We start from the raw sequence: 72,089 nt of genomic DNA, 5'->3' as shown, positions 1-72,089 counted from the left end.
ACTCTGAATGCCACAAAGTGTCAGTTTCACACGAACATACTTAAATTCTTTGTGCATATATTGTCTGTTGGTGGAATGATTCCTGAGCCGGATAAAGTTCAAGTGCTGTCAGCTTCTTGCCCCTACCCACAAGATGTCACAATGCTGCAATCCTTCTTGGGCATGGCCAGTTACTGCTCAAGGTACATTTGTGACTTTGCTACAGTGAGTGCCCCATTGAGAGAGTTGTCGAAATTAGATCTTCCTTTTCAGTGGTCTGTTGAATATGATCAGAGCTTCAAAAGAAATAAAACATGCTATTGAGATGGCTTGTTTTGACCCCAAGCTCCATATTGAGATCACCGTAGATGCAAGCCCCGTGGGGCTGGGAGTGAGAGCCTACAACAGCAAGTCATTGAACTGGCCCATGAAGGACCCTGTGGCATTGTAGCCACTAAAAGTGCACTGAGAGGCCAAGTGTGGTTGCCGTGCCTAGACTAGCGAATTGAGAGGGAACCAAAAGAGTGCCACCTTTGCAACTGCCTTTCCCCTAAAGTGACTCCACACCTACTGACAATGTCTGACCTTCCAACACAGGATTGGGAAAGAGTTGCCATTGATTTCTTTGGGACCTTAGGGAATGGACATCATCTCATGGTAGTCATTGATGAATACTCACACTTACTGCTAGTGGAGGAGATGTCATCGACCATCCATGACAAGTTAATTGAGTAGCTGGACATCTTTGCAGCGCTAGGTATACTCACCATTATCAAATCTTACAGTGGCCAACCATTCAACAGTCAAGTGTTCCAGGAGCCCTCAATCAGTTTTGCCACCTTACTGTTTGGGAGAGCTATTCAAACTAAGTTGCAGGAGTGGACAGTGGATAATCCTTGGATACTGATTAAGTTCAGGCCGTGGACACTTCTCAAAAGTGTGAGCTGAAGACGTGTGCCGATTGGCACCGACGAGCTCAGGAAACAGACTTTGATGCAGGTGACTGGGTCCTGGACCAGCAGAAACAAAAGTGGAAGAATCCGTTTGATGTATAGCCTTTGAAGGTGGTGACATGTAAAAGACTCATGATGACGGCCCAGCATCACACAAACTCTATCAGACAGGACTCATCACAATTTAAGCACCTGCCTCGACGTTCGTCAGCTTCTGGAATCTTCAATGAGGTGATTCCACCTGACTGTCCCGATCATGCATCAGAACCTACAACATAAGTGCCCAGCCAGAGTGTATCTCAACCACCTCATACCACCTGATTTGGCTGGCTGGTGCGAGCACCTCAACAACTTATCGAAGAGATCTGATATAACTATTTTTTGCACTTTTTATTTAACAAGGGGTGTGATGTAGTGGCGTGAAACTAGGTACGCTAGGACCCTCGAGGTTCTGGGCTGACCTAGGAGAGAGATTGCTAAATTTGCTGGGGGGAGTTAAAGTATGACGTAATCAGTGTTTTACAGTGTAATTGCATGCGCGATATTAAGACATCTAATCAAGAGCTCAGTGTGTGGCATGTTCTTTGCATGCTCTAGGCTGGGGAGGAATGTACACATATGAGCACTGCAAAGTGCAGCTCTGGCCTGCAGCTGGAAAGCAAAACCAGACAGAAGGAACAGTATTACTAAACCAAATAACAGGCATTACAAGTTATTTCACTCAGAATTTACAATGACATGCAAACTCAGGAATGCCAGGAACATTTCTGCATTTGATTCTCCCTTCCAGGCCAAATAATGGTCCCTTCTTTTTTGCCATTTATCTCAAGGTGAGTGCCACTGGGTGCTGATCTTCACCCAGTTAAATTGGACCTGATGTTTCCACACCAAGGATTAGAGGGCTCAGGACGCGCAGGGCTGGCAGTCCATGGTCTGGAAATAACAGCACACAGAACCACTGGATGTAGTATCCTCCCATGGGCGACAGTGTTTTCCTAAAGCTTAGGAAGTTTTCCTCCAATCTGAAATTTGTGTAACTGGTCTCGCAAGCAGAAAACATTTCCTGTCTAAATCTGCTTCCCTACATCACCCAGCTAAGGTTTCTTTGAAAAGCTGAGTGCTTAACTACTGGTGACAATGATTTGTTGTATGTATAATATAGTCTACCATTCCCACTAAGGCAAATTAGCTCAAGTTTATTGGCTTTTCATGTGATTGTAGAGCATGTGTTGCAGTCTTATCCGGGGAGATTAAGGGGCATATTTATACTCTTCACTGAATTAGCATCATTTGTTTTTACTCTAATTCGGTGCAAAACTAACTCCATATTTATACTTTGGAGCTAGACCTGTCTAGTGCCACATTTATAGAGTTAAAGTCATTTTTCGGACGTGGAAGCCTACCTCGCCTTAATGAGATGCAAGGTAGGCGTTCCAGTGCAAAAAATTACTCTATGACCTCAACACCATATTTATACTCCCGTGCAAAATTGGTGCACGGGAGGGAGGAGGGGTCAAAAATGGTTCAAAGTTTGCATTGCCCCATATTTTTAACGCTTAGGTCATGGCAGGTGTTAGGGGACATGTGGTCCTATCTCCATGGTGGAACACCATGGAATAAGCCCACAGGTGCCCCCCAGATCCCAGGGACAACCCCACCCACACCAGAGGGACAGCGGAGGATGGGGGACCCCATCCCAGGTAAGTACAGGTAAGCACAGGTAACTATTTTATTTTATTTTTGAAAGTGCCATAGGGGGCCCTGAAATGGGCCTCCATACCTGGCACAGGGTGCAATGGCCATGCCCAGGGGACCCGGGTCCCCTGTGCTGGCCATTGGGGTGGTGGGCATGTGGTATGGATGGTTTTGTGTCAGAAAATGACCCTAGGGGGGGCGTGGCCGGGCCACGAAACAAGATGGCCGCTTAGAGCGAGTGCTCCGAGCCGCGACGATCCTGGAGGGGCGACGGGGGCGAGAAGACAGCCGGACAACACACCGGGTCCGGAGCCCCTCCACCTCCATAATAGCGGCGACGCAGAACCATGTCCAGGGATCCCGCAAAAGTGCGCGCCCGCAGCGGCAAGGACCAACTGAGCAGGCCACGAGGACTGCAGGAGCCGTGACGATCCGCTCCCACCTCCCGACACCACCAAATAACACCCACGGACCTTCGGACCCCCAAAGAGAGACAGCGAAGGAGTGCAGCCTCTTCGACAACCCGGCCAGAGAGGTAGGATCGAACCTCTTCAAAACGAAACGGAGGTACGCCCCCCCTCCCCCCTCTTTTCTACCATAGAGGGATTATAAAACCCTCCAACTGAGACATCTTAATAAACCCTCACCCCTCAACTAATACTGAGGGGAGTGGAGGGGGCGGGAGGAGAGGGGCACGACGGGAGGAATGGAGGGAGAGGAGAGAGACGCGAGGAGAACGGACACGAGGAGACGGAGAGGCACGGAGGGGGAGCGACCAGAGGAATCACGGAGATAAGGGAAATCAGAGGGAACTAAGGGAATAGAGACACAGGAGAGGGGATAGGATCCTCCTGGCACCAGCGTAAGACACCAAAGCCCTCACCACCCCCCACATCTACTGGGGGACTCTGGTGAGGATAGGAGAACCATGCGAACCCCTGCCCAGATCAGTCAGATCAGACGGACGGCACAAGACCCGGAGGAAAGTAAATCAGCCCCTCCCCTCACTCCCCCCTCTACTACTACTCAACGCAAACAACATCAACCACCGAAGAACTAACCTCGGCAGATACCGGAACTTGCGGAGGGAAATCAGGGCCTCACGAGGCCATACTCTGCAAACAGCTGAGGCGATGCCCGACAACAAACCGAACCATAAACCCGCCAGCAAGCCTGCACGGCAACTGCTGTTCTCAGAAGCATTACAACATAAACGCCTAACCCCCACAAAGACGAATCCCCAAATATCGTCACCTTTAAACGAGCCTACCACAATGTCTGATAAAGACCAATCCACGACTATGGACAAGATACTACAGGAGATCACTGCTGTTAGTCGTCGCATAGAGGGGATGGACGCCTCTATAACCTCATTGACACTAGAAACTAAATCCATGCGATCTGACATTGCAGGCTTTCAATCTAGAGTGACAGGGCTAGAGCACCGCATGGGATCACTAGAGACACAGATCAACATGTCTCAGGAACGAGAACAAGACCTCCTCCACCTCAGGAGCAAATTAACGGACATGGAGGATAGGAGCCGGAGAGACAATATCCGCGTACTCAGGATCCCGGAAAATGAAGAAGGCTCAGATTTGCAGGCCTTTCTGACCTCCACCCTCCCAAAAATGACTTTGTTGGACTTTGACCCTCCACTAGAATTCCAACGAGCACACAGGATAGGCCCAAGACGCTCTGACGACTCTTCAAGGCCCCGTCCAATTATCGCATGCTTGCTGCGGCATAATCAAACCCGTCAAATACTCCAAGCAGCACGCAATCATGGCCCTTTCCGAATAGATCAGCATGAGATCCGAATAACAGCCGATTATTCCAAGGAGACTAATGAACGTAGAAAGGCCTTCCTAGCTCTACGACCTTGGCTCCGTAAACTAGAGATGAAATATGGCCTCTTTGAACCTGCAAGAATGTGGCTTACCAAAAATGGAGTACCCAAGGACTTCTATAACCCAGACGAACTGAGACTCTTCCTTGACTCTTTTCAATCCCAGCCTATGGACTCCCTCAGTACGGTCTGCGAGCAGGACATTGCAGGAGGCAGTGATAGGACCGAAACCCCCCACTTAGGAATGGAAAAGATGAAGACGGTTCCATACGATGACGGAGCCAGCTACAGAGGCAGAGACATGGAGAGACTAACCAGATCATACAACGATAGGGGTCAGATCCTACATGCAGTAGTAACCCACACTCAGTTGTCGGAGAGAGACAAATCCTGCTCCCCTTTAAAGCCAACAACTGGATCTCCTTGAGAAGACAACGCGACAAGACGACATGTGGGACTATCATTAGAAAGCCGGAAACAACAGCTGTAAACCCAGAGGACGGATGATTATCTTTCCAGATCATATGTGTATTATTATTGTAACCGTCCAAGACTGATAGTATCAATGTTAATACTAGATGCTTGAAAAACCCATGTTCTTCACGACTAGAGCCGAGGCCCTTTAAGAGGAAACTAACAGTAAATGGTTACTTGTCCTCAGTATACGACAGGTGATAATCACTAGCATAGAGCCCAGAACCTATTGCCCCCCTATACGTTGAATAAGGACCTAGTCCCGACCCTACAACCCTATAGCAAGGCAACAGGGGCATCAAATAGATAACAAATAACAAATAATAATCAAATATTACGGAACCTGCCCGGTATCTCACACACCACAAAATATCTTACAGTGATAAAAAACATGGTATGCGAAACCACCCTAATATACACCACACTCGACCAGCGTCGACATCAGAACCATCTAGCCCCCATTATCATCCCCAGGGACTAAACCACGTAAAGATAAATTAATCTCAACACAGGGATACACAACACGATATAATCTGAGACATATCAACACCCCCATTACTTTACTTTACCTTACTTGACTTTACTTCATTTTACTATAAGAAAACGGAAAACAAAACACAGAACACAAGGACATAATACAACGCAGCGCCACATAACAAAGCGAAACAATATGATACCTTACACTGTCACACTACATCACATTATAACAGCATGATATAAACTATTGGCTATTCCTCCTCCCCGAATGATCGTATTACTCCCCAGCCTAATCATTGTTATTAGCCCAAATTACCATCTAAAACAGAACGACTGTGATGGTAGCATATGTCAAGTAAGACCCTAGCAGATCAGTCAGTATTATGATGTAATAATACATGACTAGAAGCTTGTAACAGGACGAAACATGCACTATCCTCGCGTAATCCGGGGCTTGGCAACATTCATTACCTATCCTATGATATATAGCGAGACGCCTTACAAAATGGCTCTTAACATGATAACATAATAATGCGAAAAGATACTAGGATGTATTATGTTGACCAACCCACAATATCAGTGAAACGTTATGAAGCGCGATGAAGCAGTGTTATAGTTGAAAAGAAATGTTCAGGATGTATTATTATCATACTGTATATTGGTATCTTCATGTACCCCCCCTTACATGAGAACTGTAATACTCTATTTGAACTCTTCCCCCCTTCCTTCGTTCTGCTCCCTCCCCCTCACCAACTGAATTATGCCCTCCTACCAACCATGTCTTTACTCCAATTTATGTCCCTATCTCAAGAGTCCACAAACACCCTACGACACCATACAATACTAAGCATTTGGGACGACATCCTAAACATCGTTCCCCATCAACACTCCACATCTTCTCCCACCTTCCCATTTCCAATGCCGCCCAGGTATCATAGCTATCACCCGACCATTATCTCTACTGATATACACGTTAGTCATATAAACACTATACTAGCCATTAAACATCGACGAATAGATCCATTTCTCGATACATATACATAAACACAGCTGTGTACTCCCCACCCCTCCTTATCATCGACATATTGATAACTGGCTGTCTGTTACCTCCCCTCTTGCCCCCCCCAGATCGAGATCGCCTGACGGCACGTGAGCTCCGAGAGAAATCAGGCCCGCCGTTTACAGACCTAACGAACGAAGGAGGTTGGGCTCCTAACCTCCCTCATCCCAGGCCCTACCCACTCTCCCCTCCCCCCAATCGAACGTCTTTTGTCATATTCTCCACCTCAATTTCAGCACACACATCCATTCCCTCCCCCCTCCTTTTTTCTTCTCTCTTTATTCTCTCCCTTCCCCTTGTCTTCTTCCCCCCGTATCCTCCCTCCCCCTAGCTCTCACACTACTTATATTGTCCCTCTTCCTTCACCCCATCTTCTCTTCCCTCTTTCTCTTCCAGAGGACATCCTTGGACCCCCACCAGCTGCTACCCTTTGTATAAAATACTGTACTATATTAAAACACAACTCTCACTCTAACAACTAAGTCAATATCCCCCAGCCTTTCTCCCTTCCCACCAACATCAACCCCGGAACGAGGGTGACTACTCACAAAGATGTCGAAAAAACACCCCCAAGTGACGCAACCACTACGGATACTCTCTTGGAATGTACACGGTATGACGAGCTATGTTAAACGGAAAAAGATACTGTCCTATCTCCAATCAAAAAAAACAGATATAGCTCTGATTCAAGAGACCCACCTTGACACTCTGGAATCCAGTAAACTCAAACAGGATTGGGTAGGGAGGGTTGCTTTCAGCTGCCGTCCAGCGGGCCAGGAACCCGGAAGTAGCGGCCCCCGCAAATGTGGAGTGGTGATACTAGTGCAAAAATCACTTCCGGTTACTATCATAAAAACTTGGAATGATACGGAAGGAAGGTACATATTTGCTAAACTAAAACTCTGAGACACCTTTTTAAGCGTGGGATCCATCTGCGCACCAGCCGGCCCAAAACGCCCATTCCTCCTACAGCTAAATCGCCTCCTGACAGAAATCGGAACTACTCGATACATAATTGGGGGAGACTGGAATCTTGTCCAAGATGCCATAATGGATAGGACAGGCCCCGTTGATATATGTAACAATCACGACAGAGCACTCCTGACCGATGTTGGTCTAGTGGATTGCTGGAGAATACAACACCCGAAAGAGAAGGAATATACTTTCCTATCCACTGTCCATGGCACTCAATCGCGCCTGGATTATTTCTTAGTATCACATACTGTAATCCCTCATATGCAAGACACCTGCATCCTAGATAGCGGGCTCTCAGATCATTCCTCAATACTAATCCAGATGGGATTATCCTTCTCTGGTCGAAAACCATGGCGACTGGCTCTCCCCAAGGGAAGGAACAACTCAAAGCTCATATATATACATACATGGCCGAGAATACAGGCACAGTGTCCTCAAAAAGGATCCTATGGGCGGCAGCAAAAGCGACCCTAAGGGGGAATATGATGCGAGACGCAGCGCTTGCCAACAAAGATAAAATAGCCCGCCAAACCACCTTAGAGACCACGATCCAGGACCTCACTAAACAATATACCGCCCAACCATCCCCAAGGCTGCGACATACTTTAGAACAGGCCCGCATGGCACATAACGAACTCTACACATCTCAGGTGGAATACGCATTACAAAAATTGCGAGACCGCCATTACGAACAAGGAGAAAAAGCAGGACGTCTCCTAGCCGCACAGCTCCGACAAAGAGAGACAGCCTCCGCCATTGCGGCCATAACATCTCCATCAGGAGCAGTGCTAACTGGTCCACAAGACATTGTAAACGAGTTCGCCAAGTACTATCGACATCTGTACACTCCTGAAACAACGACTGATCAAACACAAATGGAGAAATTCCTCACCGCGTCCAATCTACCTCGCCTGTCTGAGGCAGGCAGGACCCTCTTAGACGGCGATATAAGCAAAGAAGAGATAACCCAAGTTATAACAAACCTCCCCTACCACAAATCTCCAGGAGAAGACGGATTCCCTGCGGAATTCTATAAGTGGGCAGGGGAGGAGGCAACCACCGCAGTACATGAAGCACTGACGGAAGCATGTAAGGAAGGCTCCCTGGGCGCTCTATCCAATAAAGCCACGATTGTCGTCTTGCCTAAGCCAGGGAGGGACCCCCTACTTTGTGTCAGTTACGGTCCTATTTCCCTCTTGAATGGGGATGTCAAACTCCTAGCCAGCGTCCTAGCAGCGCGGCTCCGTAAGGTTAAACCATCATTGATTCACAATACTCAAGTAGGGTTCGTGCCGGGCTGTACCTCCAGAAATCATATGCGAACTCTCTGCCATACACTATTAGAATCCCTACAATTACCTGACAAAGCCCTAGCCCTGTCCCTAGATGCGGAGAAAGCATTTGACCGCATCAAGTGGCCCTACCTATTCACAACCATGAAGCATTTTGGCCTGGAGGAACAATTTATCTCTAAAGTACGATTATTATATGATCACCCCACAGCACAGGTTAATTGTGGGGTCATCTTGTCAGACCCATTCCCTATTGGAAGGGGCACACGCCAGGGATGCCCCCTGTCACCACTTCTCTTCCTATTGGCCATGGAACCCCTAGCTGTCATCATACGAAATTCTCATCAGATAAAAGGGATCCACATATCCGGGGGCATATCCAAAATCTATCTCTACGCAGACGACATTCTGCTAACAATGTCCGATCTAGAAACCTCCCTCCCAGCACTACTTTCCACTATAGAAGACTTTGCATCTCTATCTGGATATCGGGTAAACTGGGAAAAAAGCGAAGCACCACCAATATCCCATATAACGACGAGGGCAGCGATACATGGCCTTCAATTCAAATGGACCCCGACCCGCCTTAAATATTTAGGAACGTTCATTACCCGAGGTCCGGAACATATGGTCAGGGACAACATAGACCCTCTTATATCTAAAATGAAACAAGACTTTGCCAAATGGTCTCTACTAGGCCTATCCATGTGGGGTAGGACACAGGCAGTCAAAATGGTCACCCTACCACGTTTCACATACGTGCTAGGCATGCTCCCTGTACAGATACCTCTTTCTTCACTCCGTCTAATTGACGCATCCATAAGGGCCTTTGTCTGGGGCTCCGCACGCCCAAGACTGAATCCTGCAACAATACTGGCACGATGGCCCTACGGAGGATTAGGACTGCCCTCGGTAGAACAATACTCATTGGCCCTGCAACTCTCACAGCTAATATACACACTCCCAGATATACCCGATCCACCGCAATGGGTGACCACAGAGAAATTCCTATATGGACAGAACACAGAGATGGGAGGAATATACGCTGACCATGTCCCCCCAGCTAACCCCATCCTCAAGGCTACAATCGCAGCGTGGTGCAGAGCCCATCGACTACTAGGAGTACATCCCTCCTTGCACACTCAGGCTCCTATAGTAGGGAATAAAAGCATTAAAATAGGAGGGAAAATTCTCAGATGGCCCCAATGGTCTGAGGCAGGTATCCACAATATATCTCATATAATAGATGGAGACAGCTTCCGCACCTTCGCCTCCCTCCAGGAAGAGTTTGGTATCCACAGTATTCAGGAGTGGCGATACCTACAGCTTAAACACTGTATGCGTAGAATACTAGGAACCCCCCGTGGACGCTCAAAATCTCACCCATCGTCACATATCTCCAGAAATGGGGCCGGCAAAAAGGCGTCATGGCTGGCCTCTATGCCGAATTAACAAACCACCTCTACTCACAGCCTCTCCTTGAACGACTACGTTTAAAATGGCAGGACAAACTAGAGATAACCTGTACGGACGAAGAATGGCCAGACATACTAGAAGCCCTCGACAGGGGCGTACGTGAAGCACGCCTGAAATTTTGCTTGTTCAAAATCCTTCAGGAGTGGTACTGGACCCCCGTTAAACTCCTCAGGGCAGGGTTGATACCGCACGCTAACTGTTGGAGATGTACAGAGTCCTACTGCGACCAACTCCATATCCTATGCCATTGTCCAACGGTACAGACTTTATGAGACGCGGTACGCCTTGCCCTATCGGACTTCATACAGACACCAAAACCGACCCCGCCAGCTCTTATCATTCTACAAGATACTCACCCGTATCCCTCCTTATCACGAGCGCACAAACGACTACTACATACGGCGCTCGCCACGGCCAAAATATGCATACTCCGGCACTGGAGATCAAGTACTGCCTCCACACCGGTAGAATGGGTGACGGCCATGTATCAAACGGCCACCCATGAACGGGTAATTTATAACCTACAGGACCAAGCAGAACTATTTGCGGAGGTCTGGCGCCCATTCCTGACGAGACCATGAGAGGCTGGTGGATGTCCAACGATGTCCAACGATGCCCAACGGAGGAACAAAGGCCAACAATCAATGATTAGGGAACATCAATTACCAATTACCCCCTGAGAATCCTAGACCCTGGAAATATATCTAATCTCCTGCTATCCCATCTCTTTCTCACTAACCACTCTCCCCTCCCCTCCCCTCCTCCCTTTCTTCTTTCTTTACACCAATATCTAGGCCTCTTAGCCTGAAATAAGCTCGGGAACCTGAATTAATCAACATGATAAATACACGTCACTTCCTAACATAAACAGTGACGGAGAAATTAACCCAAATAGGACGTAGCCACCCTTCAACCAACCCTGCCTTATCTAACATATATACTACCAACTCCCCAGATACTAATTACAAGAGATGGAGTACTACAGAACGATTTACTCTCGGGTCTGATAAAGCTAGCTTCAGGATACAAAGATACCTACCCCTAGTACCTCCACCTTACATCCCCCTTTGATTACCCTCCCTCTCTTTACTTCTCCCCCCCGTATCCCTCACTTCATACGACATTTTCATTTCCCCCTACCCCAAGATCAATTCCCTCTCCACACTATCCTATCCTTACACATCTCCCCTTTACCCTCCCCCCACTTGTCTTCCCCTCTTCTTCACAATAAGGGTACAAAACTCTACTATGCAACTAGGAATTTTTTGATCGCTTGACAATACATGTATATATGTACACAATGGAAATAATTGTGGTAAAAGAACGAAAACAATGTTCTGAAAGCTAAACAGTTCATTTATATACTGTATGTACCGCCTTATATACTTTTAATAAAACTTTTGAAATAAAAAATAAAAATAAAAAAAGACCCTAGGCAGGTTATAGTCATTTGTTTACTTTAACCTGCCTAACGTCATTTTTGGTGCAAAACACCCTTCTTCCATACCACCAGCCCCACCCGACTTACGTAATTTTTTTTTACATTAGCATACCCTTTGCACCGGCTTGCACCATTCCATAAATATGGTGCTCTGCTGGTGCACAGAAATGGTGCAAGACAGTGCTAAACATTTTGGTGCAAAACTGAGTTAGTGCAGTTTTGCACCAAAAGTATAAATCAAGGTATAAGGGTCCAGAAAAAAAGGTGAAGGATGTAGGCTTCTAGGTTGTTTTATGAGTTTTCACAGTACCCAAATTAGAAACAAAAGACCACTACTGTAAATGATTTGTGCACATCATTTCAGCCACATGTAAGTAAATAGTTCTGAGCTTCCTGTTAATAAAATGTTATTTAGTTAACCTGTACACGGCTGAGTCTCTGCATTAATCAGGTCAGTAAACACCCATAAAAGAGGTTGTGGGCAAAAATCCAAGCACATAGTATATGATTCTATAAATATAAAATTATTTTATCGGCATGAGGTTAAGTTTGCTTAATCATTTAAAATAATGTCAATTATACTTAGTCGGTATATCGCACAGAAAAGAAACGATTTCATTTGTGGTTGTGTTAAACAGTTGAAACTAAATATAACTATTAAAATATGTTTTACACTTACTTGTGGAAACCTGCTGAGCCCTAAAATTCGAGCGATTTGAACTGATGAAGAGGAACGTAAATCTCCTATAATGGCCGCCATTTTTAGTGGACGTTGGCAGCTGTAGTTTGGAAGGGTATCTCGCTCGCCCGACAGAAGCCACAGCGAACCCTCTGCTGCTAAAGACTCCGAATAACACGAGTCAAAGATTCTGAAACCTAGGGTCACGTTAGGCAACAAGTTGGGATTTTGGTTGATCTCCTCAGTAGCAAACACCATGGCAAGGGCGCACTGGTACATTTCATCATAAAATCTATAGGAAAAAAACAGCTGTTGCAATATTGTAGCTACAGTATACTCAAGTGTTGCATGTTTAATCAAACTAGTTCTGCGAAACAATGTATGTATAGTCAATGCTTTCAAAAGTATAAAAAGCACTAAACCATACATTGGCAATATATACCACAACCCATATGTGATTTGCCCCGAAGAAGAAAACTTAATTTATGAAATGTTCAGAGCACAATATAAAATTATTGCCATAAAAGGTGATAGTAGTCAGTTATGGAATTAGTCTCACTCAGAGTTATCCAATTTAGAAAAACCTACAAACATTCAGAAAATGGATGTGGATACAACTAGGGGTGGGGATAACTTGCACAATTCAGTGTAGCATCATCATGTGGAATGAGAATTGCATGAGATTTTGCATAATTACGCAAGAAGAGTAATTCTGTGTTTAGTGCTATATCTTAGTGCGAAAATGCCCTCCTTGCATCCACAATGGTTGCAAGAATGCATTTTACTCTAAAACATAGCGCTAAATGCAACAAAACAAGAATAGTGAGCAGCTGCTTGCACTCACTAAACAAAGTCTTGGGAGGGTTTCCCCCAATTTATTCCTTCCGTTTATTGTTATTTTCTTAGTGCAGATTCCAACTCTCATCCAAAATGAGCGTGAGAATATATTTTGTGCTAAGAAACAACACTAAATCTGCTCTTGAGGTAGGATTTCCCCCAACTTACTCCTGGCACTTAGTGCCATTTGCTTAGCATAAAATGTACCTTTGCGTCCAAAAGCACCAAATGCAGTTGAACATGAATTGCTAGCATGAGCTCAAACTCACTAAATGTGCTCTCACAGTAGGATTCCCCCCACCCAAATTACTCCTAATTATGTATGCAGATGTAATTACATAATTATCCATAATTCTATATCAAGAAGTAATGCAGAATTACAGAAATTACTCAGATTACTCCGGTGTAATTGACATTCCACCAGGGCATAAATTCAACCAATAAGGCAACATGAGCACTAGAATTGGTGCTGCCTGTTTTAGAAGTTTGAACAATGCTAGAAGCAGTTGATCATCTTTTTGAAGCTCCATGTTTGTGAGTTCTTCATCAGGATAATTTGTATTTAATGCATTAAATGCTAGACACTCAGACACAATGAAATAAAAATAACATTTGCAACTAATATTTTTCAATTCATCATCATGCATATTACAGCTTTATTCAAAGTATGGTTGAAATAGGTGTTAGTCTAAGGGAATACTTCTCAGAAATCTATGGGGCATATTTATTAAGGTTTTGCGTCGCTTTTGTGCCACACATGATGCATGGGTGATGCAAAACCTAAATGGGATTGATAAATCTAGTGTGACGCAAAGCGATCTGCACCTGGTTGTCATCAACCTGCCTGAAGCAGAAATCATGGACAGACAAACGGATACCACCATATAAGAAACTTTCCCACTTTGAACAAAAAAACAGCGATCCCACCCCAAAACTACCATCTAGCATAGGGCAGTGTTTAAGAAGAACTAATCAGCAGCCCTTTGTTAACATGGATCTCATTGAATTTCTAATGGTAGACCTGTCTCCATGTTTCTTCACTTCAGCATGTGGGTTTCCACCCTCCAGCAACAAGAAAACAGGCAGTACATTTCTACTGTCTGTGGAAGCTGTAGCTGCCCTAGTTCTTGTGCTATGCTAAACCAGGGGCATGTAAAATGGATCCTACTGGGCCCGTGCTCAGGGTATCACTACTCACAGAGGCATAATAACCTTTATGTGCTACACATCCACCGAATTTGAACACACTCAACACACACAAACAAAAAATCAGCACATGGTCTGCATTCACGTTAAAGCAGAACTTTACATGAGAGATGTCAATAGATCGTGACCTCCCTCTACTCTGCGGAAAATATTCTGGTAATGCTAAATTTGAAGAAAAACTTGGTACTCCCCCCACAACGATTTTATGTGACTTACCCAGGGCATGAACAGTAATATTATGCCCTCTTATACAGCATGTTTTGGGAACCTGAAAACAGAAAAGGCTGTGGACCGCCGTAATCAGGGATAGACTTAGGGCAACATGTAGCAAAGTTCAGAATTGCGACTCGCAAATTGCGAGTCAAAGCGACTCGCAATTTGTGAGTTACAAATCTGAATGTAGGGCAGTGTCCTTTACACTAATTGCGACTCACAAGGGGCTCGCAAATGCCCACCTCATGAATATTCATGAGGTAGGTCGCAATTTGCGACCCCCTTGTGAATGGCGACCCTCACAGGGATGATGGCCTGCTGGAGACATCAGACCACCATGTCTGTGACTGCGTTTCAAAAAACGAGATGCATTACAAAAACAAAAAATTAAACGTTTTTGTTTCATTTTTTCAGATCAGGCAGTGGTCCCGTTTGCGAATGTGTTACCATCAGTGTGACACTGGTGGTGACTGCAATTGATTTGCGACCGCGTTCCTGGTCACAATGCAATCCTACATCGCACTGCGAGTCGCAATTAGTAAGGGAGGTGACAAGAAGCTTGCACTTCTTTACACAGAAATGCAAATGAATGTGCACAACAATTTCTATCAGAGCTTTCACAACCTGAACTCAATAGCTTTGGCGTAAGTGTCATATATGTTCATCTGTGCATGTTAGAATTAGTCAGGCTATTTCCTGTCTCATCTAGCATGAGATATCTGCAGACCATGCACTTACTTGTCACAGCGTCTGTTAGCCGGAGGCTGCGTGAAGCTGAGGGTGGGGAGGACCATCTGTGCGTGCACCGGTGCCAGTGCCCCAAACACCACGTCCCCTTCTTTAGAGTAAGCCTGCAGGGGGTTGCTAGAGAGCTTACAGCGTGTCTTCACAGCCATCGAGAGAGCAGCATGCATCAGCAAGAAGAACGCTGGCAGAGTGGGAGTCATTATTATTTACGCTGAGTCTCACGAAGCTTCCTCTTAAACAGTCACATTTCTGAGAGACAGCACTGCAAATGGAAAACATAAATATGCTGGAAACGTTGTACCAAAATGTCATCCTGCTATAGGGAGCTGTCAGGGAGGTCCGTGGAACTCCTCTTTTCCAATCAGAGGGCTGTCCCAGAGAGGGTGCACTGACTGCGAGTCACCTTTTTTGACCTGCACAGTCAGTGCGCCTCCTGACAGTCTCTATGCTCTTGTGCACTCTTAAAATAGCGCTGGTACTATCCGTACTACAGCAGGGGTCTCACAAGCGTTTATAGCTCCTTCTTTAATACCACAGCGCCCTAGGGGTGCACAGAAAATAGTGCATGCTCCAGATGTTTTCTCTTTAATACATTCCGGGAGCTCTTTTGCCACACAAAGACTCCAGTCTACGCTCAAGTAGAGGGTCAAAAGCAAGGCCAATGCACGGTCCTTTGCAATTAAATGAGTATGAAGTGTGGTTATATACTTCATGGGCGTAGAGTTGCTATCCTCCACTTAACGAGCATTGCAGAGCTGCATAGCATGAAGGATCGAAAACTGCAGCCGTAGATTTACAGCGAATTTGCTATAGGTGGCGCTGGCAACCAAAAGGCTGCTTTGCGCCGTGCAGTCTCTTGCACGAAGGTGCTGAATTGCCAAAATGCCCCAGTGTTGCTTAGGGTGTGTAGATTGTACTTCAGGTGCAACGTCTACTGCAATAGTCTATGTGAAAACAACCGCAGAAATGCACGCTGTGCAAGATGTGTCCCCTGCCGCGCACTCTGTGTAATGCCAACTTGTACCTTCTGTTCAGAATGAAAACAATCAAAACAATCGACTTTGTAGTAATCACTAAGCATGCTGTTTCTTTTTTAATGAATGACCATATTTACTACTGATAGTTCCCTGGATATATATACTTTAATACAGTCCATATGTGAGTTTAGAAAAAGTAATAGCTTTGCAACTTCACGAAATATCAAGCGTGCAACCTTTGCACAATTTCGTCTGAGAGCTACTTAAACAAATCTGATTTGCGAAAGATGTTTCTTCAAATACCTTCTTTTCACGAGAACATTCTTCAGCGAGAAGTGAATTTGAAAGGGATTATTTCCTACACAATTGGTTTCTAAAGTATATTTCCCCAAGACGGTAGGGATGTGCTGTACAGAGAAATCCTAGCAACTGCGGACAGCCCTAGCCCTGATACCCATCGCAGCTGTTGGTGCAGGTGGGGTCACAGATGGATTTTGGCCACATAAATACAGCTTGTAAATGAACCATTAATATATGGAGTTTACTTCAGACTTTTCAAGCATGAACAAAACGACAGAGAGTACCTGCGGTTTTCAGAGCAGCCTTTCCATATTGGATTTTTGTTGCCTGTGCCATTATTTGATAGTATTTATTTTCCTGATAGCACAGATTAAATGAGCTCGCGTTTAGACACAAAGACTGAGTGAGCTCAACCTGTTTTTTTTTTTTTTTATAAAAGAAAATGCCTATTCTCTAAAGGATAAGAAACACTAGGAAAACCCATAAGGGAAAACTGATAATTTTCAGGTTTAAGTATACACTGATAGAATGATATGTATCACCTTCTTGCTATTTAAGTAATTGATATTCTAACTAATAATATATGAGCTTAATCATGACAAGGATGCTAAACAGAGTATTGTAATTTGCAAGTATCTCTAGAATGCAAACCTTTAGAGAAAGTTATGCAGAAAATAATCTCTGCTCAGCGTTTCCAGTCAGACCACTTCAAGCATTGATGGGATCTGAAATTATTAACTGTGACACTGAACAAAAAATTGAGATGTCGGCTTTCATGATGCTCATGTTCAGTAAGGGTAATTAGAGTGGTATTAAAGCTGATGTGCAACAGGCATATGAGGTTTTTGCAGAATAAACACACTTTTTTAAAAGTTATGCATGTTAAGATAAATATGTTACCAATATCTTTAACCGCTTTTTCAATGATGGTATACCTGCACAAAAACCTGAAGAGATACTGGTAGGACAATGGTTCTAGGAATAAGTGACTTGAAAGAGTAGAAAATTCCTATTGGTGATACATTTTATATACAAACCAGCCTCTCGTGGCCATAATCTTGTGAGCTTTCAGGTTCTGCAGTATGCCCCAAATTTTGTTTGTTACACATCACATGAAATGCAAGAATTACTTTAGACTACGCTAGCATAACAAAAAAAGTTTGAAGATAGGTTTATTTGTCTACTATACCTTGTGTCATAAATATTACGTACAAATAATGCATAGAGAGGAGCTTTTCATCAGCCTTTTTCAGCCGTTTCTTTGCTGGAAGTGCCCGACAATCCAATCACTGATTGGCTGGCCAGTGGGCTGATCTAAAATATGTCAGTCATCTTCAGGGAAGATGTATTCCCGTTTACGTCCAAGTCATGAAGTGGCAAGCATGACAGGTGACAATCTCATTGGCTTTCACTTTCAATTCACATTTATTTTTTAACGAATAATTACTCTTTGCACAGTGGCAACACTGAGTTTGTGCTGCAGTGTCACCTATTGTGAGAACATGGCAGGTGTAAATATCTGCTCATGCACCATCTCTGAGAAGAGACTGGTGCTGGTCGAAGACTAATGACCTACGAAAGAGGCCTGCCGTTGTACACCCTATTGTTGTCTAGTCCGCCCACCCCTACTCCCCCACCCCCGGCAGCAAGCGCAGGGAACCCGCAACAGAGAAGAGGAACTTCACTAAAACCCAGCTCTTTATTGACTACTGTTGGAGCGTAGCTCTTATAACCAAAATTAACATGAAGTGTTTATGAACTAATGCATAATATTGCTGCATAGAAAATGTATTAATGTGTTTTACTAAACGTGAGTCTGAAATGTGCCCACAGAGAGTGGCCGACAATATATACGGGGACTAATAAAATTGACTAATAATGAGTTATTAATGCATTAATGTATGATTTTGTATTAGTATTAAGAACCATATATTAAGGTTTTGCTAATTAATTAACTAGGCTTTAGTTAGCATGAGTCAGGGCCTAGCTGCCCGGTTTCATATTAAATGTGTTTTTCTAACGTGCAGTGTGCTGACTTGCTGAAGGACATGTAATCGTATTTTTCCAGAAGCTACAAGATGAGTGTAACTGTAGTAGATCCGTTCTCATGAAACTCGACTTGCTCAAGGAAACATTCGTGCGTCGTTATTTTCCACGCGGGAAGTCGTACGTCGTTTTCCGGCACGCGGACAGTCTCTTTCTGTGGATCGCGGGGAGTACCAGATGTCCCAGGTCTGTGCGTGGATTTTCCTGCTTGTTTTCCGGCTGCGCGTCGTTCTGCGGGGCTGCTCGTCAAAGTTTCGATCTCACGGCAGGCGTCGCGTCGATTTCTCCTGGGGAGTCGGGCGGCGTTGTCCTTGCGAGGCCGTGCGTCAAAGTTTTGATCTCACGGCAGGCGTCGCGTCGATTTCTCCTTGGAAGTCGGGCGGCGTTGTCCTTGTGAGGCCGTGCATCAAAGTTTTGATCTCACGGCAAGCGTCCCGTCGATTTCTCTGGGGAAGTCGGGCGGCGTGGTCCTTGCGAGGCCGTGCGTCAAAGTTTCGTCGTCCCGAAGGCGTCGCGTCGATCAGCGTCGGTGTGCAGCGTTTTTCTTGCCGCGGAACAAGCTGTGCGTCGAAAATTTCGGCGCGCGCAGCGTCCAAGTGGAAGAGAGAAGTCTTTTTGGTCCTGAGACTTCAGGGAACAGGAGGCAAGCTCTATCCAAGCCCTTGGAGAGCACTTTTACAGTCAGACAAGAGTTCAGCAAGGCAGCAGGCCAACAGCAAGGCAGCAGTCCTTTGTAGAAAAGCAGACAGGTGAGTCCTTTGAGCAGCCAGGCAGTTCAGCAAGGCAGCAGGCCAACAGCAAGGCAGCAGTCCTTTGTAGAAAAGCAGACAGGTGAGTCCTTTGAGCAGCCAGGCAGTTCTTCTTGGCAGGATGTAGTTTCTGGTTCAGGTTTCTCCTCCAGCAAGTGTCTGATGAGGTAGGGTAGAGGCCCTGTTTTATACTAAGTTGGGCCTTTAAAGTGGGGGTGACTTCAAAGAGTGTCTAAGAAATGCACCAAGCCCCCTTTCAGTTCAATCCTGTCTGCCAGAGTCCCAGTAGGGGGTGTGGCAGTCCTTTGTGTGAGGGCAGGCCCCCCACCCTCCCAACCCAGGAAGACCCATTCAAAATGCAGATGTATGCAAGTGAGGCTGAGTACCCTGTGTTTGGGGTGTGTCTGAGTGAATGCACAAGGAGCTGTCAACTAAACCTAGCCAGACGTGGATTGAAGGGCACAACAAGATTTTAGTGCAAAGAAATGCTCACTTTCTAAAAGTGGCATTTCTAGAATAGTAATATTAAATCCGACTTCACCAGTCAGCAGGACTTCATATTACCATTCTGGCCATACTAAATATGACCTTCCTGCTCCTTTCAGATCAGCAGCTGCCACTTCAACAGTGTATGAGGGCAGCCCCAATGTTAGCGTATGAAGGGAGCAGGCCTCACAGTAGTGTAAAAACGAATTTAGGAGTTTTACACTACCAGGACATATAACTACCCAGGTACATGTCCTGCCTTTTACCTACACAGCACCCTGCTCTAGGGGTTACCTAGGGCACACATTAGGGATGACTTATAGGTAGAAAAAGGGGAGTTCTAGGCTTGGCAAGTACTTTTAAATGCCAAGTCGATGTGGCAGTGAAACTGTACACACAGGCCTTGCAATGGCAGGCCTGAGACAGGGTTAAGGGGCTACTGAAGTGGGTGGCACAACCAGTGCTGCAGGCCCACTAGCAGCATTTAATCTACAGGCCCTAGGCACATATAGTGCACTCTACTAGGGACTTATAAGTAAATTAAATAGCCAATCATGGATAAACCAATCAATAGTACCATTTACACAGAGAGCATATGCACTTTAGCACTGGTTAGCAGTGGTAAAGTGCCCAGAGGTCAAAAGCCAACAACAACAGATCAGAAAAAATAGGAGGAAGGAGGCAATAAGTTTGGGGATGACCCTGTCAAAAAGCCAGGTCCAACAAAGAGCAAGTGGCAAACAGAGAGGGATGGCAATCTTCAGATAAGAAGAGGAAAAAGAAAGATCAAAGCATAAGGAGGGCATGAACTGAATATTTACATAACCACAATCACAGATAATCCAATTTCATTTTCTTAGCAACAAAAACATTTTTTATTTCATCAAGTTGTAAATGATGTGCACCAGGTTCACACACTGTTTTGGCATATTTTGCAGTTACAATTTATTAACAGATTATTATTATTAGATAAAAATGAATGTGCACTTTTATCACTGTTAACTACCAATGATTTCTGTTGGAAAAACAACGCCATCAGCTCCATTTCAGCGTGGCCTAAATTGAAAAGATCTTGCTCCTTACCTTGGAGCAACCCTTGGCACGCTCATTAGACAATGAAGCTTTACAAGTTTTCTAAACCAAAAAATCCTTATAGTTCCAATAATTACCAGAGAAGGTGGGTGTCCATTTTCTACACTCGAGGTTATGGGCATGAGATAGTCCAATAATAGCAGAGCTGGAAACAAATTGAAGACTGCATCAGCAAGTAATGCAACATGGATGTTCTACATGAAGCCAATGTGATAACCACTGAGTCAAGCGTGAAACAATGAGGATGAGAGAGCTTAGCTTATATAATTAATATTGACATGAAATGTTTATGAACTAATGTACAATAATGTCGCATAGAAACTGTATTAATATGTTTTGCTAAAACGCGCACTTGAAATGTGCCCACGGGGAGTGTCCACCAATGTACACGGGGACTAATGAAAATGACTAATGTTGATGAAATATTATATTAGAAGATAGTTTTACGCTAATTATTAAACGTTATGTTACTAATGTTTGTTAATAAATCTTTTAGGCCTTAATTATCATGAGTCGAGGCCTAGCTGCCTGACTCTCATATTAAATGTGTTTTTCTAAACGTGCAGTGTGCTGACTTGCTAAAGGACATGAACTCTTGTTTTCTTCAAACTAGAGGCTGAATGTAACTATAGTAGATCTGTTCTCATGAAGTTCGACTTGCTTGTAGGAATATTTTAGCTAAATGCAACAGTGTAGATTAACGCTATGTACAAGGTGGCCTAAACCGGTACAGACAATGGAGCCACTGACTGAAGATGCAGAAAGAATTACAAAAAGATGAAATCATACCGGACATTCTACCTCTAAAGACGTCAATCATAAGGACCAATAAAATGTGTGAGAACTGTTACGGGGTGACACATTCTATGACCTAATGTAAAGTTAATTGGTTAAAGATAGTGGGGTGCAACCCTTGTCCAATCAAATTTTAGGGGAATGTACAACGAAAAGGGGATAAAAACCCTTGACACCAGGAAGTAAATCAGAACAGAAGGGAGAACTAGAGAGACCAGAGACTAGGAGAGACTAGGGGAGATGCTGATGCTATGATCCAGACACTCTGTCACTTTGATTAGTGACTTCATAATTTTAGATTAGAACCACCCTTGTCCTTAGATTGCCCATTTACACTTTACCTCCTTATGAGGGAAGTGCCCCTGTTCCTGAAAGCTGAGTTCCTGACTGATGGCGGATCAACTGATGTCCTGAAGACGAAGACCGACCCTGAGTGCTGACCCAAACTTGGAGGGTAACTATATGACAATGAAATTGTGATTGTCTGTTTGCTTTTCCTTTCTAGATACCAACTGCTTTTCTTTTGACAGAGACCATAGCTAGATGTTTTTTCAAATTGGTGTTACTAAATTGTTTTGCATGAAGCCCAGCATGCCAATGCTAATTCGAGGTTAGTTAAGGGGTTCATTAAACTGACGCAAAAAGACTAATGACTGAATTTATGCTTTGTTGAATATTGTGCTAATGATACTCTGCTAAGGATAACCTATGTTCACGCCTTGTTATGTTCTGATGTTTGTGATTCTTGCTTTTGATGAAATCTTATCAGAGTTGCCATATTATGACTATGCTAATGTGTTTCCTGGTTTTGAGACTACTAAATTTGCTATTAGAATTGTAACCAATAGGGAATAAATATCATAAAATCTTACTAATCTGGTGTGGTTATTCATGACTGAAAGGTCATGGTGGTGTTTTGAGTTTTATTAAATGTCATTGACCAAGGTGAAATGCTTTGTGTTAATAAATATTGATGGTATTATTGACGTATTGATTGATATGTTGATTAGCTATCTCATCCTAAGGTGTCTTCAATCTGGGTCAAAAGATTCATCGGCCTAAAACGAGTCCCAATGTGTGTAAATTAGTCATAAAGGGACGCGTTAACAGTTCTGGTAGCAGAGCAACGGTTTGGCCCTTTTGGGCCCTAGGACGGAGAATCATTGTTTAGGTTTATTTTTCGAGATAATGCAAATTGGAGGTATGATGTGTTTCTAAATTCCCCATGACTTTCCTGGAATCTCGGAGCCTGCCTAAGTGAGTTGGGAATGTTCTCGGCGTTTTAGCATGTGTGGTATAGAATTTGCGCTTGCTCATCTTATGCATATTGCAGGTGTTTTGTGAAGTTTGTGTGTTTAGGCCAGGTAATGTTGTTTTAGTAGGAGTGGGCATACTCTGCAGTATGAGAGTAGGGAAGTCAGCGTACGTCATGTGAGTGTGGCGCTTTGTGCTAAAAAATTATCCACGTGGTTGGTTGGTGATGTATGGACCCGTTGTGGTCTAAGACTCCGGAGTATATTGACAAGTGTAGGAGACACTTGGATTTATGTTGTAATTCATGCGGTTTAATAGGTCAATCGGGCATGGTTGGCAAGTCGAGTTTGAGTCAAATTGTGTGAGTGAAACCTTCGATGGAGATTTGGCAAGTTCTAAAGTGCACTAGGACAAACCATTGACAAGTCAAGAATAGGATTTGCGGGTTGAGTTCTGCTTGCGAGTGCGGGAGCTGAGAAGGAGAGAGTAGCGGCCGAGGCTTCAAGTGAAATCTCTGTAAAGTTCTGAAGCGATTGTATACCCTTCCTGTAGTAAACTTGCAAATTTGAGTTATTGTTGTTGTTAAAGGTGCTCGCAATATATTGCATTAGTTTTGTGTGAGGAAGACAAGCCGCAAGGCTTTGTCAGCTGCAGTGTGTGTGAGTGTGATGTCAGTGGTGCAGCGCTGGGATAGGTCAGTTGCCGAGAGGGGTCGCGCACGGGTGGGCAGCCGTCCGTGAGAGGCAATAGATTGAGAAAGGTGGGTGAAGAGTGTTCTGGGAATTAAAGTCACTTCCTGATTAGATTCTAAACAAAATAAAAGACACAAAATTACGTTTTTCAAGGCACTAAAGAGTACTCTGAAGGGCGATACATACATTAGGGCAAGTGAAGGGGAGCCTACACCGCCTGAGGGTACTCCAGCTTATATCGTGATGGAGGAAAAGGGAGTTGCACCATGTCTTTGGATGAAACAGTGGCGCAAATTAACAGAGAAGGAGGGATGTTTAGCGTTTCCAGAGCATGGAACGTTCAATACAAGAATCTTAGAGAATTTGAGGTGGATGTTAAGTGTGCAAAAGCCGCCTCCGAGACCAGCTCAGTATGAGGCATTAGCAGTCTGGGATTTAATGGCCATACGACAAAGACAGCAAAAATTTGAAAGGAGAATGAAAAGGGCAGGAAAGACTTTAGCTGAGGCCAGATGGGACAATGAGAGCAGACTGTGGAGAAGGGGAATAGTTGACGGGCTTAAACTGTTTCCGGCAATAACGCAGGAAGATGAGACACAGGGAAAGAAAGCCACCTGTAAGACAGACAAGGGTTCTAGCAAGCAAAAAGAGACTCAGAGATCTTGGGTAGATGAAGATGATTCTGACGATAAGGAGTTTCTTAATCAGTTGTTACATGACCGCCCGCCACCATATGCTATAAATGACACTGCTCCGAGCACTAGTGCGGGTCCTGAGAATCTGGCACAGGGTAAGGGAACTGCAAATACAGTGCAGGCAAGTGATACGGTTTTGATACAAAATGGTGTCAGTGTACCCACTGCACCAGACACGCAGATACAGTTGCAACCTCTGCCGATACAGAGGCTCTATTCAGACGTCCCAGTACTAGAGACAAGTACAAGTCTGATGGTGCCGCCTGATCCGATATACACAAGATCAAAGCTAGTGCAGATTGAGCCAACTCTGCAATTGCTGCCTCAGTCGCAGCAACAGCTGATTCCAGGTTACAATCCAATAGCAGGACCTCAGTCAGTACCTGCACCAGCCACGGTGAGTCAAGCTTTAGGAGTTACTGCTCCATGGGGTTTGGGACCAGGTCAGACGCCAGCTGCCATATCATTACCAATTACTGTTGGTCCACCAGTACCGCTGTATGCACAAGGTAAGCCTGGCACATGCGATCAAGGAGTGAGTACCCAATAAATAATAAGAGGAGGGTTCACAGGATCTCCCCAACCAATGACACCAAGAGAACAAGCAGCAGAAGGACTCAGATCTCTGTTAGACCTTAGTCCGATTGGGGCTCCTTTAGAGGCAATGAGACAAGCAGGGTTAAGTGTGCTAGCTCCACAGACAATGAGTGGAGATACATCACAGTCACCATTGATGCAGCCAGGAAACATTTCGTTGCAAGGCTTTTCCGTGCAACAATTAAATGAGTGGTTAGAAAAGACCAATGCTTCACAAACTACTGCAGCGAACGCAGAGAGGTCAGAAAGGGATGAATACTTAAATTTTGTGAGACTGGGCGTGGAAGCTGCCGAACTAGTGGAAGGGACAATGGGGGTGAACAGATTAGAGTCATACACAGAAGCAGAGTTGAGGTATCTGTGCCCTAAAATCACTAAAGAAGTGGGCAAAGTGCACCAGAGGTTGGCAAACGTGGCAGACAAATATGACATAGACATTGAGAATACTAAACATTTGAAAAGAAGCTACAGATTAGATTTCAACTCTAAAGATTTTGATCACATGAGGTCTACCGGAATGAAAGCACATCTTAAAGAAATATTGCAAAGTGCGCAAATATGGGGAGCCTTAGAGAAATGGGAAGGCAGATGGGCAAAGAAAAGAGATAAAGAAAAGAGTGATAGTCCGGAACCAAAGCAGGCTAAAGCCGCACCGGACACGGGGACAGTAAAAATGTTACCAATGAGAGAAACAGCCGGAGGGGTGTTAGACCATGTACCATGGTCTAGAGGTGACATCCTATCCTTTACAAATGATTATCCCAGGTTGAGGGATAAGCCGATAGAGTGGTACCAGCAGACAGACAGATTTGTAAAGCTTGGGAAATGTCTTTGGGAGGACTTGAATACCCTGTTTGAGATTATTGTTCCACCTGACTTATGGCTTGAGTGCAAGAGAGGTGTGGATTGGCCAACACAGGAACCGGCAAGGGATAAGGTGACTGGAGCACCATCTGAGGAGGTGATGAAATACTTTCATAAAGTGATTGAGTTTTTGAAGCAGAAAGTATCGCCGAAAGTGACTGATTGGCAGAAAATCGATCGAACCTCACAGGAGGCCAAAGAGTCGATCCATGCTTACTATGAGAGATTGTTGAAAGCGTTCAAGCACTAGAGTGGCACTGAGATGATAGAACTGAAAGACATGAATCATCTCGTGTTCAGATTTGTTGAAGGGTTGAGACCAGAGATTAGCCAGATGATGAAGAATCATTTGATCTGTTGGCAAGCAAAGCTGATTGATGAGGTGTTGCAGTATGCGAAATACTGTAGTGACAAGATTGAGCTGAAGCAGAGAAAGTTGAAGGAGAAAGTGATGGTGATACAGATTAAGGCAGCGCAGGTAGGTATGCAGGGAAACCGAATCCAGCTGATGGTACAGCAGCAACCGCAAGGGAATGGCATGTTTCAGGCGCAACCAAGAGGTCGAGTTTTTGTGAACCGTGGTCCAGACTTGAATACCGTTGTGGTTCAAAATGATGGACAGGGGATGAAAAAGGTATCACCATGTCACGCGTGCGGGGGCGTGGGGCACTGGAAGTGGGAATGCCCATGGTGGTGCAGGATAGAGTTGTTCAACAAAGCAATGATGTCAGTACTTTTCAAAATGTGAGGGGTCCAAAGATGAGGGGCCAAAATAAAAACTTCCAGAATAATATGGTTCAGATGCAGGGGTTACAGCCCATGCAGCAGATGCAAATGCCGCGTGTTCAACCAGCACATATGCAGCAGGTACAACAGCAGGTTCCCATGGTACCTAGACAGCAAATGCAAATGCCATTGGCTCCAATGGGACAGCAACAGGTGATGCTTCCTCAACAGGTCACAAGCCAAATGATGAGTCAAAATAACACAGTGCAACAGTTCCCATTGCGTAGTGAGGATGGAATAAACGATGAATGGTTGGATGATTGTTCAGACAGTGAGGAGTGCAGGCTTTCAGCATCCCTATAAGTAGATCAGAGGGGTCCCTATGTAGAGGGAAAGGTGATGGGTCACAAGGTTTCATTCCTGGTTGACACAGGAGCTACACGTTCTACAATCAGAAGTGCAGAGGTTCCGAAATTGCCACTTTCAGGGCATACCATAAGGGTGGTAGGAGTTGCTAATCAGTATTTGACAAACCCGATTACTGATCCAGTTCAAGTTGAGATTGGCAGCTTCCAGGGATTACATACATTTGTAGTCTGTGACTCTAGTCCAGTATCCCTACTGGGAAGAGACTTACTGTGCAAGACAAGGTGTTCAATTGCCTGTTCCAATGAAGGGATTGAAGTGCAGACAAACAGTGATGATGAAGGGGATGATGGTCAGTTTTTAGAGTTAGAGACGGAGACTGCAAATGAAAAATATCCTCTGATAATCCTATTCCCTATGCTTACAGTGACTGATTTGCCAGCTGAGTTGCAGGGAACAGTGACAGAGAAAGTGTGGGACCTGACAGGAAAGGAAGTGGGACTGAGAAAAGGAGTAGAACCAGTTAAAGTACAGGTAAAACCGAATGCAGTGTTTCCACAAATACCGCCGTACCACAGGGCACAAGATGTCCTCATTCAGGTATCACAGATAATCACGGAATTTGTGAAGGAAGGGGTTCTGAAAGAAGAATTGAGCAGCCTGTGTAATTCACCAATAATCGGTCTGAAAAAGCCTTGTGGAAAGGTTCGAATTGTGTATGATTTGATGAAAATAAATGAGATTTTGGTGAAATGCTGCCCTATAGTGCCAAATCCAGCAGTAATCATGTTTCAGGTTCTGTGTGATGCAGAGTGGTTTACAGTAGTGTACCTATCTCAGGCATTCTTTTCGGTGCCTCTTCATGAGGACAGCCAGTTTCTTTTCAGTTTTAAATTCCTGGACAAAGTGTACAGTTGGTGCAGAATTCCTCAAGGGTTTTCTGAGTCGCCTTCCATCTTCAATCAGATATTGAAGAAGGACTTGGAGTCGTAGGAACTGCCTTTAAGTTCAACTCTAGTGCAGTACATTGATGATTTGTTGATTGTGTCCAGAACAAAAGACGACTGTAGGCATGACACAATTGCCTTACTGAACCATTTGGGAAAGAACGGACATAAAGTGTCCCCAAAGAAGCTGCAGTACTGTCAGAAAGAGGTAAAGTACTTAGGTCACTTGATTGAGAAGGGCTCCAGGAGAATATCAAAAGAAAGGGTGACAGCTATACTGCAGATGAAAACCCCGACAACAAAGAGAGATGTCAGAATGTTTTTGGGAATGGTGGGCTACTGTTGTCAGTGGATTCCCAACTTCTCGATTATCTCTAAACCATTAGTGAAGCTGACAGGCAAGGAAGATCAGGATGACCCGGGTACCATATTCTTGTCCGAGAAAGAGATGGATGCATTCATGGAGCTGAGAGAGTGTATGTGCAGGGCACCAGCTTTAGGTATGCCTGATTACACGAAGACTTTTCTACTGTTTTGTCATTAATGTGATGCTTGTTCTTTGTCTGTCTTAACACAGGTCCATGGAGATGCAAACCGCCCAGTAGCATATTTTTCAGCTACTTTGGACCCAGTCGCAGCAGCCTTACCGGGTTGTTTGCGCACAGTTGCAGCAGTTGGTCAAAGCCTCACACAGTGTGAAGGCATAGTGATGGCACATTCTTTAACAGTAATGGTTCCACATTCAGTTGACATTTTGTTAACCCGAACCAAGACTCAGCACATGACGAATGCCCGCCTTACAAAGTACGAGACCATTATACTGGGGTCGCCTAATGTTTCACTTAAGAGATGTACTGTCTTGAAACCGGCAACTTTACTTCCTGTTGAAAATGCTGAGATTAATAATACAGAGGAAGTAGAAAATGATTGTCTTGAGGTAACAGAACTATGCACCAAACCAAGGCCTGACATCAAAGATACCCAGTTAAAAGAAAATGACTACATTATGGGCCTCATTCAGACCCGCCGGGCGGAAACCGCCCAAACACCGCCCGCGGTCAGAAGACCGCGGGGGGCATTTCAACTTTCCCGCTGGGCCGGCGGGCGATCTGCAAAAGATCTCCCGCCGGCCCAGCGGGAAAGCGCCTTCCACGAGGATGCCGGCTCCGAATGGAGCCGGCGGAGTGGAAGGTGTGCGACGGGTGCTGTGGCACCCGTCGCGCTTTTCAGTGTCTGCTAAGCAGACACTGAAAAGCAATGTGGGGCCCTGTTAGGGGGCCCCTGCAGTGCCCATGCCATTGGCATGGGCACTGCAGGGGCCCCCAGGGGCCCCACGACACCCGTTCCCGCCAGCCAGGTTCTGGCGGTGTAAACCGCCAGAACCAGGCTGGCGGGAAGGGGGTCGGAATCCCCATGGCGGCGCAGCTTGCTGCGCCACCATGGGGGATTCCCATGGGCAGCGGGAAACCGGCGGGAGACCGTTGGTTTCCCGTTTCTGACCGCGGCGTTACCGCCGCGGTCAGAATGCCCATGAATGCACCACCAGCCTGTTGGCGGTGCATTCGCTGCCCTCGGCCCTGGCGGATTCAATCCGCCAGGGTCAGAATGAGGGCCTATGTTTGTTGATGGTTCATGCTTGAGAGACTCATTAGGAGTACTGAGAGCTGGGTATGCCGTATGTACAATCACCGGTATCCTAGAAGCTTCTTGGCTCGAAAGTGTGTACTCTGCACAAGTGGCTGAATTAATTGCTCTTACTAAAGCATGCCACGCAGCAGAAAACCTGAAAGTCACTATCTATACTGACAGCAGATACGGATTCGGAATTGTACATGATTTTGGCCAGTTGTGGTCACAGAGGGGTTTCATGACCTCTTCTGGTTCAGCAGTGAAAAATGGTGAAAAGATTAAGGATTTATTGCATGCGATTCAGTTACCTCTTGAAATTGCCATGGTGAAATGCAATGCTCACGTTAAGTCACAAGACTTTGTGTCAATGGGAAACGGCTCTGCGCATTGAACTGTATATCGTTCAAAGATCAGTGGGAATTGTTACCTGCAACCGAAAAGGAAACCTGTCTAAACTTTGCCTTGAGAGTAGTTGACACATTAGATGAGCTGAGATCACTGCAGGGTCGTGCTAGCAGAGAGGAAAAACGTTCCTGGCAGAGAATGCAATGTATACAGAGGTCTGACGACTTGTGGGTTTCAGAGGAGGGGAAAATAGTTTAGCCAAACAGTCTTTTGTCACAATTTACAAGGTTTTACCATGGTCAAGCACATCTTGGGAGACATGCAATGATCAGGTTGTTCAAAATCGACTGGTTCAATCCGAAATTCAGACAAGCTGCAGAGGTTATCTGTCACAGGTGCATCATCTGTCAACGGATGAATGCAGGAAAAGGAACTGTGATGACTTTGAGCCACATAGGGAGTGCTTGAGGTCCGTTTAGCAAGATGCAAATGAATTTTATGGAGATGCCTGTGTGTGGAGGCTTGAGGTATGTGTTGGTGATTGTGTGTGTTTTCAGTCATTGGATTGAAGCATACCCTACACGTAGGAATGACAGCCTCACAGTAGCAAAGCTGTTGCTTATGGAGTTAATACCACATTTTGGTTTCCCAATCTCTTTAGAATCAGATAGGGGCAGACACTTTGACAATGAGGTGATAAAGCTCTTGTGTGCTGGATTAGACATTGAGCAGAAGCTGCATTGTAGCTATCGCCCTGAAGCATCAGGACTAGTGGAACAGGTGAATGGTACCTTGTAGTCGAGAATGGCAAAAATGTGCGAAGCTACCAATCTGAAGTGGCCAGATGCATTGCCCTTAGTACTGATGTCAATGAGAAATACACCTGACAAGAAAACACGACTATCTCCCCATGAGATTCTGATGGGTCGAGCTATGCGATTGCCCACAGTGCATGCAAATGCTCTTGTGAATATCACAGATGATATGGTGTTGGACTACTGCAAGGGTCTGGCTGATGTGGTCCGCTCTTTTTCTCACCAGGTGGAGGCTACCACATTGCCACTGATCAGTGATCCAGGTCACACCATGAAGGCTGGTGACTGGGTGGTTGTCATGAAACACGTGAGGAAGTCGTGATTGGAGCCGCTCTGGAAGAGGCCATATCAAGTAATACTGACAACAACCACTGCTGTGAAATGTGCAGGAGTTCCAAACTGGACACATGCCAGTCACACAAAGAAGGTGACGTGTCCAACTGATGAGGAACTTGAAGTGTCCAAAACAACAATTGCAGAAAAGGAAGTCTCAGGGCCGAGAGTATTCAAAGGGGAACTGAGACTGAAGGAGGTCCCACTGAGGACGGCTTAGTCCCTAAAACAATAAACGAGTTCGAGAGAGGTGACAGTGAGCCTATCTCAGCGGAGGCAGCAGGAGAACCAAGACAAAGAGAGGTTCTCCCAGAAGTAGACGGATACGGGTTTGAAGTTGAGCCCGTAACAGACCCTGAAGACGAGGGGGGAGAAGCAGAGGGAGGTCACAGTGCATCAACTCCCCCTGAGCTACTTTCAGGTCTGTCAAGAGAAAACACCATAGCACAGGAGGAGGGCGCTGTTCAACGTTCTGAAAGGCCAAGCAGGAAGAAAACACATAAAGGAGATAACTGGCCGGAACCGCAAGCTGCAATAGAGAAAGTGGTGCCTGGAGACACAATAGAGGAAGAAGTTGATACAACCTGAAGAGAGGATCTCAGTGAAGGAGAGTTGCAAGGTGAACGCAGACTGAAAAGAAAAAGAGTTGCAAACAGAAGGTACGCAGGTCCTGAATGGGCGTACGCAACATCAGCTGAATGGCAACAATAATTTTTGGCGTTCTGTTTTGATCAAGAGGTACCAGGTCAATATTACGGCACCTGAATTCAACTTTAGAAAGAGACTGTGTTAAAATTGAAATTGAAATTGAAAGCTGAAAAGCTGAGAAAAGAGACTGATAAATTACTGGATGTGACACTGCTAACCTGAATTGACTTTGAAAAAACGATTATTACAAACTGAATAACCGGATTTGACAAAAGGGGTCCTGGAGTGAGTGATACGCTGTAAATACTCGCAGAGAAAGAAAGAGACTTTTGCACAAGAAAAAAAAAAAAAAGGAGCTTTTATATCGTCCTCAAGTTGATTGTTTGTATTTTTCTGCTATCTGATTCTTTACAGATCATGGGTTACACTAAGAGTAAAAAGGGTAGGATGTGTGGTTGGTTGAGTGTTATTCTAGGTATTGTGTGTGCAATAATAATTATAGGTGTGATTGTGGGAATGCCATGGATTGACAAAAAGGTGACTAACAATGCTTCAAAAACTGAGACTGCTACACTAACACTGTGGGAGAAGTTTGAGCAGGATGCAAAATACTTACATGCAGGAACTAATTCAAAGGGGGAACTGTCTACTAATGTCTTCTATTGCTTGCTGAATGAGTATGTTGATACTATGGATGCGAGAAACTGTTATGTATGCACAAAGATTCCTTTGTCAGTACAAGAAGGGGTCACTTACCATAGTCTGCCTTTAACTTATGGGATAAGTTGTAGCTTGTTACTAACAAGATTCTATAATCAAGAACATGTGCAATATTTGTACTCTAACTTAGATGTAGTGTTTTCTTTTGTGCCTGTGATTGAGTTTCTGAACAAGTTAGCTAAAGAGCATAGCATAAAATTAGTCAGGGGTTTCTTTGAGCCGACACTGACATTTGGGACAGCTTAAGCGCACCACAATAATCTAACCTGCTTACTAACACCTGTAGAGAAGAGCTTCTTAGATCACACTGATGATAGACGAAAAGCATTGAAAGAAAGGCTGGAAAAAGGGTTAGAAAAACACACAGTTGCAAATGATTATGCTTACACTGCAATAAAGACACAGGACAAATTAGCTATAGACGCATTACATGTAGGTAGGCTTTGTATATATAGGCCGAAATCTGAGCATGACACTTTACTTGTGGGAACGAGTGAGTGCAGGCATGTGTTTCTGTTTCAGAGTAAATGGACATTCATGTTAAATGGTCAGGATCCAACGATCCCTGGGATCTATTATATTTGTGGGCTTAATTCTTATTACCGTCTCCCTAAGGGATGGTATGGGACATATTATTTGGGGATAGTATTCCCAAAGATTTACCAGATTGATGACTTAAAACAAATTCCTAAAATGTCTGAAATACAACATACTAGACAAAAGAGAGAGACAGCAGCTGCTGTCATTGGTGACATATTTGGAGCCATAATTCCTTCACTAGGGGTTACCTTAAACTCCATAAAGATTCGAAAGTTGTCTACTATTGTGGATAACGTGCTGACAAACTTCACAAGGGCTATACTCCTGATGGATACTGAGCATGCTGAGGAAAGAGCTATGACTCTTCAAAACCGGCTTGCTTTAGACATTCTTTTAGCGAAGAGCGGCGGAGTCTGTAAGATGCTTAATGAGCGCCATTGTTGTGCGTTCATACCGGACAATAGCAAAAAGATTAGAAGTATGCTTACTAACCTAACGAGAGATAGCGCAGATTTGAAGGACTTGAAGGAACCTGGAGTTTGGGAAAAAGTTGGGAAAGGAATTACCAGAGTAGGGAATTGGTTTAGTAATATTTGGGATGGGGTTCTTGCAAAAATATTAGGGAGTCTATTGATTGTCCTAATTTGTTTATTAGGCTTATGGTTATCATGCAAAGTTAATGAAAGAATCAAGAGAAATCTGACAAAACAAAACAAAAGAAATGAAGAAAATGAAAGGGAGAAAATGTTGAATGAAATTTGGGAAAGCTCACACAAAGGGCAAGATGTTGAAATGAGAGTTATGAGGAAAGTGAGAGGTTGAAAAGGGAAAGGTTTGTGTGATGACAAAGGTCATCAGAGGAGGGACTGAGAGAGCGTAGCTTATATAATTAATATTGACATGAAATGTTGATGAACTAATGTACAATAATGCCGCATAGAAACTGTATTAATATGTTTTGCTAAAACGCGCACTTGAAATGTGCCCACGGGGAGTGGCCACCAATGTACACGGGGACTAATGAAAATGACTAATGTTGATGAAATATTATATTAGAAGATAGTTTTACGCTAATTATTAAAGGTTATGTTACTTATGTTTGTTAATAAATCTTTTAGGCCTTAATTAGCAAGAGTCGAGGCCTAGCTGTCTGACTCTCATATTAAATGTGTTTTACTAAACGTGCAGTGTGCTGACTTGCTAAAGGACATGAACTCTTGTTTTCTTCAAACTAGAGGCTGAATGTAACTATAGTTGATCCGTTCTCATGAAGTTCGACTTGCTTGTAGGAATATTTTAGCTAAATGCAACAGTGTAGATTAACGCTATGTACAAGGTGGCCTAAACCGGTACAGACAATGGAGCCACTGACTGAAGATGCACAAACAATTACAAAAAGATGAAATCATACCGGACATTCTACCTCCAAAGACGTCAATCATAAGGACCAATAAAATACTTGAGAACTGTTATGGGGTGACAAATTATATGACCTAATGTAAAGTTAATTGGTTAAAGATAGTGGGGTGCAAACCTTGTCCAATAAAATTTTCGGGGAATGTACAATGAAAAGGGGATAAAAACCCTTGACACCAGGATGTAAATCAGAACAGAAGGGAAAACTAGAGAGACCAGAGACTAGGAGAGACTAGGGGAGATGCTGATGCTGTGATCCAGACACTCTGTCACTTTGATTAGTGACTTGATAATTTTAGATTAGAACCATCCTTGTCCTTAGATTGCCCATTTACACTTTACCTCCTTATGAGGGAAGTGCCCCTTTTCCTGAAAGCTGAGTTCCTGACTGATGGCGGATCAACTGATGTCCTGAAGACGAAGACCGAACCTGAGTGCTGACCCAAACTTGGAGGGTAACTATATGACAATGAAATTGTGATTGTCTGTTTGCTTTTCCTTTCTAGGTACCAACTGCTTTTCTTTTGACAGAGACCATAGCTAGATGTTTTTTCCAAATTGGTGTTACTAAATTGTTTTGCATGAAGCCCAAAATGCCAATGCTAATTTGAGGTTAGTAAAGGGGTTTATTAAACTGACGCAAAAAGACGAATGTCTGAATCTATGCTTTGTTGAATAATGTGCTAGTGATACTCTGCTAAGGATAACCTATGTTCACGCCTTGTTATGTTCTGATGTTTGTGATTCTTGCTTTTGATGAAATCTTATCAGAGTTGCCATATTGTGACTATGCTAATGTGTTTCCTGATTTTGAGACTACTAAATTTGCTATTAGAATTGTAACCAATAGGGAATAAATATCATAAAATCTTACTAATCTGGTGTGGTTATTCATGACTGAAAGGTCATGGTGGTGTTTTGAGTTTTATTAAATGTCATTGACCAAGGTGAAATGCTTTGTGGTAATAAATATTGATGGTATTATTGACATATTGATTGATATGTTGATTAGCTATCTCATCCTAAGGTGTCTTCAATCACGGTCAAAAGATTAATCGGCCTCAAACGAGTCCCAATGTGTGTAAATTAGTCATAAAGGGACGCGTTAACAAGGAGATAGTATTTCACTGAGTTTGAAAAGGAAATCAAAGAGTTTCAAAACTAATGGCTTAATTTCGAGTTTGGCGGATGGGATAAAATGCCACGAATATCCTGTCCTCTGTCTTACAACTGCTACAGGATACACATGTAATACGGTGGATTATCTATCCGTCATATTTGTGAGTGTAACCTGACAACCAAACTCTAAATCAGGCCCCTTATGGCTGACAAGGAGCAAGTGGCAAACAGAGAGGGATGGCAATCTTCAGATATGAGGAGGAAAAAGAAAGATCAAAGCATAAGGAGGGCATGAACTGAATATTTACATAACCACAATCACAGATAATCCGATTTCATTTTCTTAGGAACATTTTTTTTTTAATTAATCAAGTTGTAAATGATGTGCAACAGGTTCACACATTGTTTTGGCATATTTTGCTGTTACGATTTATTAACAGATTATTATTATTATTATTATTATTATTATTAGATACAAATTAATGTGGTTAATGCATTCAGATGGATGAATGCTTGCATACTGTGAGTCTCAGATTTTATCATATAACTGAGCTTCATTAACAGTTATAGGGGGTCATTCTGACCTTGGCGGACGGCGGAGGCCGTCCGCCAAGGTACTGCCGTCAGAACACCGCACCGCGGTCAAAAGACCGCAGCGGTGATTCTGACATTTGCCCTGGGCTGGCGGGCGGCCGCCAAAAGACCGCCCGCCAGCCCAGGGCAAATCAACCTTCCCACTAGGATGCCGGCTCAGAATTGAGCCGGCGGAGTGGGAAGGTGCGACGGGTGCAGTTGCACCCGTCGCGTATTTCAGTGTCTGCTGGGCAGACACTGAAATACTTTTTGGGGCCCTCTTACGGGTGCCCCTGCCGTGCCCATGCCATTGGCATGGGCACGGCAGGGGCCCCCAGGGGCCCCGCGGCACCCCCTACCGCCATCCTGTTCATGGCGGGAGAGCCGCCATGAACAGGATGGCGGTAGGGGGTGTCAGAATCCCCATGGCGGCGGCGCCATGGAGGATTCAGACGGGCAGCGGAAAGTCGGCGGTACACCGCCGACTTTCCGTTTCTGGCTGCGGCTGAACCGCCGCGGTCAGAATGCCCAGCGGTGCACCGCCAGCCTGTTGGCGGTGCTACCGCCGACCTCCGCCATGGCGGTAATTACCGCCATGGTCAGAATGACCCCCATAGTGTGGCAGTGAAGACTAATTAATAACCAATATTATGAAGAAATCATACAAGGAAGGCCGTTCAATACAAGAATGTACAATATATAAATGCTTTAGATGTTAAGGCAAGAGTTCACAGCAATGACTACACTATTGTAATTTACTTTCTTAGCAACAAAGATTTCTGCTTCGAAGCTTGCTTTATGTGGCATAGAGTATTAATCTGCTATCTGGCTGTTAAATACTTATTCATGCAAAAAGAAGTATGTGTGCCTCTGTTCGCATGACTTAGCACAATAACAACAGATCTACTGTCTTTGTAGATGTTTGTTCTAATCACTGTAGCAATAATATAGGTCCTTTTTTTCATGATACACATAGGGTAGGTGAGTCTACCACAGAAACAAAGGCCCATATTTATTCTTTTTGATGAAAAACTGCACAGAAGCTGTTTTTCGTTAAAACATATAGCGCAGGCTTGCGTCATTCCAGAGCAATATGTGGACGCCAAATTTATGGAATCGCACAGAGGGTGGGCTAGCGTCTGGGAAAATGACATTAGCCGGGTCGGGTGGTGGTATGGGGGAAGGGGTTTTTGCACCAAACAGTGACGCTAAGCAGATTAGAGGCAAAAAAAATGCCTTTAACCAGCCTAGCGTCATTTCCTGATCCAAAACCACCCATACTGCATGACTCTTGTCTTATAAAAACAGGAGTCATGCCCACCACCCCAATGGCCAGCACGGGGTACAAGGGTCCCCTGGGCATGACCACTGCACCCAGTACCATGTAGGGGGGGGCATTTCAGGGCCCCCAATGGCACTTTAATAACATTTTTAAAGTACTTATCTCTACTTACCCTATTTACCTGGGATTGGGTCCCCCATCCTCTTGTGTCCCTCTGGAAAGGGTGGGGTGATCCTGGGGCTTGGAGTGGGCACCTGTGGGCTCTTTCCATGGTGTTTGACCATAGAAATGGGTCCACAGGTCCCCTAACGCCTGCTCTGACCCAGGTGTTAAATAATGGCGCTAAGCAGGCTTAGTGCCATTATTCAGGCCCGCCTCCCCGTACACTTGTTTTGCATTGGAGGATAAATAAGGCCATAGAGTCATTTTTTGGACGGGAACGCCTACCTTGCATCTTATTGATGCAAGGAGATTTCACTCATCCAAAAAATGACTTAGACAGGTCTATGTCAAAATATAAATATGGAGTTAAGTTGGCGCTGAATTTGCATAAAAAAAGGATGCAAATTTGGCACAAAATAGTATAAATATGCCCCAAAGTGCTTCTTTTCTCCTTCTTTGGAGATAGGAAAGATTTGAAATTGGCTTCTCGTTGTGACAGAGCTTCAGCTCTCCCCTTCCAGTTTTGGTCTGGTGGTAGTGGCCTGCAGTCAAGGAGATTGGTGTGTGATATGAGGCATGTGCACAGAGAACTTAAGTGTCTCCATTTCCAGTATCATCACCATGGAGAAACTCTCTTCACTCCACCACCTTTTCCAACTGTGGAGGTGGGCTAGCGCCCATGAAACCAGTTGTTGCTTGTTGGAAAGTGGATTATTGGAAACGGCAGGTAAGTACCTACACTTAGCAATAGGCCACTAACCTCCACTTAGGTTCAGTTACGTCTCAATAAATTAAACCCAGCTCAACCCTTGGTATCTTGGCAATGAGCAACAAGGCTTAATTTAGGAGACAAGTGTGTAAAGCATTAAAAAACCACAAAACAGTAAATAAGTAAAACACAATAAAAATCCAACACCAATTTATAATAATAGATTATATTTTTACCTTTAAAATAACACCATAACAAATAAAATCAGATAAGGGAAACCGGAGATATGAATTTTTAAAGAGTTAGTGTTTTTTAGTGCATAGAAATGAATAGCGCCAATCTGGTCGCACCTCGATCTGGGCAAAGTCAAAGCTTAAGGCCAGCCGCGAAGGAGCCCTGCTTGGCTACAGCAAGAAAGAGGCCTCATCAAAAGTTTACATTTGGACTTAGTCATTTTCATGAACATTTTCTTCAGCGGGACGAAGTCGCCAGTCCAATCTGACCTCCTTGGAGACCTTCCTCAAATACGCGTTGCGGGGGCCCTCTGTGAAGATTTGTACATTCAGACTTAGATGATTTTTCAAAATGAAAATCCTTCGACCGGGCCCAACCTGAATCTTGATCTGTCGTCCCTGGAGCCCTCTTCGGATGCACGGCTCAGGAGGTCCTGGTTAACTTTCTACTCTCGGACTTAGTCACTTTTTCAGAGATTTTCTTCAGCGGAACGTACCTGCAAGTCAGGCCAGGTCGCAGTTGAGACAAGCTGGCTAGAGTTGCTGTGGTGGGTCGGTCACTTTATGGAGCTTTTTCCAAAAAGTTCTCCAATCTTCACCAAACTTCTGGATCTTCTTCCAGAAGGTCTTTAAGGTTCTTTTGGAGTTCACAGCTCACCCCAATGTTCCACAAGCTCTGAGTTGCTCCTTGAGGGTGTGGACTACAACTCCCAGAATACCCCTGGCTCAAACTCCAAAACGGCCACTGGACAATGGTCTGATGGTCAGTTTCTTCAGGTTCTGAGGCAGGGGTCTCTGGTTAGCAATGTTTCACCTGTAGCAAACAGGGAGTCCCTCCTTGAACCAGTTGAAGCCAGGAAAAGTCCTTCTTGTGGTGGAGCCCAAGTGTGTAGCTGGTACAGTCCTTCAGAGTGCAGTGTCCAGGTGCAGGTAAGGGGTCCAGAAGGGCAGTCCTTCTTCTCCTGATGCACTTCCTTGTAGGGATCCGGTAGGGTTCTGCGGTGTGGGTGCAGCTCTGCCATATTTATCCTTGCTCCTCTTTGAAAAACAGGGGGGTCCTGGTTCTCTAATCAGAAGCAGGGTCCTTCCCCCTTTGATGACCACTTCCTGGGAAGTGTGGCACAAATCAATCCCAGGGAGCAACATTGTTAAAAAATCCATCATGGCTGAAACTGATTTTTGGAGGTTACATCTGGCTGGGCCCACCCACTGGTGTGGCTAAACATTTTAAACACACCCCTCTCCTGCCCTCTACTAATCTAATCAAGAGGGCACCTGATTGTCTGGGGTTGCAGGATGTGAGGGAGGTGCTGGGTTGCTCCAAATGTCCTTTCCTGACTTTGAAGACCAGTTTGGCAGCCCTCCCCCTTCCTGCTTCCCCATCTGCTGATGCAGATCTCCTTACACAGGCACATCTTTTGTGTTCAGCCCAGGCCACTTCACACCTCATTATGCCAGGCTGACAGAGGCTGACCAGAGAAAGGCACTACAGAGCTGAAGTTGGCAACTTTTTAGGTAGAGTTTTAAACTCTTTTCCTGAACTAGTTATATTAAATGTGACAATTGTAAGTTATGAGCTTTATTATAACAATTAATGTGATACCAAACTTGAGGTATCTGACACTTAAGGGGACTTGTTAATTAAAATAAAGTCTCCCCCTTCTAGCCTATGAAGGCCATTCACTACAGCATGGGTACACACAAATATTTTCCCAGGGGCCTCAAAGTTTGGTCTGTGGTGTGACTGAAGGCCGCACTGATGCTAGCAGCATGTCAATCAAAGGGAGGGGGGCTCTGGATGGGGAAGGGTTGTGGCGTTATGGTGGTTGTAGGGGGCAACAAAGCATATAGATCTAGTGGCTGAATCGCTCAATGTGAAACCAGAAAACCTGGCATTAATCCCAGCTTCCCCACTTTACCAAACTGTGTGATCCTAGGCAATTGTTTTATTTCACATTCCCTTCATTTTCTTCATTGTCGCATGTAGGAGGACCTCACCATGCATGACTTCAGTATGCGCGCTGTGCGAACCCTTCTCCTGTGTTTGATTTAATAAACTATGAAGTTGTTCATGTATAATAGCAAATCAGGCCAATCAAAGAGTGCAGGTAACAACTGACTTGCCTCTTAATTCACTATTGGCATTGTTATCAAGGTGGGGGTAAGAATGAATGTTTCTGAATTTATGTTTGAAATCTATTGTTCTTAAACAAAATACTTCTCCATGCAGTGACTTAATCTGATGTAGTAAAGTGAAATAGTCCTGCATGTAAATGAAATACAGTTTTTGAAATATTAAGATCCCCTTATCGTAGTTGCAGACATTTGCTGCAAGATTTCTTAAAAAATGAAAGTGTTCCTGCAGTTAAGAGGTTCAGGACAAATTCCTTACATCATTTTTTATCTTCAATAATGTTCAAATAAAGTATTGCCTGTTGAGTAGAGTAAACAGCAGCCTAGTGCTACTGCTGCCCTGGGGGCTGCATGTAAAGGTCAAAAGGGCTGCATACGGCCCCCAGGCCGTACCTTGAGTATCACTGCACTACAGTGAGGGAAGAATACATTTGGCTATTTTACCTCACCAGGGCTTATAAAACTATGTTTATAAGGTCTCTGCTTATAGTTACATGACACCCAACCTAGGGGCACATAGGACACACCTTAGGGGTGACATCTGTTAAAATAAGGTAGTTAAAGACTTTGGAAGTACTTTTAATTCCACAGTTAAATTTACATTTAACTTTAATTTAACAGCAGCCTGCAAGGAAGGCCTGCCTTTAAAATGACCCTGGGTACCTCAGCAGTGCACCTATGGGTGCAATACCTATGCTGGGGTCCCTAAACCTACATCCCCTACCAGATACTAGGGACTTATAGGTAGGTTGACATAGCCAATTGTAGTTAGCCTAATTTGAATACTGATTGTACACAGAGCACAGGCCCTGGGACTGGTTAACAGTACCCAGGGCACCATCAGAGTCAGGAAAATACCAGCAAAAAGTGAAAAATGGGGCAAAACGTTAGGGGGCCTCTGCAATTGGCGCTGTTTTCTCACATTGTTCTCTTGAATACTGGAGGCAATCAGATGTTAATCCTTGGCTCTGGTTACACGGAAAGACAAAGCACTGGGTATTGAGTGATGTAAGAAATTGTAGTATTAGTTGAGGGGGCCAACTACCTACTTCAAATAATAATCACAATCCTTGTCAGGGTGTACCAATAAAGTCACTAAATAGACCTGCACTCAACTCCTTGGTAGCTATGGCACAAAGCAGAAAGGCTTAGCTTAGAGGTGATATGTGAAGAATGGCGATTCTCTAAATGTAATGAATAGAGAATCAAGATTTAATTAAAGACAAGGAGGCTAACATTATGTATATACTTTTAATTATCACTCCTGCAGCATCTTTAAAGAACTTGTATTAAAAAAAAATCAGTTTAGAACCAGAACACTGGAGTCCATAAATAATCCCCTCATAGAGCACTCTTCCTCTTTAAATGTTGCGGTCAATAATCCGTTCACTGTATAGATTCTTCTCCATGAACTGACACTACACAATTCTATTTCTTGTTTATTCTTCTTGTTCTGCATCAGACCATTACAAACAGTTCATAAACATGTATCTATCACTATATATAGAAGTCCAACAAATTGCAAAACAAATGTTATTCCATCAATAGCCTTTATATATATAATACTTTCTCTTTTTTTAAAGAAAGTAGATGGCAGGAGAATCTTAGCCTCTGTGTCTTGAATGAAATCTTGATTCTCTATTAATTACATTTTGAGAATTGCCATTTCAGCTTAAGATCAGAGGCTACCATAATGCATGATGAAAGCCGTTCAACACCACATTCAACACATGCTTCACTGGTCTAAAGTTATGTTTTTATAACGCCCTTGCATCTGACCAATCAGCCGCTTTCAGAATTTCCTCAAATCTTCCACCAGACAAATAAACTTTGCTTTCCATTGCATGTCTTAGAGAATGTGATTTCAATTGTTACACATCTAACCCTGCTTGTTCCATTACCTCTTTAACCCATCTGGCAATTGTAGCAGTACTTATTTTAACATATGGCTTAACATAAGATATCAGCAACTGGTTCTCCCATGCCTTTTATACTCCATCATTCTGTTCTCATACACAGTCAAAGATTCCACCACACATAATTTCCTTACCTCAGCGACTTTGTGATAAACCACAGACTCTGACATGGTCTTATCCTTTTCTAGATCTCAAAATGTACTCCATCTGGACCATAAACATTTCTACTCACCTCCAAAGCATTCATATCTAACACTCTCCTACATGATATTAAACATAATAGAGTTGCCAATTTTGCTGAACATTTCTTCAAATCCAAATATCTTTTCACTGTCCAGGAGACAAACAATGGCAAAAACAAATTTACATCCTATAAAACATCATACCTTGCCATAGGTGGTCTTCCCAATCTCATATTCTTAAGAATTCTACACACTATTATTATGTTCCTCCTTACCGACCTATCATTCACATGAGCATGACTTGCTGAAATAGCTGATCTGTAGCAATCCATAGTTCTGTATCCCAAACTTTTTTCAGATTGCTCCACCAAGAAATAAACCACCTCTACAATAAAAGCCTCCAAGGGATCCAAACTCTTCTCCATGTACCAACATGCCCAAATTCTCCACATTCTCTTATATGTTCTGCTTGTTCCTGGTGCCCCAGACTCCTCAAGTAACTCAGCAGCCCTGCCCAAAAGTCCCTTGAAACATTCCGATCTCCTGATACTTTCGATACCAGAAGGTTCATCACTTTGTCCTGAACCAAAGGATGTTCTTCTCCTTCTCCATTCCTCATCAAACCTTCCCTTGCTGGAATCAAAAAAGGTATTGAATACGCCAACTCCGTCACTGATGGGAACCAAACCTGAGGCACCCAAAATGGTGTCACTAACACTAACTCACAATATTTTGCTCTCACACTCAAAGGAACCCTCTGAACCATTGCAAATGGGAGAAAGGTATAGGCTCTAATCACCTACCAAACCTGCTGAAAATCATTTACTCCAGATATTCCTGGATCTGGAAACCAGCTGAAATACTTCTCTATCTGGTACGTCAGTCTGTTCACAAACATATTCACTTCCAGGAGACCCCAAATCTCCTCTATCATACTGAAACACCATCGGTCCAACCTCCAATGGATGAAATCCCTTAGGTTCCATGAATTCCAATTAGCTATCCTATTCATTTGTTCTGGTAAACACTCTGCTTTTACCTTTATCCTATGCTCCAAACAGAAATACCAAAGCTCCTTCGCCAGCTCTGACAAACCACAGAACCTGCTCCCTCCTAATCAGTTGATAGAGGCAACATATGACAGATTGTCCCTCTCCATCAACACTTTCTTTTCTCTTAAAACCTCCCTGCAGCTTTTCAAAACACATAATCCTGCTGTTAATACTAGACAGTTCATGTGATTAATCTTCTCCTTCTCTGACAAATCTCCACCTTTCTGTTGGTCTCCTTACAGTACCCCCCAGTCTCTCAGGCTAGCATCTATTTCCAGAACAAAATCCAGGACACACCAAGAAATAGCATGACCATTCTATGCCTCCATATTGTTTAACCACCAATTTAATTACTCCCTTACTTCTTTGTTAAGTGTTACTCTGTCTCCATACCACAGACCTTTCCTCAAACTTACAACATCTCTTTCCAAAATACATGCAAAATCTCTTTCCTCATCATATTCACTTTCCTCCCGGGAAGCTGCGACATTACTTCCACCTTATCCGCTTGGAATCCTAAAACTCCATGCTTTGGGAAGGTGTTAAAACTCATTTCTCCTTGTTTAACAAAAAAACCAAGCTCTTGAGCAAATTTAACACCAATGTTCACTCCTTCTCCAATTCTTTCAAATCCTGGGACATAAACAGTATTTACTTTATTATTATTTTTTATTTTTGAACAACGAAGACCACTGCGAGGCACACTCCATACAAGAAGCATTGAGAGCAGATTATGTGGTACACTTGCATGTATAAAGAAGGGTAGACAACAATGGAACGATTACGTCTGTGACTGAGCTGTATCTGCAGGTATAAGCGTTAAACATCAGAACATTAGGATATTCCAGAAAGTGTATCAAGTGGTTCATGTGAGACATAACTTTGTGTACAAGGATTATTGAAAAGGAAGGGTAGAGGATGGGGGACATCTATGAAGGAAATTATATGGTGGGACTTTGATGCCCCCGAGCAAACCCAACCTAGCATGGTCGCAATCAGTGAACCTGGAGAATTTTAAGTGGTAGGTGGAGGCAGCACACTCAAAACAATACACGCATGTTAGGAATATATGTGAGAGGTATACATGTGAGGGCGCTCCCAGCCAATCCTAATGCTGCTCTAAGCAGCGTCAGGATTGGTGCATGGCAGGCTGGGAGCCTGTTCCTGCATGCAGCAAGAAGGGAGGAGGCAGAGAAGCGGTGAGGGAATGGCGGTAAGTGGTTTTTAAAAACATTTTTTATTTATTTAATTTAATTCCCCCGGGAGCGCGCATTGCCCCGCCGCTTTCAATCAGCGCGAGCCACAATTGATCACACTTGCGTACTAGAAAGTGCTTCGCTCGTGCCTCTCATATCCCTACAGCAGTGGAGATGTGTGCTCGAGCATGCGAGGCCGCACCACAAGAGGACGCTCGTGATGGTAAAGCTGCAGCTCATGCTTATGTAAACGATTCACTTACCCTACTTCTTGCATCATGCAGCGCCCTTGTACCACCACTCCTGGCCTTCCCAAATGCTGGTAACAGCCAAAAACTATGCAATATGAGTAACAAATACTTTTTTAACATCTAATATACTCACATGTCTAACATAAAGGATTTTACACCTAGGAAACCTTGGACATATTATAAACTATTCCAAAACTGAAATAACTTATCCTAAAATGGAACTCCTTATTCTAGATGTCATAAAACATTTTCCTACTTCTATAAAATAGAAGCTTAGCTCATTAAAACCCAATCTATAAACTAATATTTATCAAAACACACATACACTTGATATAACACAACATATATTAGGTACTTATCTTTCCAGGAGCAGCATTTAAAAGAGGAAGAAAGTACTATGAGGGGATTGTTTATGGACTACAGAGTTCTGGTACTAGGATGAACTTTATTGTTTGTAAAAGTTTTTTAAAGGTGCTTCATGAGTGGCAATTAAAAGTGTATGCAAAATGGTAACCTCCAGTCTTGAAATGAAATGTATGTAGTACCCAACAGTAATAAAATCAAAACGCAACACAAGAAACATCTTAAACCAATTGTTAGACCTGTTAGCCTTAGGGTGTTTTTTCCCCAAACCTTTGCCTTCCTCCTCCATTTTTGCTGATCTCATTTTTTCTGGCCTTAGGAGTTCGCACTTTTTACCGTTGCTAACCTGTGCTAAAGAGCATGTGCTCCCACTACGTGTGCATGTAAATGAAATGCTAAGAGTAAGCACTGTTTGTACCACCCACTTATGTAGCCCTTTAAACATGTTTTAGGCCTGCCATAGCAGCGTACGTGGACAGTTTAAAGCTGCCATTTTAACCTCTTAAAGTAAACTTTTTGCCAGGCTCAAACCTTCCCTTTTAATACATATATTTCACCCTAGGGTAGGCCCTGTAGAATGCAGAGGGCAGGGTGCAATGTATTTAAAAAGTAGGACATGCGCTTTTCAGTTTTACATGTCCTGGTAGTGAAAAACTCTTAAATTTGCTTTTCACTACTGCAAGCCCTAACTGTCCTATAGGAGAACATTGGAATTACCTTATTACATTTTATAAATGTAATTTCCAAATGGGAACAGGTAATCACTTCATATTTGGTGTCTCTGGAATCCTAATTTAAAATTCTAACTCATGGTGACGTTGGATTTTAAATTACAGTTTTGAAAATGCCACTTTTAGACAGTAGGCATTTTCTTGGCCTACCCATTTAGTACCTGTAGCCAGTATCTGGTCGCATGACTGGGTGTAGCTGACAGTTGGGCTTGCGTATCCCTTCTGGACAGCTATACAGAAGAGGGAGCTTAGACGTGACTGGACAGACCATCACTGGCAGGATGGGAGGGAGGATCTTGGCACATCACAATTTACACTTGAATAGTCTGTGTCCTGCCTCCACACAAAGGGCTGAATACCCCCAGCAGTTAGTCTGTAGCCAGAATTGGGGAGACAGGATACCTGGTGACTTCAAAGGGAAACCACTAGAAGCTTCTCCTTCTCTTCATGATGGACCACTGAACTGCTGTAGGGCTTCCACTCAGCCAGACAGCAGCTCTGCTGGACTACTGCCTTGCTGTGCTGCTGCTTTGTTGGGATGATCTGCTGCCTCCGGTACTATTTGAGGGGTGAGAAGGACTGCGCCTTCATCTCTTCAACCCAGACTGACTCTAAGGGCTGGTTGGCTGGGTTTCTGAATTGAAGCATGAGGGACATAATAGGAGTTCAACTCCGAGCAGAACTGACCCATCACCGCTAATGTGTGGATCAGCACTGCCCCAAGACCTGTAGTACTTTGCAGAACATCACATCCCTCATCAACTGAAGCCTCGATGACGACACCGGATACCACACTACAGTCTTGCAGCACCCCGGGAACTGATGCATCGCCCGATTGTGCACAGAATTCCCAACTCCGGACTTCACATTACAGTCCCTCATCAATGGGATCTTCAACATTGATGCAACAGGACCTTGCACTGCACGCAGCCTCACCACATCTCGGAAACGATGCATCACTTCGGCGCCGGAGTGCATTTTCAAAGTGGATGCTCTGTATACCAAGATTAAAGATACTGTGTTCAGTGGACTTACCTGGATCCCTGTAGCTAGCCTGAGTTCTATCGAGGTCAGCATGAACTTGTGAATTTGTTATGGTGTGACCTGATATCCAAAAATGGCACTTTGGTGGTCATTACAACCCTGGCGGATGGTGTTAAAGCGGCGGTAAGACCGCCAACAGGCCGGCGGTAAAAAGTTTGGAATCACGACCGTGGCGGAAACTGCCATCAAAGACAGCCACTTTAACACTCCGATCGCCACGGCGGGACAAACAAACAGCTCGGCGGACACCGCCAACAGACAGGCGGAGGACAATGTACCGCCCACACTATTATGACAGGCCAATCCGCCACCTTTTCCGGGGCAGATTCACCGCGGATAAAAACACGGCGGAAACAGGAATTTCAAAGGAAAAACGCTCACCTCTACACACCCCACGAGGAAGGAGGACACCATGGAGCCGGAACTCCATATTCTTCCTGCAATAGTCTTCCTGCTCCTGTACCAGGAGCACCAACGCCGGCGGCGAAGACCACGGTGAGTACTGCACCTACGACATAGGGGAGGGGGGAGGCAAAAAACAGGGACACTCACACGCAACACCCCAACCCCCACCCTCACCCACTACAACACACACACCAATGCGTATCGAAACATTACAGTAACACACCCAACCCCCCCAAAGAATGCAAAGACAAAAGGAAATGAGTGTAACCATTGTAATATATCAAAATGCAGTAATCAAAAATATACATATGTACACTATTAACAAAATATACACCAAGAATAGTAGTCCAGGTATAGCAACATTCATAGTCCGTGGACCACTGGGCCCAAAATGCGTGGGCGAGGCCCACACAAGATACCCGAACAAGACGGAAAGAACACTGCAGGGGCATCGGATAGAAATAAAACAGGCACCTCAGGGGGAAGGGAAGGGGGGGCACCTCAGCCGGATGAGTGCACGAAGCCATATCCACGAGGGGGCTCCATGCCCATTGATGTATCCTGGGGAGTGCAAAGCCACAGTCTCACAAGACTCTACAGTGGGTGGATTGCCCACTGTTCAATCCTGGGGAGTGCAAAGCCACAGTCTCTCAAGTCTCTCCAGTGGGTGGTTTGCCCACTGTCCAATCCTGGGGAGTGCAAAGCCACAGTCTCTCAAGTCTCTCCAGTGGGTGGTTTGCCCACTGTTCAATCCTGGGGAGTGCAAAGCCACAGTCTCTCAAGTCTCTCCAGTGGGTGGTTTGGCCACTGTACAATCCTGGGGAGTGCAAAGCCACAGTCTCTCAAGTCTCTCCAGTGGGTGGTTTGCCCACTGTACCATCCTGGGGAGTGCAAAGCCACAGTCTCACAAGTGGATAACGGTCTCCACTGGTTCTGGAGGGGGACTGGTGCCCAGAGTGCTTCATCCTGTGCAGGACAGACGTAGTGGATGCATGTCTCCACTGGTTCTGGAGGGGGACTGGTGCCCAAAGTGCTTCATCCTGTGCAGGACAGACGTGCTTCATCCTGTGCAGGACAGACGTAGTGGACGCATGTCTCCACTGGTTCTGGAGGGGGACTGGTGCCCAGAGTGCTTCATCCTGTGAAGGACAGACGTAGTGGACGCATGTCTCCACTGGTTCTGGAGGGGGACTGGTGCCCAGAGTGCTTCATCCTGTGCAGGACAGACGTAGTGGACGCATGTCTCCACTGGTTCTGGAGGGGGACTGGTGCCCAGAGTGCTTCATCCTGTGAAGGACAGACGTAGTGGACACATGTCTCCACTGGTTCTGGAGGGGGACTGGTGACCAGAGTGCTTCATCCTGTGCAGGACAGACGTAGTGGATGCATGTTTCCACTGGTTCTGGAGGGGGACTGGTGCTCAGAGTGCATCACACACCCCGTGACGGTCCCTGTAGCATCAGTGCCCCTGCCGCTCATGGGCTAGCGGTGCTTGACTTGGCGGTGCTTGCCCTGTTCAGCGGTGCTTGCCCTGTTCAGCGGTGCTTGACTTGGCGGTCCTTGCCCTGTTCAGCGGTGCTTGCCCTGTTCAGTGGTGCATGACTTGGCGGTCCTTGCCCTGTTCAGCGCTGCTTGACTTGGCGGTCCTTGCCCTGTTCAGCGGTGCTTGCGCTGTTCAGCGGTGCTTGACTTGGCGGTGCTTGCCCTGTTCAGCGGTGCTTGACTTGGCGGTCCTTGCCCTGTTCAGCAGTGCATGACTTGGCGGTCCTTGCCCTGTTCAGCGGTGCTTGACTTGGCGGTCCTTGCCCTGTTCAGCGGTGCTTGACTTGGCGGTCCTTGCCCTGTTCAGCGGTGCTTGCGCTGTTCAGCGGTGCTTGACTTGGCGGTGCTTGCCCTGTTCAGTGGTGCTTGACTTGGCGGTCCTTGCCCTGTTCAGCAGTGCATGACTTGGCGGTCCTTGCCCTGTTCAGCGGTGCTTGACTTGGCGGTCCTTGCCCTGTTCAGCGGTGCTTGCCCTGTTCAGCGGTGCTTGACTTGGCGGTCCTTGCCCTGTTCAGCGGTGCTTGCCCTGTTCAGCGGTGCTTGACTTGGCGGTCCTTACCCTGTTCAGCAGTGCTTGACTTGGCAGTCCTTGCCCTGTTCAGCGGTGCTTGCCCTGTTCAGCGGTGCTTGACTTGGCGGTCCTTGCCCTGTTCAGCGGTGCTTGCCCTGTTCAGCGGTGCATGACTTGGCGGTCCTTGCCCTGTTCAGCGGTGCTTGACTTGGCGGTCCTTGCCCTGTTCAGCAGTGCTTACCCTGTTCAGTGGTGCTTCACTTGGCGGTCCTTGCCCTGTTCAGCGGTGCTTGACTTGGCGGTCCTTCATTGGCCAGCTGCGATGGGGCTGGCGGTCCTTCATTGGGCAGCTGGGCTTTGGCTGGCGGGGTCCTCCTGGGCAGCTGGGCTGTGGCTGGTGGGGCCCTCCTGGGCAGCTGGGCTGTGGCTGGCGGGGTCCTCCTGGGCAGCTGGGCTGTGGCTGGCGGGGCCCTCCTGGGCAGCTGGGCTGTGGCTGGCGGGGCCCTCCTGGACAGCTGGGCTGTGGCTGGCGGGCCCTCCTGGGCAGCTGGGCTGTGGCTGACGGTGGCCTCCTGGGCAGCGACGATGGGGCTGGCGGTGGCCTCCTTGCCAGCGGGGATGATGGCGGTCGTCTCCGCCGTGCTGCTCCTCCCAGAGTTTACGGGTTTATTCTGCCCCTTCCCCACCTTGGGAGGAGTCACAGCTGAGTCTATTCTCCCCCCGGGACCCCTGTGAGCGGCTTGGGTGGCTGGAGTCTTCCCCCTCTCCCGCCAAGCACTGGCCAACTTCTGGTGCTTCACAGGGGGGGGACTGGCTGTGCTGTTGCTCCGTGCCACACTGGCTGTCCTGGTGGCCGGTGCACTCCACATACCTGTGACAACAGGCACCACTGGTCCCGTTGATTTTGTGGCTAAGGTGCTAGTTCGGGACCTATGAGTTGGACGGGGGTGGTGGGAAATAGGTTAAAGGTGGACATGAAAAGTTGCTTGGACACACTGGGACGGGTAGCTGGAGGGGGTTTGGGAGTGGAGGAAGAGGTGGTGGTTGTAGGAGGTGTAACTTTTGTGGCTTTGGGTGCAGGTGCATGCGCTGGAGGCTGTTGTGAGGTGGATGTATGTTGGGTGGGTGTGTGCCTGTGTTTGTGTATCTTGGGAGGGCGCGTCACAGACACACTGGGAGAGGACACAGGGGACGTGTGAATGGTAGTGGGGGTGGTGACTGCACATGAGCGGGGTGTGCTGGTGGGTGTGCTGGTGCGGGATGTAGTGGCTGTAGTGGTAGTTCATGCATGTGTGAGTGTAGACGAGACTGGGGGGGAGGAGGGAGACAAGGAGGAGGGGATCACAGTGGAGGCAGTGGATGTTGGTCTGTCTGTATGTGTGTGATGCTTGCGTGAGTGCCGGTGGGATGTGTGGTGCTTATGTTTGCCTGAGTTTCCCTTGTGTGGTGAGGTGTGTGCAGGCTGGTCTGATGGTGTGCTTGGGATAGGCAGAGGTACAGGGGATTGGGTCTGGGTGGAGGAAGTTGGAGGGGGGAGGCTAGACACAGGGACAATGGCTGCCATCAGTGCAGAGGCCGGAGTTTGAAAGGTTCGATGAAGGGCAGCCTGACCAGAATGAATGCCCTCCAGGAATGCATTGGTTTGTTGCAACTCCCTTTCTACACCCTGGATGGCATTCAAAATGGTAGACTGCCCAACAGTGAGGGACCTGAGGAGGTTGGCCTCCTCACTGAGGGCAGCAGAGGTGACAGGGGCAGGGGCTGAGGTGCCTGGGGCGAAGGTGATGCCCACCCTCCTGGGTGAGCGGGCACGGGGCACACGCTGAGGGGCTGCTGGGAGGGCAGTGCTGGTAGGGGGGTGGCGGCTGTACCTGTAGAAGTGGGGAGCACAGATGTTGCCGCCACCACAAGGGAGATCCCATCAGAGGACGAGTCTGTGTCGCTGGTTTCAGCTCCTTTCACCGCCGTGGTGCTCCCCTCGCCCTCCGTCCCACTGGTGTATTCTGAGTCCGTAGTGTGGCCCTCCATGGCCATGTGGGATGCAGCTCCCTCATGCTCTGGTGCCACAGCTCCTCCGCCTGATGATGCTAATGCACACAAGAACAGGGAGACCGCAAAAAAAGGGGGGGGGAACAGAAGAAAGACATGTTGTGTGCATGGCTTACCGCTACTGTTGGCGGACATGACAGACACAGCAGCCCCCTGCACTATGTCACTGTTGGGCTCTACAGTGCAATTCCTGGGAAATGGCCTACAAGGCTATGGACGACATCTGCACACATAGATGACACAGGTGCATGAATAGCTGTACTTGGCACTCTACAGAGGTGGGGTGGGGGGCCACAGGGCCATGGCTTACGAAGGGGCCTAGCCTACGGAACTCCCCCTGGCCTAGGGAACCCACAGCCCTCCTCCTCCACCCAGACCCCTCCACTGCGCGCAAAGTCAGCTGAATGAGAGTGTGCTCACCCCCTTGTGTCTGCTGCGATGCCCTCAAGAGCCCATCCAAATCCGGGTAGGCCACCGCCAGGATCCGGAACATCAGGGGGGTCATGGTTTGACGGGCACCCCTCCCACGTTGGGAGGCCATCCCCAGCTGAGCCTCCGCCATCTTCTTGCTCCAGCGGCGAATGTCCTCACATCCTTTACGGCAGTGGGTGCTCCGTCTGTGGTGGACCCCCAGGGTCCGGACGTCCTTGGCGATGGCACGCCAAATATCCTTCTTCTGGTGGGCGCTGACCTACATGAAATGTACAGGGGAAGAAGAGAAGTCATTACCCACTGCGCCGTCAAAGTGAGTGGCCCCCATCCCTACCCTTGCCATGTGGCACATGCACCCACCGTCTTTCATGCACTCAGAACTCTGTCCCCTTCCTTCTTACAACCAGCCCTCCCCACACAGGCATAGCCCATACAGCATGCTCCCTGTGTACTTACCTGTTGGTCTGGAGGACCGTAGAGTAGCGTGTACTGGGGGAGGACCCCATCGACGAGCTTCTCCAACTCCTCTGATGTGAAGGCAGGGGCTCTTTCCCTAGACGCACGAGCCATTGTCTCTTCCAGACTGAGGTCACAGCAGCACTTGCAGTGTAGGTCCTCTCCTGTCGAAGATCAGGTATCGAGTGATTCAACAGATAGAAAATGGCGGTCACGTCCGCGGCGGTGCGTACCATCAACGCCGGCGTACATCGTCATTGGCTCCTGGGACCGATAGGGTCCAATGTTAACCATTGCAGCATTGCGCCGCGGTCTTTGACTGCCTACCGCGACGGTGTACAACGCCAGCGCAGTTACCTCACATCCCATTGTCCCACTTTAGAGGTCAGGCAGCCGCCATTTCAGGGGCCCACATGGCCTAATTACCAACTGCGTCACACATACCTAGGCCTAGTCTCAACACACATACAGGCCAGATTTTATGTATGAATGGTGTTCTGTGTAGACTGTGGGTCCATACCTCTGAGTTGTTTGACTCTGTGCTCGCTGTTGTCCTTCATAGGAACCTTCCGCTGGGACATGTGAGGAGATGGCTGAATCCTCTGGTGTACCGACCGCTGATGGACCTGTTGACAATGGAGGAAAGAAATTTGATAATCACCTACAGGTTTGACCGTCCAACAAACCAGGAACTGTGTACCCTGTTGGAGCCTGACCTGATGTCAGCAATCCGCCCTCCCACAGGAATCCCCCCTCAAGTGCAGGTGCTATCAGTGCTCCATTTCCTTGCAAGTGGGTCATTTCAAACAACTGTGGCCATGGCATCAGGGATGTCCCAGCCTATGTTTTCCAACGTATTGTCCAGAGTGTTGTCTGCCCTGCTGATACACATGCAGAGCTACATCGTTTTCCCTCAGGTGGAGGATTTGCCTACAGTGAAAGGTGACTTCTATGCCCTTGGACATATCCCCAACATCATAGGTGCCATTGATGGGACACATGTGGCATTGGTACCCCCCCGCAGGAGTGAACAGGTGTACAGGAACCGGAACATTTATCATTCCATGAATGTACAGATGGTATGTTTGGCCGACCAGTACATCTCCCATGTGAATGCCATGTTCCCTGGCTCAGTGCATGACGCATACATCATGCGGAATAGCAGCATTCCTTATGTGATGGGTCAACTCCAGAGGCACTGTGTGTGGCTATTAGGTGACTCTGGTTACCCCAACCTGTCATGGCTACTGACCCCAGTGAGGAATCCCAGGACAAGGGCAGAGGAATGCTACAATGAGGCCCATGGGCGAACTAGGAGGGTGATCGAGCGGACCTTCGGCCTCCTGAAGGCCAGGTTCCGGTGCCTGCATATGACAGGTGGATCCCTATTCTACTCACCAAAGAAGGTGTGCCAGATCATCGTGACCTGCTGTATGCTTCATAACTTGGCTTTGCGACAACAGGTGCCTTTTCTGCAGGAGGATGGCCCAGATGGCGGTGTTGTGGCAGCTGTGGAGCCTGTGGACAGTGATGAGGAGGAAGCAGAGGAAGAAGACATGGACAACAGGGACTCAGTCATCCAGCAATATTTTCAGTGAAACACAGGTGAGATTACATTCCTGCCTACTACATGTACTTTTACAATTCTACCTCTATCCTGTCTGTCGACTTCACCCAGTGTATGGTCACTGAGTTGTCTCTTTCCTCCACGGTTTGACAGGTGTGGGTCCCAACATGTGTCATCTGCTTAGATTCCTCAGGACTAGAGCTGTGTGACATAGGTATGTTGACATCCCTATTTCCTGTACATTTTGTCAATGTAATTGCAAATACACTATTTCGAAATCACAGACAGACTCCAGATCTTTTGGTGCTTTAGGTGTGTTTATTTAAATAAAAAATATTGTAGGGGGAAGTTAAATGGTGTGGGGTGATGGCGGAGGAGTTTCCATGGCAGAGTCCAGTCTATTAGTCTCACAGGTGCATTGCCCATATGGGCATAGGAAGTGGAGCTGGAGCAGTTTCAATATGGACAGGGTGACAAAGTGGGACAGTGGGATGACAATCAGGGTGGTCTCATTTCTTGGAGGGGGTCTTGGCATCGTGCTCTGTCTTGTTCCTGGATCTCAAGGACCGTTTGCGGGGTGGTTCTCCCTCTGCAGGGGGTGGGGTGCTGGTGTGGTGGTCCTGTGGCAGTGCCTCCTGTCCACTAGCGCCGGCGGTCCATGCTAGTGTCAGGGGCCCCTTGTAGTGCCACAGTGTCTCTCCTGGTGTTGAGTATTTCCTTCAGCACCCCTACGATGGTGCCCAGGGCGGAGCTGATGGTTCTGAGTTCCTCCCTGAACCCCAAATACTGTTCCTCCTGCATGCGCTGGGTCTCCTGAAACTTGGCCAGGACCGTTGCCATCGTCTCCTGGGAGTGGTGGTATGCTCCCATGATGGCGGAGAGGGCCTCGTGGAGAGTGGGTTCCCTTGGCCTGTCCGCCCCCTGTCGCACAGCAGCCCTCCCAGTTCCCCTCTGTTCCTGGGCCTCCGTCCCCTGGACCGTGTGCCCACTGCCACTGCCCCCAGATCCCTGTTGTTGTTGGGGTGGTGGGTTATCCTGGGTTCCCTGTAGTGGTGGACACACAGCTGATTGACGTGTTCTGGGGATGGAGGTATGGGCCCGCTGGGTGGGTGCTGTGCTGGTGTTACCAGAGGGGGGAAGGTCTGTGGTGGCCTGTGCCTGTGTGAGGGGAACCAACTGTCCCGAGGCCCACGATGGTCCGGGCTGGTCATCTAGATCCAGGTGGACAGAGGTGCTGTCATCACTGTGGGCCTCTTCTGTGGGTGGAGTGGAGATGTCTGGACCCTCCTGTCTGGTGACGTTGGGTAGTGGTCCTGCAGGGGTGTAAAAGCATGATTATTGTATCTGTGTGTGTCATGGTGTGCAATGGGTGGGTGAGCGTGTATCCCAGCGCTGGCATTCCTGTGTGGGCTTGTGTGATGATGGTTTAGGGGGGTGTATGGGTATGTGCAATGGGCATGCTTTAGTGATGGGTGTTCATGCTTTGTTGTTGCATGCAGGGCTTGGTGTTGGGATGGGTGTTTTGTGATATTGGTACATTAGTGAGGAGTTGGGGTGATAGGGGTGAGGGCGAGGGAGGGGTTATGTGATAGCATGCAGGTAGGGTGGGGGATGTAATAATTAAGATTTGTCTTACCAGAGTCCATTCCTCCAGCTACTCCTTTGAGGCCCTCAGGATGCAGAATCGCCAAGACCTGCTCCTCCCATGTTGTTAGTTGTGGGTGAGGAGGTGGGGGTCCGCCACCAGTCCGCTGAACCACCTGGTGGTGTCTTGAGACCACGGAACGCACCTTCCCCCGTAGGTCGTTCCACCTCTTCCTGATGTCGTCCCGATTTCTTGGGTGTTGTCCCACTGCGTTGACCCTGTCCACTATTCTTCGCCATAGCTCCATCTTCCTTGCAATTGAGGTGTGCTGCAAATAGCTGTGCCTCTACCCGGACGATTTCCTCCACCATGACCCTGAGCTCCTCCTCTGAAAACCTGGGGTGTCTTTGCCGTGCCATGGAGTGGTGTAGGTGATGTGTGGGGTGGTGTGTGTGGTGATAAGTGTGGTGATATGTAATGGTGTGTGGTGTTTTGTGCGTGGAAGTTGTGTGGGTGATGGTGTTGTGTGCCTGTGGCTGCTAGTTTGTGGATGGTGGTGTCTCTCTCTGGCCTTTACTCTGTAATAGTGGTCGTAGGGGTTTGTGGGTGATGTGGGTGTGTGTTTTATATTGTATTGGGTGTGTGGGAGTGGTGTGTGTATGTGTCTCAGGTGTGTGTATTTGGAATTGTCCAATGTGGCGGTGTTTTGTAGAAGTGCGTGTATTTTGAGCGCGGCGGTGTGTACCACCAATGGAATACCGCGGTTGAAAGACCGTCGTGTGGATTCGTGTGTCGTGATATTGTGGGCGTATTTCTGTTGGCGTGACGGTGGAGGATTTGTTTTCGCCAGTTTATCACTAACCTTTGGTGTGGCGGACTTGTGTGGGTGTCTGAATTTTGTCGGATTCCGGGATGTGGGTCATAATAGCTGTGGCGGAATTCCACAGCCGCGGTGGTGTGTTGGCGGTCTTCTGCACGGCGGTAAGCGGCTTTTACCACCAATGTTGTAATGACCACCTTTATGTCTTTTGGCACTATTTTTTCACTAAAATCTTTAAAATTGAATATCTCCTGTTCTACTAAATAGATTTTGTTATTTTAATTTTGTTTCTTAAAAAATGACTCTATTTTTCTATTTCTGCTGTGGGGCTCTTTTGAGGTATGTTGCACAAATATTTTACACATTTCCTCTCAGTTAAGGCTGGCCACTCCATGCCAAGCTAATTTAAAGTCTAAATTGAAAAATTATGCCAAATAAATGTTAAGCGGCAGCTGCACTCAACTAGTTGCTGTAGACCAGGACCTAAGCTTCATTTAAGCTTGACTATGATGGAGTATGGGTTGGACACAGAAACCAGATGCAACCCAATCCGAAGTTTCTCTATCAGATTGGAAACTGATTTAGATGTTGGCAGTCATTGTCCAGCCATTGACTTTTCAAATGAAATCCCATTCGCCACCGCAATGGTCTGCCAGCTGTATTTAGATGTTGGCGGTCCCATTGATGAAAGCCTGCAATCGAACCGCTGTCTCTGCCGAGAAAGACCACCATTAAGAGCGCAATAGGGAAAAGTGCAGGATCCCAGACACCCTTCTGGCCGTGCAGATCTTGATGTGCCTTATCACCAAGAAAAAAGTGGTGGTCCAACCTCCATGTTTGAGTTGGCCGATTGGAGGCAAAGGGATGAAAGCTCACCTTTTTTCCACATCCCTCCCCTGTCTGCAACTGGACACGACTAGACAACACCTGCCACTGCTGCTGCCACGGAACCATGGAGAAAACACAATCCCCCCATTGCCAGACTCAAAAGTAGGGGCGCCACATTGCCAAGGTATGGTGGGTGGGCACTGCACAGGATTTCGGGGCCTCTGCAGGCATATACATATCACAGTAATTTGTTTAAATTACTGTGACAAGCATATGTGGGGTATATGATGGTGTCACAAATGGCTGGGGATACACTAACACAACACTCATATTGCACACATACACAGCTGTCATTGTGGTGTCATCATTCATTGCAAAATGAATACTTGTCCCACAGTGATGGTGCACTCACACTGGACAATGATGTCCATGTGTGTGCATTTCAAGGGAACTTGTATGGGTAGATTTGTACTTTCTGTTGTGTATGTGTGTCTGTATGTGCATGTGTGTGTGTGAATTGACCGTTTGAGATAGAGAGAGCCGGAGTGGGTGGTGTGGTTGTGTCTGTATGTGTGTCACTTGCATGAAAGAACGAAGTTGTGTATGTTGTTTTGTCGTGTGACACATTCAGGTAAATGTTTGTGGTTGTTGTCATGCTGTGTGTAGTTGTGATTATGTGTGAGTGTGTCTGTGTAGCTGAGTGAGTAATTGTGTTGGTTACTGCAGTTGTGTCATGTGTGGGTGCAGTGTGAATGGTATGTGTTGTGTCACAGATGTATGTCAATGTGTGTTTTTGGCATGTACGGGTTGTGTTGTGTTGGAATGGCAGTAGGTTATTGTGTGTTGTGTAGTGTGTAGCAAAGCGGTACAACTATGGCTAGGGCACAGTGTGTGTGTCACTTACCTCTTTTCCATAGCCCCTGCCATAGTACGAAGTCCATTGGAATCCACTGCTGCCTCTCTCCATCAACAATCTGTCGCCATTCAATCAACTTGCAGAACTGTAACATATAAATACAGTGGGCGGAACACAGTTGGCTTGACAGTCTTTTTGGGGCCACCGTTGACCCTGGTTGATGGCTCAACCACCAAGATCTAAATCAGGCCCTTAGTCTTTGAAATAGAAGTCCAAAATCTTTAGCAGGTCAAGGCAGCAGGCTGTGGCTAAGGAGGTCTGCACAAGGTCAGATAGCCATTGGATAGGGTCCCGGTTAAGTCGCTGACATTTGGTGGGAGAGCTCTGAGTGGGAGAAATTCCTATTTCACTCCCAGGTAAGGTTCCTCGCCGGACAGATAATTTTGGTGCCTTCACCCGGTCAAGATTTCTTAATTTATAATTAATCACATTTTTTAGAGCTTGTATTCTTCCAGAGGAGCAAGGCTGTAGCTGAAGAAGGCTCCTCAAACCAAGATACCTTCTGTGCAAGCTCCAGCTGAATCAGGTTTGCTACTGTAGAAAAGCCGAAGTGGGGGAAATCTGAATCTCTAGCCCATTAGCAATGTACCCTGGTCGGATTGGTTTTGCAGGTCTGTCCTTGATAGCCTTATGTTACTTCAAGTCCACATTTTTGAACTGGGTGCAAGAGGGAAAGAAGGTCGTCCTATCGGGCTCTTCTCAGATGACTAGTTCAGTCTTCTTCTGATCTTACAGAGGTCCAGTGGTGTTCCCGAAAGGGGTACTGGGAATACCACACTAATGTCTGGTATCAGCTGGATGAGGATGACCCCTGGTCCCTCCCTAACCAAAGAAATGAAAGTTCCTGGGTTATCCCTCCCCACTCATGGAGCATTTCCTTTCCTGTGTTCACTATAGTTAACAATGCCCCTTTCTGACTAAATCAGAGATAGTGAATGCCTTCTTCCCTTGAGCAGAGCATGTGTGCCCACCCCAGAGGTGTGGCCAGGAAAATGAGCACCCCCTCCTCTGTGGTCAAACCAGTTTTGGGTGCAGCTCCCTCCCAAATTTGGATGGAGCCTTGCTGACAGAGGAAACTAATATGGAGCCTGTGCAGATGTCATCTAACATGTGACAGAGGGGGCCTCCCCTCAACCATAGCTTTGTTGTCTGCTGTACAAGACATTTTTGCACCTCATTCAGAGTTGAACACTGAGAGGGCTGCACCTGAGACTAATGCAAATTAGCCTCCACAGGATTTAGGTAGGTAAAAGGTAACTTTCTGAAATAACATTCTCCTTAATATTTATTAAACATTTGACTTCACTCGTGATTTGGGGTTTTATTAATTATTACAAAGAGTCCAAGAATGAGGTTTCTAGGGGTTTGTTAGCCGGAAATAACATTATTAAATGTAATACTGTATCCCCGGCCTTTTCCTATGAAACAACCAGCCTTAGTACAGTGGAAATAGCTTTTGAGTTTGTTTCACTGTCAGGACATGTTTAAAAGTACATTTCTACATATCCTATTGAAAATATGATGCAACCTACCTTATGGGCACAGAGACCTACTTAAGGATGGCATGTAAATGTTTAAAATGAAGGTTTAGACCTGTAAAAAGCGCTTATTTTGACAGGTTGAATTGCAATTTAAAATCTGCTTTAGGCAAGCTACAATGGTAGGCTGGAAGCCATGATTTAGGCTGTCACAGGAGAGGATGGCACAAAATGGCACAAAAGGTTCTGTAGTCCACTAGTGGCTTAAAGTCTGCAAACACACTGTACTCTGTACCATATACTAGGAACTTAGAGGTAAGTTAAATGTGCCAATAGTTTAAAGTAGGAGCACAGGCACTTTACCCCTGGTTAGCAGGGTAAAGGGCAAGGAGTCTTAAAGCGATAAAAGATAGGTAGGGCAACAATATTGGAGCACACCATGTAAAAGAGGGTCATTTCCTATTGGATGCTAGGTTTGGGCATAGTTTCCAGAGAGAAGGAGTAGTCTGGTGAGTGGATGGGGGAGACAGGAGGGGGGAGGTTGCACAATGGCTTTGTTTAAACACTTTCCCTATTTCCTCTGTCCTGCTTATGTACAGAGCTGCACATTATTTTTCCATTTCTGACACGCTAAAATGTGGTTGAGCATGTCTTCCTGATTTACTCGGTACACCTTAACTCAAGGATGCTCAGCAAGGGCACCACTGAACCTGTTAAGTGGTCTGTGCACTTATGCTCTATAAAGATCAAGCGCTTCTGTAATTGTTGCTTCAGTAACTTCGTTTGTAACCTTTCCTCAAGGGCCATCCTGCCCTTAATTTCACAGGGAAAGGAACAGCATGAAATGAGGCAGCAAACCATCTCACCTTAGTGTCCCTTAGCAACCCACAGCCAATCTGAATGGGAAGGAGCATAAGCATAAACAATTTGCTATTCTTCTTACTGGGAATTAATGAAAGATTAGCTGAACCAAACATTCAATTTTATATAGTGACATTGCCTTTCATGTGATCAATAATTAAAAGAGTCTAACAGTGAAAAGCAATATTGAATGGCAATAAGATAGAACCCTTACATCATGCCCATTTAAGGCAGAAATACTTTTGGTTCCTAGATTCCCTCTGTAGTATGTGATGGAAAAGTGTAATGTTTTCCCCTGGCGTATGATGTAAGCATCGTAATTAAGATAAAAGTGATATTTCAAATAGACCTTTAATTGTACTAATAATTATTGTGTTAATATATTATTGCATCACTTAGTATGTTTTTTTCAACATGAGTTTCAAAGGTAATATGATGTCACTTCCTATGGTGTCAAAGGCTGGGTGCTGCCACTTCCTTGGTAATTTGACGTCCATGTGTATGATGCAGTGTACCTCACAGAATTATAGCACACAGTGTACAGCTTTGCTGAACGAAGAGTAAGTGGTCTAACTTGTATTGCCTTAATCATTACAAGAGAGTTTTTAACAAAGGTTTTTGAAGCATGAAAACCTTTTTATTATACCATTTTGTTCTCAACGGTCACTTTGGGTACGTATGCTGTGACAGTCCCCACAAATCTTAAGGGGATGTGCGGGTGGGGGGAGGGACGGGGACGTGGACGGTTGGGGGGATAAAAAATAATGAAAAAAATGACTTACCTCTTCCTGTCGTCACCGCTGCTGCCTCAATCCTGCCTCAAGCAAAAGCTGGGACACCAGAAAAGGCTCCCCAGCAATCCTGGCCCTGCTTTCATGCTAAACCTAGCATGAAAGCAGCATCAGGATTGGTCTGAGCGGCTTGGATTGCCACTCAGACACAACCCTGGGGTCTGTGCAGTTTCTCCAGCCCGGCTGTCAAACACAGCTGGGTTGGAGAAACCTAGGTGCGCATATGTGTTTGGCCAGGCTGAGACGGCTGGCCAAACGCACACACACGATTAGGTGCACTCTCTCCCATCTCACCTTCTGTGGCCCAGCCCAACCCTATATTCACGTGCTGCTATCTGACCCAGCAGCTGAAAGATAGAACAATAAAGAAATATTGGGGGTCATTCCAACCCTGGCGGTCGGTGTTAAAGCGGCGGCCAACCCGCCAACAGGCAGGCGGTAAAAAAAATGGAATTCTGACCCTGGCGGGAACCGCCAACAGAGACCACCACTTTAACACTCCGACCGCCACGGCGGGACAAACAAACAGTGCGGCGGTCACCGCCAACACCCAGGCGGGAGCCAATGTACGGCCCACCCTATCACAACTCACCAATCCGCCACCTTTTCCGGGGCAGGAGCCCCGCCGATAAAAACACGGCGGAAACCGACTACGAACGGGAAAACGCTCATCTCTACACCCTCCACGAGGAATCTGGACAGCATGGAACCAGAACTACACATCCTACCAGCCATTGTCTACCTGCTCCTCTACCAGGAGCACGAACGCCGGCGCAGAAGACAACGGTGAGTACTGCACCTACGACACAGGGGAGGGGGGAGGAGAAAAGATTACGGGCACACACATACGCGACACACCCACCCTCACCCACAACTACCTACACATCAATGCAGAGCAACAAGTCAGAGTGACACCCCCTAAACCCCCCGGAAGAATGCCAAGACAAAATAAAATCATTATGAAATTTAAATATATTGTTAGGCAAACTTAAAAAATATTTCCAACACCTATAACTATATACACATATGTAAAATGTCCAGTCCAAATTGGCTTTCAGTCATTGTACGTGGGCCAATGGGCCTCAATACATGGGCAAAGCCCACACAGGAGACCCCAATCCATTGGAGAGAACACTGCAGGGGCATCAGATACAAAAACTACAGGCACCTCAGGGGGAAGGGAAGGGGAGGCACCTCAGCCACATGAGTCCACGACGCCAGATCCACGAGGGGCCTCCATGGCCACTGTCCCATCCTGGGGAGTGCAAAGCCACAGTCTCTCAAGTCTCTACAGTGGGTGGGTTGCCCACTGTACCATCCTGGGGAGTGCAAAGCCACAGTCTCTCAAGTCTCTACAGTGGGTGGGTTGCCCACTGTACCATCCTGGGGAGTGCAAAGCCACAGTCTCTCAAGTCTCTACAGTGGGTGGTTTGCTTTAAAGCCACAGTCTCTCAATTTTCTACAGTGGGTGGGTTGCCCACTGTGCCATCCTGAAGAGTGCAAAGCCACAGTCTCTCAAGTCTCTACAGTGGGTGGGTTGCCCACTGTGCTATCCTGGGGAGTGCAAAGCCACAGTCTCTCAAGTGGATTACAGACTCCACTGGTACTGGAGGAGGCATGGTGCCCAGAGTGCTTCGTGCAGCCCTGCCCGACACAGATCCGGGCCTGCCCCTTCTGCCAATGGGCCAGCAGTGCTTGACTTGAAGGGCCCAGCGGAGCGGTGCAGAGACGGCGGTGCCCAGCGGAGCGGTGCTTGAGATGAAGGGCCCAGCGGAGCGGTGCAGAGACGGCGGTGCCCAGCGGAGCAGTGATTGAGAGGAAGGGCCCAGCGGAGCGGTGCTTGAGAGGAAGGGCCCAGCGGAGCGGTGCTTGAGATGAAGGGCCCAGCGGAGTGGTGCAGAGATGGCGGTGCCCAGCGGAGCGGTGCTTGAGATGAAGGGCCCAGCGGAGCGGTGCAGAGACGGCGGTGCCCAGCGGAGCAGTGCTTGAGAGGAAGGGCCCAGCGGAGCGGTGCTTGAGATGAAGGGCCCAGCGGAGCAGTGCAGAGACGGCGGTGCCTAGCGGAGTGGTGCTTGAGAGGAAGGACCCAGCGGAGCGGTGCTTGAGAGGAAGGGCCCAGCGGAGCGGTGCTTGAGAGGAAGGGCCCAGCGGAGCGGTGCTTGAGATGAAGGGCCCAGCGGAGCGGAGCAGAGACGGCGGTGCCCAGCGGAGCGGTGCTTGAGATGAAGGGCCCAGCGGAGCGGTGCAGAGACGGCGGTGCCCAGCGGAGCTGTGCTTGAGAGGAAGGGCCCAGCGGAGCGGTGCTTGAGAGAAGGGCCCAGCGGAGCGGTGCAGAGACGGCGGTGCCCAGCGGAGCGGTGCTTGAGAGGAAGGGCCCAGCGGAGCGGTGATTGAGAGGAAGGGCCCAGCGGAGCGGTGCTTGAGATGAAGGGCCCAGCGGAGCGGTGCTTGAGATGAAGGGCCCAGCGGAGCGGTGCGGAGACGGTGGTGCCCAGCAGAGCGGTGCTTGAGATGAAGGGCCCAGCGGAGCGGTGCAGAGACGGCGGTGCCCAGCGGAGCGGTGCTTGAGAGGAAGGGCCCAGCGGAGCGGTGCTTGAGATGAAGGGCCCAGCGGAGCTGTGCAGAGACAGCGGTGCCCAGCGGAGCAGTGATTGAGAGGAAGGGCCCAGCGGAGCGGTGCTTGAGAGGAAGGGCCCAGCGGAGCGGTGCTTGAGATGAAGGGCCCAGCGGAGCGGTGCAGAGACGGCGGTGCCCAGCGGAGCGGTGCTTGAGATGAAGGGCCCAGCGGAGCGGTGCAGAGACGGCGGTGCCCAGCGGAGCAGTGCTTGAGAGGAAGGGCCCAGCGGAGCGGTGCTTGAGATGAAGGGCCCAGCGGAGCAGTGCAGAGACGGCGGTGCCTAGCGGAGTGGTGCTTGAGAGGAAGGACCCAGCGGAGCGGTGCTTGAGAGGAAGGGCTCAGCGGAGCGGTGCTTGAGATGAAGGGCCCTGCGGAGCGGTGCTTGAGATGAAGGGCCCAGCGGAGCGGTGCAGAGACGGCGGTGCCCAGCGGAGCGGTGCTTGAGATGAAGGGCCCAGCGGAGCGGTGCAGAGACGGCGGTGCCCAGCGGAGCTGTGCTTGAGAGGAAGGGCCCAGCGGAGCGGTGCTTGAGAGAAGGGCCCAGCGGAGCGGTGCAGAGACGGCGGTGCCCAGCGGAGCGGTGCTTGAGAGGAAGGGCCCAGTGGAGCGGTGATTGAGAGGAAGGGCCCAGCAGAGCGGTGCTTGAGATGAAGGGCCCAGCGGAGCGGTGCTTGAGATGAAGGGCCCAGCGGAGCGGTGCAGAGACGGTGGTGCCCAAAGGAGCAGTGCTTGAGATGAAGGGCCCAGCGGAGCAGTGCAGAGACGGCGGTGCCCAGCGGAGCGGTGCTTGAGAGGAAGGGCCCAGCGGAGCGGTGCTTGAGATGAAGGGCCCAGCGGAGCGGTGCAGAGACAGCGGTGCCCAGCGGAGTGGTGCTTGAGATGAAGGGCCCAGCGGAGCGGTGCAGAGACGGCGGTGCCCAGCGGAGCAGTGCTTGAGGGGAAGGGCCCAGCGGAGCGGTGCTTGAGATGAAGGGCCCAGCGGAGCGGTGCAGAGACGGCGGTGCCCAGCGGAGCGGTGCTTGAGAGGAAGGGCCCAGCGGAGCGGTGCAGAGACGGCGGTGCCCAGTGGAGCGGTGCATGAGATGAAGGGCCCAGCGGAGCGGTACAGAGACGGCGGTGCCCAGCGGAGCAGTGCTTGAGATGAAGGGCCCAGCGGAGCAGTGCAGAGACGGCGGTGCCCGGCGGAGTGGTGCTTGAGAGGAAGGGCCCAGCGGAGCGGTGCTTGAGATGAAGGGCCCAGCGGAGCGGTGCAGAGACGGCGGTGCCCAGCGGAGCGGTGCTTGAGAGGAAGGGCCCAGCGGAGCTGTGCTTGAGATGAAGGGCCCAGCGGAGCGGTGCAGAGACGGCGGTGCCCAGCGGAGCGGTGCTTGAGAGGAAGGGCCCAGCGGAGCGGTGCTTGAGAGGAAGGGCCCAGCGGAGCGGTGCTTGAGATGAAGGGCCCAGCGGAGCGGTGCTTGAGATGAAGGGCCCAGCGGAGCGGTGCAGAGACGGCGGTGCCCAGCGGAGCGGTGCTTGAGATGAAGGGCCCAGCGGAGCGGTGCAGAGACGGCGGTGCCCAGCGGAGCGGTGCTTGAGATGAAGGGCCCAGCGGAGCGGTGCGGAGACGGTGGTGCCCAGCAGAGCGGTGCTTGAGATGAAGGGCCCAGCGGAGCGGTGCAGAGACGGCGGTGCCCAGCGGAGCGGTGCTTGAGAGGAAGGGCCCAGCGGAGCGGTGCTTGAGATGAAGGGCCCAGCGGAGCTGTGCAGAGACAGCGGTGCCCAGCGGAGCAGTGATTGAGAGGAAGGGCCCAGCGGAGCGGTGCTTGAGAGGAAGGGCCCAGCGGAGCGGTGCTTGAGATGAAGGGCCCAGCGGAGCGGTGCAGAGACGGCGGTGCCCAGCGGAGCGGTGCTTGAGATGAAGGGCCCAGCGGAGCGGTGCAGAGACGGCGGTGCCCAGCGGAGCAGTGCTTGAGAGGAAGGGCCCAGCGGAGCGGTGCTTGAGATGAAGGGCCCAGCGGAGCAGTGCAGAGACGGCGGTGCCTAGCGGAGTGGTGCTTGAGAGGAAGGACCCAGCGGAGCGGTGCTTGAGAGGAAGGGCCCAGCGGAGCGGTGCTTGAGATGAAGGGCCCTGCGGAGCGGTGCTTGAGATGAAGGGCCCAGCGGAGCGGTGCAGAGACGGCGGTGCCCAGCGGAGCGGTGCTTGAGATGAAGGGCCCAGCGGAGCGGTGCAGAGACGGCGGTGCCCAGCGGAGCTGTGCTTGAGAGGAAGGGCCCAGCGGAGCGGTGCTTGAGAGAAGGGCCCAGCGGAGCGGTGCAGAGACGGCGGTGCCCAGCGGAGCGGTGCTTGAGAGGAAGGGCCCAGTGGAGCGGTGATTGAGAGGAAGGGCCCAGCGGAACGGTGCTTGAGATGAAGGGCCCAGCGGAGCGGTGCAGAGACGGTGGTGCCCAAAGGAGCAGTGCTTGAGATGAAGGGCCCAGCGGAGCAGTGCAGAGACGGCGGTGCCCAGCGGAGCGGTGCTTGAGAGGAAGGGCCCAGCGGAGCGGTGCTTGAGATGAAGGGCCCAGCGGAGCGGTGCAGAGACAGCGGTGCCCAGCGGAGTGGTGCTTGAGATGAAGGGCCCAGCGGAGCGGTGCAGAGACGGCGGTGCCCAGCGGAGCAGTGCTTGAGGGGAAGGGCCCAGCGGAGCGGTGCTTGAGATGAAGGGCCCAGCGGAGCGGTGCAGAGACGGCGGTGCCCAGCGGAGCGGTGCTTGAGAGGAAGGGCCCAGCGGAGCGGTGCAGAGACGGCGGTGCCCAGTGGAGCGGTGCATGAGATGAAGGGCCCAGCGGAGCGGTACAGAGACGGCGGTGCCCAGCGGAGCAGTGCTTGAGATGAAGGGCCCAGCGGAGCAGTGCAGAGACGGCGGTGCCCGGCGGAGTGGTGCTTGAGAGGAAGGGCCCAGCGGAGCGGTGCTTGAGATGAAGGGCCCAGCGGAGCGGTGCAGAGACGGCGGTGCCCAGCGGAGCGGTGCTTGAGAGGAAGGGCCCAGCGGAGCGGTGCTTGAGATGAAGGGCCCAGCGGAGCGGTGCAGAGACGGCGGTGCCCAGCGGAGCGGTGCTTGAGAGGAAGGGCCCAGCGGAGCGGTGCTTGAGAGGAAGGGCCCAGCGGAGCGGTGCTTGAGATGAAGGGCCCAGCGGAGCGGTGCTTGAGATGAAGGGCCCAGCGGAGCGGTGCAGAGACGGCGGTGCCCAGCGGAGCGGTGCTTGAGATGAAGGGCCCAGCGGAGCGGTGCAGAGACGGCGGTGCCCAGCGGAGCGGTGCTTGAGAGGAAGGGCCCAGCAGAGCGGTGCTTGAGATGAAGGGCCGAGCGGAGCGGTGCAGAGATGGCGGTGCCCAGCGGAGCGGTGCTTGAGAGGAAGGGCCCAGCGGAGCGGTGATTGAGAGGAAGGGCCCAGCGGAGCGGTGCTTGAGATGAAGGGCCCAGCGGAGCGGTGCTTGAGATGAAGGGCCCAGCGGAGCGGTGCAGAGACGGCGGTGCCCAGCGGAGCGGTGCTTGAGATGAAGGGGCCAGCGTAGCGGTGCAGAGACAGCGGTGCCCAGCGGAGCGGTGCTTGAGAGGAAGGGCCCAGCGGAGCGGTGCTTGAGATGAAGGGCCCAGCAGAGCGGTGCTTGAGATGAAGGGCCCAGCGGAGTGGTGCAGAGACGGCGGTGCCCAGCGGAGCGGTGCTTGAGATGAAGGGCCCAGCAGAGCAGTGCAGAGACGGCAGTGCCCAGCGGAGCGGTGCTTGAGAGGAAGGGCCCAGCGGAGCGGTGCTTGTGAGGAAGCGCCCAGTGAAGCGGTGCTTGAGATGAAGGGCCCAGCGGAGCGGTGCAGAGACGGCGGTGCCCAGCGGAGCGATGCTTGAGATGAAGGGCCCAGCGGAGGGGTGCAGAGACGGCAGTGCCCAGCGGAGCAGTGCTTGAGATGAAGGGACCAGCGGAACGGTGCAGAGACGGCGGTGCCCAGCGGAGCGGTGCTTGAGAGGAAGGGCCCAGTGGAGCGGTGCTTGAGATGAAGGGCCCAGCGGAGCGGTGCTTGAGATGAAGGGCCCAGCGGAGCGGTGCAGAGACGGCGGTGCCCAGCGGAGCGGTGCTTGAGAGGAAGGGCCCAGGGGAGCGGTGCTTGAGATGAAGGGCCCAGCGGAGCGGTGCAGAGACGGCGGTGCCCAGCGGAGCGGTGCTTCAGAGGAAGGGCCCAGCGGAGCGGTGCAGAGACGGCGGTGCCCAGCGGAGCGGTGCTTGAGATGAAGGGCCCAGCGGAGCGGTGCTTGAGATGAAGGGCCCAGCGGAGTGGTGCAGAGACGGAGGTGCCCAGCGGAGCGGTGCTTGAGAGGAAGGGCCCAGCTGTGCTTGAGAGGAAGGGCCCAGCGGAGCGGTGCTTGAGATGAAGGGCCCTGTTCAGCAGTGCTTGTCTTGAAGGGCCCTGTTCAGCGGTGCTTGTCTTGAAGGGCCCTGTTCAGCGGTGCATGTCTTGAAGGGCCCTGTTCAGCGGTGCTTGTCTTGAAGGGCCCTGTTCAGCGGTGCTTGTCTTGAAGGGCCCTGTTCAGCGGTTCTTGAGATGGCGGTGCCCTGTTCAGCGGTGCTTGTCTTGAAGGGCCCTGTTCAGCGGTGCTTGTCTTGAAGGGCTCTGTTCAGCGGTGCTTGTCTTGAAGGGCCCTGTTCAGCGGTTCTTGAGACGGCGGTGCCCTGTTCAGCGGTGCTTGTCTTGAAGGGCCCTTTTCAGCGGTGCTTGTCTTGATGGGCCCTGTTCAGCGGTGCTTGTCTTGAAGGGCCCTGTTCAGCGGTTCTTGAGACGGCGGTGCCCTGTTCAGCGGTGCTTGTCTTGAAGGGCCCTGTTCAGCGGTGCTTGTCTTGAAGGGCTCTGTTCAGCGGTTCTTGAGACGGCCGTGCCCTGTTCAGCGGTGCTTGTCTTGAAGGGCCCTGTTCAGCGGTGCTTGTCTTGAAGGGCCCTGTTCAGCGGTGCTTGTCTTGAAGGGCCCTGTTCAGCGGTTCTTGAGACGGCGGTGCCCTGTTCAGCGGTGCTTGTCTTGAAGGGCCCTGTTCAGCGGTTCTTGAGACGGCGGTGCCCTGTTCAGCGGTGCTTGTCCTGAAGGGCCCTGTTCAGCGGTGCTTGTCCTGAAGGGCCCTGTTCAGCGGTGCTTGTCCTGAAGGGCCCTGTACAGTGGTGCTTGTCTTGAAGGGCTCTGTTCAGCGGTGCTTGTCCTGAAGGGCCCTGTTCAGCGGTTCTTGAGATGTGTCTCCAGGGCACCATATCCGGCCAATGTATGGAGTTCACTCGCCATCCGACTTCTCGCTTGCGGGGCCCTCCTGTGCTGGAGTCCCGGGCCCGTGGGTGTCCTCCTTCACACCCGGAATGGGGCAGGTGGGGCCCTCTTGGGCAGCTCGCCTGCTGCCGGACTTGTCGGCCGTGCTGCCCTTGCCATCCTTCCGTGAATCTCTGTGGCCCTTGCCTCCCTTTGTAGTTGTGCCAGGTGGCACCCCACTTCCTGACGGTGCCAGGGTAGTGCCTTTTGAGGCTGCCGTCTCTGCCCTCTCGCGCCGTGCCTTGCCTTTTTTGTTTTTTTTCCTAGGGGGTGGGCTGGCTGTCCCTTTACTGCTGGCCGATGTGGCTGCCCTTGAAGGTGGTGAACTCCAATATCCATGGAATATGGTCCTTGTAGGTCCAGGGGTTGTGGTGGCTGAGGTGTTGATTGGACTCTTACGAGATGGAGGGGGTGGGTCAGGTGATGGAAAGAGGTTAATTTTCGACAGGAAAAACTTTTTAGGAGCAGTGGGAAGGGTAGGTGCAGTGGGTATGGGAGTGGAGGAAGAGGATGTGGTTGTAGGAGAGTCAAGTGTGCTGTCTCTGGGTGCAGGTGCTTGTGACGGAGGCTGTCGTGAGGTGGATGGCTGTTGGGTGGGTGGCTGCCTGCGTTTGTGTGGTTTTGAAGAGGGGGTGACAGACACACTGGGAGAGGACAAAGGGGACGTGTAAATGGCAGTGGGGGTGGTGACTGCACGTGTGCGGAGTGTTCTGGTGGGTGTGCTAGTGATGGACGTAGTGGCTGATGATGTTGTGCATGCAAGTGTGAGTGGAGACGTCACAGGGAGGGAGGAGGGAGACGAGGAGGAGGGGGACACAGAGGAGGCAGTGGCTGTTGGTATGTCTGCATGTGGATGTTGCTTGTGTGATTGCTTGTGTGATGTGTGGTGCTTATGTCTGGATGAGCTGTCCTTGGGTGTTGAGGTGTGTGCAGGCTGGTCTGTAGGTGTGTCTGGGATAGGCAGATGAACAGGGGAGTGGGACTGGATGAAGGAAGTTGGAGGAGGGAGGCAGGAGACAGGGACAATGGCTGCCGTCAGTGCTGAGGCCAGAGCGTTGAACGATCGCTGATGGGCAGCCTGACCCGAATGAATGCCCTCCAGGTATGCATTGCTCCGGTGCACCTCCCTTTCTACCCCCTGGATGGCATTCAAAAGGGTAGACTGCCCAACAATGAGCGTCCTGAGGAGGTCAATGACCTCCTCACTGAGGGCAGCAGGGGTAACTGGGGCAGGGCCTGAGGTGCCTGGGGCGAAGGAGATGCCCGCCTTCTTGTGCGAGCGGGCACGGCGCGAACGCTGAGGGGCTGCTGGGAGGGCGGAGCTGGTGCGCTGGGTGGCGGCTGTACCTGTTGTTGCGGTGGGCACAGATATTGCCACCACCACAAGGGAGCTCCCTTCCGAGGACGTGTCTGTGTCGCTGATGTCTCCACGTGTCCCCGTTGTGGAGCTCACCTCGCCCTCCGTCTCACTGGTGACCTCCGAGTCGGTTGCATGGCCCTCCAGGGCCATGTGAGATGCAGCTCCCTCGTGCTCCGATGCCACTTCTCCTGCGCCTGATGATGCTAATGCACACATGAACAGGAAGACCAACAAAAAAGGGGGGGGAAATAATGACATGTTGAGTGCATGCATTGGCAACACAGTTGGCGGAGAGGACAGACACAGAAGCCCCCTGCACTACGCTGCGCACTTGGGGTACACTACTCAATCATTGGGACCTGGCCTACAAGCCTATGGACGACAACTGCACACATAGGTGACACAGGGCCATGGATAGCTGTACTTGGCACCCTGCAGAGGTGGGGGGCGGGGGCACAGGGCCATGCCGTACGGAGGGGCATAGCCTACAGAAATCGCCCTGGCCTAGGGATACCCACAGCCCTCCTCCCCCACCCAGACACCTCCACTGCGTGCTAAGATAGCAGAATGTGCTGGTACTCACCCCCTTGTGTCTGCTGTGATGTCTTCACGCGCCCATCCAAATCTGGGTAGGCCACCGCCAGGATCTGAGACATCAGGGGGGTCAATTGACGAGTGGCACTCCTCCTACGTTGGGAGGCCACCCCCAGCAGAGCCTCCGCGGTCTTCCTGCTCCCGCGGCGGATGTCCTCCCACCTCTTGCGGCAGTGGGTGCCCCGTCTGTTGTGGACCCCCAGGGTCCGGACGTCCTTGGCGATGGCACGCCAAATGTCGATCTTCTGATGGGCGCTGACCTATGTGACATGTTCAGGGGGAGAAAATAAAAAATCATCACCTTCTGCATGCTCGATGTGAGTGGCCCCCCATCCCCACCCTTGCCATGTGGCACATGCTCTCATCTGTCGTTTGATGCATGCCTCAATCTCTCCCCTCCCCACAATCGTTCATTCACCCCATTCAACCCAGGCATTGGCCATTAAGCATGGTCCCAGTGTACTTACCTGTTTGTCTGGAGGACTGTAGAGTAGCGCATACTGGGGGAGGACCCCATCCACAAGTTTCTCCAATTCTTCAGAAGTGAAGGCAGGGGCCCTTTCCCCAGTCGCAGCACCTGTTGTCTCTTCCAGGCCGAGGTCACAGCAGCACTTGCAGTATAGGTCCTCTCCTGTGGATGATCGG

Source organism: Pleurodeles waltl, chromosome 7 (genome assembly GCF_031143425.1).
Source record: "Pleurodeles waltl isolate 20211129_DDA chromosome 7, aPleWal1.hap1.20221129, whole genome shotgun sequence".
NCBI lineage: Eukaryota > Metazoa > Chordata > Amphibia > Caudata > Salamandridae > Pleurodeles > Pleurodeles waltl.
The sequence above is the reverse complement of the archived record's forward strand: the minus strand, read 5'-3'. Positions refer to the sequence as shown.